Here is a 72,089-nt window from a genome sequence, read left to right on the forward strand (position 1 = left end):
GGAACAATGTCGATGGTTATGTTGTGTGTGGAACCGAATGTTACATTTCTGGGTTCGGCCTATTTATCTGCATGACGTTTTGCAGGAATTGGGCTTCATGCTGAAGCTTCTCAGTTGCTGTACAAACACCACAATTTATGTTGTGACCCAGACTAAATTCATACCGCAGCCGAAGAACGTGCTCAAATAGTCCTTTACCCAAATTAATCAATCAATCAAGTATTAAAATTAATCAATCAATCCAGAATGTTCTCATTCAGATTTGAATCCATGCAGCAGCTTGTTGCTATGGTAACAGTCCGAGGGGAGGGCTGGCACCTCCAGCCAAACCGCACACTGTACATTTCAATGTTTCTCTCATGCAACGGATACAGAGAAACGTTCAGAGAAACATGGACGAGGGACAATAAGAACATGCATCTTTTTGAATACAGCATCCTAATTACTTTTTCATAAAAATATATTGGAAATAAGTAAAAATAAAATGTCCATTAGAATATGTCAAGCAGCAAATCTAAATAATATTTTTGAGCATTTGTTTGAGAGGTCAGAGGTTAAGCCACAGGTTCCAGTGGTTAAGAGATCCCAGTCCAATGTATTATTGCTTCTGCATAGTATCCCAGTGGGAACAGACACAGGCTGGAATAACAAAACAGAAATTGCTGGAAAAGCTCAGCAGGTCTGGCAGCATCTATAGAGAGACTTCAAAAATAACATTCCAGATTAACAGTGAACACTGCTGAAGGTTACCAAATTTCACCTTCTATAAAACCTTAAGCCAGCACCACACCCCTTCCTAAGATGCAATCTCCTGCAGCTCCGACACCCCTCCCTATCTCTGGAAACCTCTCCAGACGCTTAAACGCTCCCTATATCTGAAACCTCCTCCAGTCCGTCCACCACTCCCAATCTCTGTCATCTCTACCAGTCCCTTCACTCCTCCCTAAATCTGTAAACCCCTCCAATCCTACAACCTTCCCTATCTCTGTAACCTCCACCAGCCCCTACACTCCTCTCGATTTCTGAAACCTCCTCCAGCCCCTACATCCCTCCCCATCCCTGTAAGATCCTCCATCCCCTTCACCACACACTATGTCTTTAACCTTTTGGTGCGTATTTGGGAAGGGAGTAACTTCGACAAAGATTGCTCATCAGTGACAAACACATTGATTTTTTTGTTGCATTCAGAGGTGTGGGATAAAACCGGTCCCTGAGAGGAAGGGCCCATTGCAGAGAGCACATTTCCCACTGAATCTGGGCTGGATCGGTATTTCTGTAAATCAATGAATTTTTCAATTCAATCCAGATCCGTTTACTGAAACATGATATTGTAAAACTGAGAGTAACCACCCATACGTGAGTTAATGATGAGAAACCAGACAGAATTTATTTAGAATCTGACAGTATCTGTGCATCTCGCAGGTATTATCAGGAATATTACAGAGTATCTCACTTTGTTATCTCCGTAACTATTTTCTGTCATTCTGATTGCTTTCTGAAGATAGTACTGAGGATCTTGTCATTCACACTCCCATCTTTGCTTCTTCTCTTCTCACATTTCCCTCCACGCCAGTCTTTGCCCATTTTTAGTCAAAATTGTCATACTGTCAGCTCAGTCTCTCTGCCCTCTGCCCCATCACAGACTTTTCCTTCTGTTCTTTATTCCACATTCCACCTGAGATACAAGGAGCAATGCAGGCAGTTCCTTCTCTCACACCGTCGGTACATTACCACTCACTGAAATGCTGAGACACAGAAGGGTCATCAATCCTCAGACAGAGAGGCCGAGACAGAGAGAGTATTCGGCCCCACCCCGTTCCCACGTTCCACTGTGAGTATTTTAACACAAAAACCGGCCTGTAAAGCAATCGATTATAAGATTGAAATGTACTGTGTCAATCTCTCAATAATAACCCATAGGAACCAACTGAATAGTACGTTAAGGTGTACTTTCACAGAGGTTACAAAACAAGACAGTATTCAATGAATGGTAGGCCACTAGGAAGCCTCAAGGAAAAGAAAGATACTGAGGTGACTGTTAAAAGATCCTTGAAGGCGGAAGGACAGGTTAATAGGACAGTTAACAAGGCATAAAAATATACTTTTTGTCAGCCATGCCAAAGATTATAAAAGCAGGGACACCCTCTTGGCATTGTGCAGGACTTTGGTTGGACCACAGTTGCAATTTTGTGAAGTTCTGGCCATGGTTTCGCAGGAAGATTGTGATTGCACTGGAGAGATTCCAGAGAGATTCACCAGAATGTTGATTGGTGTGGAGTCATTTCGCTGTGATCTGGGGAGGCTGAATAAATTTGAGCCGCTTTGTGTACAACAAACATCAGGGTATGTAAGAATATTAGAGGCTTGGACAGGGTGAAGAGAAAGCAGTTGTTTCCCTTAGTCGGGGGAAAAATTGCAAGGTGGCATAATTTTAAGATGAAAGGCAGCAGGCTGAAGGGGCTATGAGGGAAAACCTCATCAGATGATAGTAGTGGTCTGCAATGCACTGCCTCGGAGTGTAGTTGAGATGGGAAACCTCACAAATTCTTAAAAAAATACTTGGATGAGCACTTGAAATATCATTACATTCGAGAAGATGGGCAGCACAGTGGCACAGTAGTTAGCACTGCTGCCTCACAGTGCCAGAGACCCGGGTTCAATTCACACCTCGGGCAACTGTCTACATGGAGTTTGCATAATCTCTGCGTGGGTTTCCTCTGTGTGCTCTGGTTTCCTCCCACAGTCCAAAGATGTGCAGGTTAGGTGAATTGCCCATGCTAAATTGCCCATAGTGTTAGGTGAATGGGTCTGGGTGGTTTGCTTTTCAGGGGGTCGGTGTTGACTTATTGGACTGAAGGGCCTGTTTCCACACTGTAAATAATCTAATCTAAAATGGGTGTCGGGGAATCCAGATCTGGGGGGCGTAGGTTTAGGGTGAGAGGAGAAAGATAAAAAAGAGATCTAAAGGGCAACTTTTTCATGCAGAGGGTGGTATGGGTATGGAATGAGCTGCCAGAGGAAATGGTGGAGGCTGGTACAATTGCAACATTTAAGAGGCATTTGGATTGGTATTTGAATAGGAAGGGTTTGGAGGGATATGGGCCGGGTGCTGGCAGGTGGGACTAGATTTGGTTGGGATATCTGGTCGGCATGGACGGGTTGGACCGAAGGGTATGTTTCCATGCTGTACATCTCTATGACTCTAAGTGCTGGAAAGTGGGACTAATGCAGATTAATGTAATTTTGGCAGGACAAACACGATGGACCAAAGGACCTCTTCTGTTATGTGATTTTGTCATTCTAGAATTTTGAAGATAGGGTTAAGATTTGTTTTGGCTTTGTTTTGAGAAAATGTTATTTACTGCAAGATCCAGCAGTTGTCCTGGTCAGTATCAGCTTCAGGTTTTGTATTCGAGTCCTCGTTCACAGGTTGAATTTCCAAAATGATTTGTAAAACTGAATTAACAAGGAAGGCAATGTTAAAGCATTGGGCAGTAGACCAGCTCTCAAGGATTTGTACAAGATGAGGTATTGAATGATTGAATAGCCACGGCAAAATGAAGGTCATCAATGAAAGGAATATCAAAAGATGTTTAGATATTGATGGGACTGATAGTGTCTGAAATAATGCAGTTATTCCTGTTTGGAGATAAGTTGCAATTATCGTGTGAGACTTAGCAGCATCAGATTAATCCATGGGGTATTCAAACCTAGTATTACATCATTCAAATAAACCTGGTGTCGTAGGTTGTTTGTCCAAAATTATTATTTTTTTTAAATGACGTCTTAATCACAATTTCCCATGGAGATACAGACAATATATAATAAGGTCTCTGGAACTGTTAGCTCCAATCTCGAAAAAAATTTCCAATTCTAACAAATTGCCAGCAGCAGGAAAGGAAAGGTTGTTTGACAAACAACAAAATGCACCTTCTAAGGGAAAGGGTTGAAAAGGTGTATGACACCATCCTTGCCATTGTTGGTATTCCTGGTAAGTCTTGTCACAACTTAATTTGCATAAATCTCTACATTTAATCATTCTTATTTTTACATACGACTGATAATTATTTTATTTCCACTTAGCAAGGCAAATGTCGATGCCAGATGACAGTGTCTTCACTTACTGAGTTTAAACCTATTGGTTAGTCAATTAGGAGGATCCTCAGTAATGTACAACATTTTATGTTCCTCTATACTGGGTTCTATTTCTCTAAAACGCACTTGTACTAAGGACATATTGATGAAGTCTGGCTGAGCACTGGCCTTGACCTGTCCTGGAAAATGTTTGGCAAGATCACTCTCTGTCTGGTAGTTCAAAGCCTGCTATAGATCAGATGGGTTTTGATATCTGATGTTTCCCATTCCTTGAGGAAAAGGTGTTTTCCGGGTGGATCTTGCACAAGCAGCTTGCTCCAAATGGGAGCCCAGATACAACGTGGTCAGTGGGTGAGTTGAGAAGTGGAGTGATCAATGAAGGTGGAATATCCTGTGTGCATTCGTCAGTCTGTGGATATGTGGGGGGATGTGAGGACAGATTGCTGGGAGGGGTGTCGTGCACAGGGTTCCAATTATGATGGGTATGGTTGAATTAATTGATTGTCAAAATGCATGTAAGTTGTATCATTTGTAAAAAGATGCACAGGTACTGTGGTGAACACTTCAGTTGGATAAACTCAGTGATCTGGAAAGTTGAGTCAGCAACTCTCCGACAGATGATCAAACAAATTGGAACAGCAGGATGTTTCCCATGTTGCCCTTCATTGTTAGTGTCCTTTGATGTTCCCCAATAGTCGATATGAAGTTCCTCTCTGTGCTTTTGTTTGGGATTGTTGTTTTGGCTTTGGCTGTCAATTTGCAAACGGAATGTTTAGTCTCGGATGCCAAGCTAAGATACTATTCTGGTGATCCCCATGGAGAGTGCTGGGTAATCTACGGGGTGTTTAGCCCAGGATAGCTCTGAATCTGGTGGGGGATCTCTGTTCACAAGGAGAGTGTCTGGGAGAGAAGTTTGGCCGCCTGAGCCTGAACTTCAGGCAGGAAGCGTTCCTTCATCCCAAACAAAATACGTGATCGCCAAACTGGAAAGTTGCAATGACCAATGTTGCATGGATTCAAATTTTATTTGGATGGGGGTTGTATTGGACACTCTTGGATAAATGTTGAAGTTCTTCTGATTGTTGTGGGTATCCAACTGGGGACATGGGGGTTTGGGTTCATGGCTGAATACTTTCCTGTTCCAAATTCTCAGGATATACAATCATGTACAGAAGGGGAGTGCTAAATGTTTGATCATTTGTTGATCTAAACTGTGGAGTAATTCAATGCCTGTCATTCATAACATGAGGATATACAATTGTGGAGGCAATCGGAGTTGTCGAGGCTCCAACACACAATACCTACGTGTTGCAATCCATGCCTTTGTGTGAGGTCTTATGAGAAAAGCCAGCCAGTCTGAGAAAGCTGTAAAACAAGTAAAATTAACCACTGTGGACACTCTCACCCAAAAAAATAATTGAGTTACATGACCTTGTTTCTGTGTGTAATCTGTTGCTCATGTTTTCCCTATGTCTTTTAAAAACTGAATGATTCATTTAGAGAAAGCTTGCAATCTTTAGTTGAGATTTTTTAAACTTCACATGACATGGGACAGCAATTATCTTTGTATCATTACTTATAGTCTGTGCTCAGGCACAGGGAATGTTTGAACAGTTTCTTGAAGTCTCATTTTTTTTTCATTTTTCTCCCTTACAGTTTGTCTCATGATTATTGTAATCTTATCTCTGGGCAGGTGTGGTCTTTCTCCATGCACTACTCGCTATCTGGTGGCCATGGCTGTGTCTGATCTACTGTTCCTTGTTTTTCATTTTGTACTCTACAAATTTCCACATTATTATTATGCACAGTGTTTCCTGGACATCACTCCTGTTTGTAGTGTAGTCTATGTCCTGAGCAGATTGACCATTGATTGTTCTGTCTGGTTCACCATTGCCTTTTCTTTTGATCGATTTGTCGCCATTTGTTTTCATGAGATGAAATCTCAGTATTGCACAGAGAAAACTGCAACGAGGGTTCTCGCATCAATGTGCATTTTCTTTTCTTTAAAGAACATTCCCAAATACTTTCGATTTAAACCTTGGGTGATTCTCAACAATGTTCCATGGTATTGTTCTACAAGACGCAGTTATTTTAAAGACCATCGTTGGGAAAGTTTTAAATTTTTTGAAAATTTGTTAACACCTCTTTTACCATTAAGTTTTATTCTGTTTATCAACGCTTTGACAGCCAAACATATTTTCGAGGCCATTAAGGTGCGCAAGGGACTGATGGATCAGAGAAAAATACAGAATGACCCAGAGGTAGAGAGCAGACAGAGTTCTATGATTTTGCTTTTTGCCATATCCACCAGCGTCATTCTTCTCTGGTTGGGGTATATTTTATTTCGCCTTCGATTCGCTGCTCACTTGGATCCTGCTTCTTTTCCTCTCTTCCTACAAATTATATATATGCTGCGGAACCTAAGTTGCTGCACAAATGCAGTTATTTATGTGGTGATGCAGAAGAAATTTAGAGATCAAGTTAAGTATGCTGTGAAATACCCAGTTTTAAAAAAATTCAATTGATGAATAAATCAAACAACTGAGAACCAATATTAGTTGCACCAAATAAATAACAAGGAATCCACGTGAGGTATGGACCAAAAGGAGAGGGATGAGCAGCAGGATTCAGTCCAGATAATCATAGAGAATTACAGGATGGAAACATACCCTTCAGTCAAACTCATACATTCCGACCAAATATCCGAACATAATCTCGTCCAATTTGCGATCACTTGGCCCATATCCCTCTAAACCTTTCTTATTCATATACGCATCCAAATGCTTCTTAACTGTTGTAATTGCACCAGACTCCAACACTTCCTCTGGCAGCTCATTCCATACACGCAACACCATCTGCATAGAAATGTTGTCCCTTAGGTCCCTTTTAATTCATTCATCTCTTAAACCTATGCTCTCTAGTTGTGACTATTCCCACCTCAGGGAAAAAGAATTGGTCTTTTTACCCTATCCATGCCTCTCATGATTTTATAAACCTTGAGAAGTTCACCCCACATCCTCTAATGCTACAGGGAAAATAGCCACAGCCTATTCAACCTCTCCCTATAGCTCAAATCCTCCAAATCTAGCAACATCTTGTAAAGATTTTCTGAACTTTTCCAAGTTGCATGACAGCCTTCCAGTAGGAGCGAGAGCAGAACTCTGCACAGTATTCCAAAAGTGGCTGAAGCATTGTCCTGTACAGTCACAACATGACTTCACAACTCCTATACACAGTGCGCTGACCAATGAAGGAGAACATACCAAACATCTACTTCACTATCCTATCTACCTGCGACTCCACTTTCAAGGAATGATGAACCTGCAGTCTAACGTCTCTTTTTATTTAAGCAGCACTCCCGAGGACCTTACCATTAAGTGGATAAGTCCTGGCCAGATGTGAATTTCCAAAATGCAGCATCTCGAATTTATTTAAATGACACTCCAAGTGCCATTCCTCTGCCCACTGGCCCACCTGATGAAGATCCCATTGCAATCTGAGGTTTCCTTATGCATAGTCCATTACACCTCCAGTTTTGGTGACACCTGCAAACATATTGACATTTCCTCCTATATTCATATTCAACTCATCTTTATAAAGTAGTGGATCCAGCACCGATCCTTATGGCACGCCACTGGTCACAGGCCTCCAGTCTGAAAAGCATTCCTTCACCAACACCATCTGTCTTCTATCTTTGTGCTGGTTCTGCATCCAAGTAGCTGGTTCGCCCTATATTCCATGTGATTTTACGTTGTTAACTACTCTACCAAGAGGAACCTTGTTGAATGCTAGACTGAAGTCCATACTGGTCACGCACTCTGTTCTGGCCTCAACAATCCTCTTCACTACAAACTCAAAAAAAGACTCACTCAAGGTAGTGAGACATGATTTCCCATGCACACAGACATGCTGACTATCCCTAATCAGTTCTTGCCTTTCCAAATACATGCAAACCCTGTTCCAAAAGATTCCCTCCACCAATTTGCCCAACACCAATGTCAGACTCACCGGTCTATCGTTCCCTGGCTTTTCCTTACCATCTTTCTTAAATTGTTGCACCATGTTAGCCAACATGACAACACTCCTTTTCTGATGGGCAAGGAATGATTTCATCTGGGGAGCAAAACTAAAGAGATCGGAGGAGCGAAAGCCAGGGTAAAGTGCTGTTCGCAATGAGTATAAGATATTAGGTACTGACGAACAAAAACAAAACCGAAAGAGGAACTAGAACTGGACAAAAAATAAATTCATCCCAAGTGATCAGTTCTCATTGAGTGAAGTGGATATAAAAAAATAAATGACCCAGATAAAAGTCGAGGTATTCACGAAAGGTCAGAGTGGGAAAACCATCAATTGGTACAAGTCCACTCTGGCTCACAGCATTCTCTCATATATACACATGGAAAAAAAGTTTTTAAAATAGGCTTCTAATATGAAGCGTAAATAATTTCTTGTTGAGATTCTGTATATTATAATTGCAAATTTATTTTCATCAACAATTGATTTTGCTGATGAATTGCTGGGAACGTCATGCACAACCAGAGCCACTTCATGACTCACTCTCTGCACCTTTCCAGTGACCCAGCGCTCCCTCATATTTTGAGATTTGTGTACCTCTTTACACAAGTTATTGTCATCTGACCTAATATAATCTTTAGCGGATCAACATCCACTCTGTTTAATTTGTCGCGATGAAGTACATTTTAAGTCTGTTTGGGATTATGCTGTGTTAAAGTATCCAGTGATGATGCTATCATGGTTAGTAAAGCCGTGTTCCAGGCAGGCGAGCTGGGTTTGGTTCCTGGCAATTGCAAATTGATATTTTTGCACTGAACAAATGGAAAACTCAAAGACTAAAGGAATTTGATCAGTTTGAAAATACCTATGGCTCTTATTCCAAGACAGTAGGCGTAGACAGAGACAGCCTAGCCAAACTATTGACTGCTGCTTTGTCTCACACCTCCTCCCTTCCTACCTGCACCCTCTAATCCCACAGAGTTAACTCTGGCTGTGCTTCATCTCTAGGGGAACTGTGCACCAGTAGAGAGAGCTGGGAACAAAGAAAAGCAAAGAAAATTTACAGCCCAGGAACAGGCCCTTCAGCCCTCCAAGCCTGAGCCGATGCAAATCCACTGTACAAACCTGTCGCCCAATTCCTAAGCATCTGTATCCCACTGCTCCCCACCTCCTCATGCATCTGACCAGATGCATCCTAAATGAATCTACCGTGCTTGCCTCTACCATCTCTGCTGCAATGCGTTCCAAGCTCTTACCACCCTCTGTGTGAAGTACTTGCCGCGTGTATCCCCCTTAAACTTTGCACCTCTCACCTTGAACGCGTGACCCCTCCTTCTTGAATCCCTCACCCTGGGAAAAAAGCTTATCTCAATCCACCCTGTCTATACCCTTTATGATTTTGTAAACCTCAATCAGGTCCCCCCTCAATCTCCTAATGAAAACAATCCTTACCTACTCAATCTCTCTTCATAGCTAGCACCTTCCATACCTGGCAACATCCTCGTAAACCTTCTCTGCACCCACTCCAAAGTGTCCCATTCTTTCGGTAATGTGGTGACCAGAACTGTACACAGTATTTTAAAAGCGGCCGAACCAATGCCTTTTATAATATTGACATGACCTACCAGCTCATATACTCAATAGCCCGTCCAATGAAGGTAAGCCTACAATGTGTCTTCTTGACCACTCTATCCACCTGTGCAGCAACCTTCAGGGTACAATGGACCTGAACTCCCAGATCTCTCTGCTCATCAACTTCACCAAGGCTCTTACATTACAGTACAGTTCACTGTAGAATTAGACTCCCCAAAATTCAATGGGAGGAATAAATTCAGTTGGTTGTAGAGAGCAGTGGCAGGGGGAAGATGGGAGATAAGTCGATAGGTGGTGAAGGAGGTTATTTGAAATTGAAGAATACAATGTTGAGTTCTCCAGCCTGTAGAGTTCCCAGGCAGAAGATAAGCTGTTGTTCCTCCAATAGGGGCCGTGGTTTGTTTTGGCAAGAGAGGAGGCCAAGGATGGTCATGTTGGAAAGGGAGTGGTTGGGGGAATTGAAATGGGCAGTGATTGGGAGGTCCAGTCAGCCCCTGCAGACCCGGCTGCGATGCTGGGTGAGCCTTTCCGTCAGGCCAGTCACTCAAAACGTCCGCTTCCAAGTGCCAGCTCCTCCAGTCAGCTCCCAGTTCCCAACTCCCACTTTGAGGTTTGGTTGAATTTGATTGGGTTTTCGCAAGCAGTCTGCTGAAAGCTGCTGGTCAAGTTTCAGCTGCAGGCCCAGAGAAACAGCTGCTGAGAAAAAGAGACTCCATGCTGAACCTTGATCTCTCATTGACATCTCTCTCCTGTAAGAAACTGTCTTTGAATTTAACCATTTGCCAAGGGGATGACATGGGACATTGCAGGAAATCGGAACAGCTCTTTGTTAAGTTGCGTTTTTGTGTCGGTTGGGGTTTCAAATAATTAGGTTATTCTAAATTGAAGTTTTTTTTTTCTTTGTGTGTAAATAAACTCTGCTTTGCTTAAAACTGAGTGGCGTGACCAGTTGTGTCGCTTCTGGAATACTCAACTTACGTCTGCTTAAAACAACGAGAAAGGTTAGGACCTGGGCTACCTTCTTGAATTGATTTACGAGGGTCTGGCCTGGTCAATCATATTCACGAACGTATTCAAATGTCTTTAATCATCGTAACTCTACTTGCATCCACTACTTTCAGGCTGTCTGCCTGACCTCACACTCATTCTTGAAACATTTGGATAACAAGACTATCTCTGTCAGGCTCATAATCATTGACTAAAACTTGATACACTATAATTCCAACCAAATTAATATTCAAACTCCAAGACCCGGGTCTCTGCTCTGTTCTCTGTAACTGGATTCTCGACTTCTGACCCACAGAACAAAATCAGTGAGAACAGGTAACAGCACCTCCTCCACTGGCACGGTGGCACAGTGGTTAGCACTGTTGCCACACAGCGCCGCAGACCCGGGTTCAATTCCCACCTCAAGTTTCCACATTCTCCCCGTGTTTGTGTGGGTTTCCTCCGGGTGCTCCGGTTTCATTCCACAGTCCAAAAATGTGCAGGTCAGGTGAATTGGCCGTGCGAAATTGCCCGTAGTGTTAGGTGACGGGGTAAATGTAGGGGAATGGGTCTGGGTGGGTTGCGCTTCGGCGGGTCGGTGTGGACTTGTTGGGCCGAAGGGCCTGTTTCCACTCTGTAAGTAATCTAATCCTCAAGATGGCAGCCTGCAAATCTGTTCACTCAGCAGCTTTCTATAATACCTTCACACTCATGACTGTGTGGTCAAATTTCATTCTAACTCCATTGGCAACTTCACTGATGACACCGCCGTTGTAGGCTGGATCTAAAACAATGACTAGACAGAATGCCAGAAAGAGATGAGGTGATTGGTGGTGTGGTGTCAAGACAGCAACCTCTACCTCAACATCAGCGAAATGAAAGAGCTGGCCATTGACTTCAGAATATTGAGAGGAGGTGTGCCTCTGTCTGCATCAATAGAGCTGAGGTGCAGGTAGTCTCGTGCATCTAGTTCCAAAGAGTAACGATCACGAACAATCTGTCCTCGTCCACCACATTGACGTGACAGTTCAGAAAGCACAACAATGCCTCTAGTTCTGAAGGAGGCTAAGGCAATTTAGCATGTCCATGAAGACTCTTTCCACTTTTTGTAGATGCACCACAGAAAGCCTTGTATCCTGATCCATCACGGCTTGGTATGGCAGCTGCTCTGCCCAGGGTCATAAGAAATTACAGAGGGTTGTAAATACAGTCCATCATTCAAGCCAACCTTCCAACCATTGACTTATAGATTCATAGAGCTGTACAGCATGGAAACAGACTCTTCAGTTCAACTCGTCCATGCTGACCAGATGTTCTAAGTTAATGTAGCCCCATTTGCCAGCATTGGACCCATATCCATCTAAACCCTTCTTATTACTATACCTATCCAGATGTCTGTTAAGTTTTGTTATTGAGCCAATCTCCACCAAATCCTCTGGCAGTCCATTCAATACACGCACCATTCTCTCGGTGAAAAGTTGATCCTTACGTCCCTTTTGAATCTTTCCCCTCTCAACTTAAAACTATGACACCCGGTTTTGGATATCCCCTGCCCCAGCGAAAAGACCTTGGCTATTCACCCTATCCATGCCCCTCACGATTTTATAAACTTCGATTAGGTCACCCCTCAGTCTCTGATGCTCCACAGGAAATAGCCTCAGGCCATTCAGCCTGCTCCCAAAAGCTCAAGTGCTTGAGTCTCCTCGCTGCCTTGAGAGAAAGCCCACGGAATGGAAGACCCCTCTACTTCAGTCATAATCTCTTCCAACTTTGCCATCAGGGAGATGATGCATGAAGCAATAGATTGAAGAACAGCTTCTTCCTTGCTGTTGCTAGAATTAGATTAGATTACCCACAGTGTGGAAACAGAATTATGAATGGAAATTTCAAATTTCAAATTTAGTGTTGATCTAACTCTCTGTGCACTTTCTCAGCAGCTGCAACATTATATTGCTTTCTCTGTTGTATTACCCTTACGAACTTTGGATAGTATCATCTGTCTATATTGCATGCAACACAAACCATTTCAATGTACTGAGGGGAATGAAACCATAATAGGTCAAAACACTTTATCTGGCAATTCATTACAAATGTGAAACACTCATTGTGTAAAAAAGTTGCCCTTGTCCTTTTTTTAAATCTTTCTCCTCTCAACTTATTGATAAACCCCCAGTTTTGAACTCCACCATCCCCGGAGGGGGAGGGGGGAACTCTTTCTTTCTCATTATGACTTACCCTCATGATTTTATAGTCCTCAATAACGTCACCCCTCAACCTCCACTGCTTTGGTGAAAGCAGTCCAAATGTTATCGAGTCTGCTTTTGTCTTTGAAGTCCTCCTTTCCTGGCAACATCTTCGTGAACTCTCTCCATTCTAATAATATTCTTCCTATAACAGGGTGACTAGAATGCACACACTAATTCAGAAGCTGCCTCACCAACATCCTGCAGAACCTCAACAAATGCCCCAACTCCGAAACAGAGACATGATGCTGGCATGAGGAAAGGCATTACCATCTCATCCACAAATGGAAGGGGGTACGACAGCAGACTGAGCCCACTGTGGTTCTGTCACTGTCCCATGGCAGAGCATACTGACCCCACTGTGTCTCTGTCACTGCCTTTTCAGCCTCTCCCTGAAGCTCAAAACTTCCAACCCTGGCAACATCCTTGTAATTTTTTCCTGAGCCCTTTTAAGTATTACAACATCCTTCTGATAGGAAGGAGACCAGAATTGCACGCAATATTCCAAAAGTGGCCGAACCAATGCTCTGTACAACCATAATATGACCTCCCAATTTCTATACTCAGTTCTCTGACCAATAAAGTTAAAAATCACACAATATCAGGTTATAGTCCAGCAGGTTTATTTGGAAGCTTTAGCTTTCAGAGCGCTAATCCTTCATCAAGTGGTTATATTTTTCCTCAGGAAGCTGAAAAAATTTGGCATGACATCGAATACCCTTGCCAACCTTTATGGGTGTGCCATCGAGAGCATTCTATCTGGATGTTTCACTACCTGGTAAGGTAACCTTACTATTCAAGATTGGAGACGGTTACAGAGAGTGGTGAACCTGGCCTGGGCAATCACAAAGGCCAACCTCCCATCCATAGAATCCACCTACCAGGCCCGCTGTCAGGGAAAGGCCGCCAGCATTCTCAAAGATTCATTCCACCCTGGCAGCTTCTACCATCGGAGAAGATACAGAAGCCTGAACACACGCACCAGCTGGTTTCGAAACAGTTTCTATCCTACTGTTGTTAGAAGAGTGAACGGACTCAAACTTTTAGCATTCGCCTGTACCTGTGTTTTTATTTTTGCTACTGTGTACTATTATTTACTATTTATGCAATTTAACTATGTGAACTACCTCGACTGCTTGCAAGACAAAGCTTTTCACTGTGCCTCGGTACACGTGACAATAAATTCAATTCAATTCAATTCAAATAAACCTGTTGAGACTATAACCTGGTGTTGTGTGACTTTCAACTTTGTACACCCCATTCCGATATAAGCACCTCCAAATCCTGACCAATAAAGGAAAGCATACCAACCACCTTCTTCGCTATGTTATGTAGCTGCAGCTTTACTTTCAAAGAGCTATGAACCTGCACTCCAAGGTCTCTTTGTTCAGGAACACTCCCTAGGACCTTACCATTGAGTGTACAAGTCCTGCTAAGATGTTTATCTCTACATCATATTCGTGAACTGACAGCAAGTAGCTTCTTATTTTAGTCCCCAACCTGGATTTGTCAAAACCATTTTAATATTCAAAACTAATGGTGACAGTTAGAATTCAGAGACATCAAGTGAAGAGTGCCTTGTCAGTTGTCACCACTCTGCCTGAAAATGGAGTCACCTTGCTGATCAACTGCTATGACACAAACAAAACCTTGCAATTGTGCCATGCAATGGAAGGTGATCTCTGTTCACATTTGACTGCGGAGCCTCATACCAGATAACTGTTCTCGCATTCACCTTCTCACCATTTCCTGAATACCTAGTATTTTTCTTTTGTCTAAAACCTTCTGCTTTACTTGTTTGCCTGGGGTCGAAGGAACTTTTATTTTAACAAAACTAAGAATGTCTCTTTCAATCTTTCTCAACTATATATGTATGAAAGTCCTTTGAAACAGAAGGATTATATTTAATTGGCACTGTAAAAGTTCTGTGCTGATTAATCTGCTGTTATTCTTCAATAAACAATAATCACCATTTCTCTCTAGATGGATTGTATTTCTCACCCTGTTCACTTCAGACACAGACTATGACTTGAGAGAAAAATATTATAAAAATCGTGCAAGTTGGAATTTCAATTCTGTCAAATCATTAAGCTTCTTGCCTGGAACTCCTGCAAATACACTTTAAACAAAACTACTGCAACCACTCCCTGTCTCTCACTGTCTAATCTCACTGGAGGCAGGAGGTGGGGAAAGCTCCATCTGCGCTGAAAATGTGTTGCTGGAAAAGCGCAGCAGGTCAGGCAGCATCCAAGGAGCAGGAGAATCGCCGTTTCGGGCAAAAGCCCTTCTTCAGGAATAACAGAATAATAAATAAATAATAGAGTGATTTACAGACTGTAATCTAATCGAGGGGTTCATGGTGAGTTATATGCAGAAAAACAGTGACCCGGGAGTGAGTTACAGACTGGAATTTAATCGAGAGGTTCAGGGTGGGTTATATAAAGAATAACAGATAACCAGGAGTGAGTCCTAAAGTCACAGAGTCACAGAGATGAACAACATCGAAACAGACACTATCGTCCAACTAGTCCATGCTGACCAGATATCCTAACCTATTCTGGTCTCTTTTGCCAGCTCTTGGACATATCCTTCCAAACCTTCCCATTCGTATACCCATCTAGCTACATTTTAAATGTTGCAATGGTACCAGGCTCCACCACTTCCTCTGACAGCTCCTTTCATTCACGTGGCACGCTCTGTGTGAAAACGTTGCCCCTTAGGTCTCTTTTATATCTTCCTCTCTCACCCTAAACCTATGCCCTGTAGTTCTGGACTCACCTACCTCAAGGAAAAGACTTTGTTTATTTATTCTGTCATTGCCCCTCATGATTTTCTAAACCTCTATAAGGTCACCGCTCAGCCTCTGACGCTCCAGGGAAAACAGCCCCAGCCTATTCAGCCTCTCCCTGTAGCTCAAATCCTCGAACCCTGGCAACATCCTTGTAAATCTTTTCTGAACCCTTTGAAGTATCACAACATCTTTACGATAGGAAGGAGAACAGAATTGCATGCAATATCCCAACAGTAGCCTAAGCAATGTCCTGTACAACCGCAACATGACCTCCCAACACCAGCACTCAATACCCTGACCAATAGAGGAAAGCATACCAAATGCCTTCTTCATTATCCTATCTACCTGCGACTCCACTTTCAAGGAGCTATGAACCTGCGCTCCAAGTTCTCTTTGTTCAGCAACACTCGGACCTTACCATTAAGTGTAGAAGTCCTGCTAAGATTTGCTTTCCCAAAATGCAGCACCTTGCATTTATCTGAATTAAACTCCATCTGCCACTTCTCAGCCCATTGGCCCACCTGGTCAAGTTCCTGTTGTAATCTGTCCACACCACCTCCAATTTTGGTGAGATCTGCAAATTTACTAACTGTACCTCTTATGCTTGCATTCAAATCATTTATGTAAATGACAAAGTAGCGGACCCAGCACCGAACATTGTGGCAATCTACTAGTCACAGGCCTCCAGTCTGAAAAACAACGCTCCACCACCACCCTCTGTCTTCTACCTTTGAGCCAGTTCTGTATCCAAATGGCTCGTTCTCCCTCATATTCCATGAGATCTAACCTTGATAATCAGTCTCCCACGGGGATCCTTGTCGAACGCCTTACTGAAGTCCATATAGATCACATCTAACGCTCTGCCCTCATCAATCCTCTTTTTACTTCTTCAAAAAACTCAATCAAGTTTGTGAGACATGATTTGACACGCACAAAGCCATGTTGACTATCCCTCATCAGTCCTTGCCTTTCCAAATACTTGTACATCCTGTCCCTTAGGGTTCGCTCTAACAGTTTGCCGCCACCGACGTCAGGCTCACTGGTCGAAAGTTCCCTGGCTTGTCCTTACCACCTTGCTTAAACAGTGGCACCACGTTAACCAACCTCACGTCTTTCGGCACCTCATCTGTGACAATCAATGATACAAATATCTCAGCAAGAGGCCCAGCAATCACTTGTCTAGCTTCCCACAAAGTTCTCAGGTACACCTGATCAGGTCCTGGGGATTTATCTACCTTTCTGTTTCAAGACATCCAGCACATCCTCTTTTGTAATATGGACAGTTTCCAATGTGTCACCATCTATTTCCCTACAGTCTATATCTCCCATATTCTTCTCCACAGTAAATACTGATGCAAAATATCATACTCTAATCTAGTCTTTGCCAGCACTTAGCCCATATCCCTACAAACCTTCCCATTCATATACCCATCTAGCTGCATTTTAAATGATGTCCTTGTACCAGCCTTCACCACTTCCATTGGCAGCTCATTCCATACATGAACCACCCTTTGAGTGAAAAGGTTGCCCCTTAGGTCTCTTTTATATCTTTCCCCTCTTACCATAAACCTATGCCCTCAAGGTCTGGAGTCCCCCAACCCAGGGAAGAGACTTTGTCTATTTACCCAATCCATGCCCCTCATGACTTTATAAACCTCTTCAGGTCACCCCTCAGCCTCCAACGCTCCAGGGAAAACAGCCCCAGCCGATTCAGCCTCTCCCTGTAGCTCAAATCCTCTAACCCTGGCAACATCCTTGTAAATATTTTCTGAACACTTTCAAGTTTCAAAACATATTTCCGACAGGCAGGAGACCAGAATTGCACGCAATATTCCAACAGTAGCCTAACCAATGTCCTGGACAGCCACAACATGACCTCCTAACCCCTATACTCAATAATCTGATCAATAAAGGAAAGCATGCGAAACACCGCCTTCACTATGTAATCTACCTGCAACTCCACTTTCAAGGAGTTATGAACCTACACTCCAAAGTCTCTTTGTTCAGCAACACTCCCTCAGACCTTACCATTAAGTATATAAGTCCTGCTCAAATTTGCTTTCCCAAAATGCAACACCTCGCATTTATGTAAATTAAACTCCATCAAGTGGAATATAATTGAAGGTTTGGAGTGTTTTTAAACATGCGAGTCACACATACATGGGAATCTTACCGAGCGGATTCCCAACAGTGGGGATACAATCCCTTCAGCCCAACAAGACCACACCGACCCTCAGAAGAATAAACCACCCAGACCCATTTCCCCACATTTACCCCGGCTAATGCACCTCACCTACGCATCCCTGAACACTACGGACAATTTTAAAAGGGTTTGGATTGGATGGTTAATATGTAGAATAATAGATAGGACATTGCGGAGGGAGATTCACTCTGTATATAACACCCCAATGTCACTGTCCTGGAGTGTTTGGTGGGGGAACAGTGTAGAGGGAGATTTACTCTGTATCTGAACCCCATTCTCCCCAGCCTCTGAGAGATTCAGATGGAGAAGGTTTAGAGGCACATTCATGGAGCTGCCCTGAGTGTGTTTGATGGGGATAGCTCAGCCACTGAATTGTAGATTTGCAGCCTTGGATCAGAATCCTGTGTGGCCATGTTCCATGCCAAAATTGAGGGTTTCTCAAAACTCAGACTGACCTGCTGAGGGTTCAAATTGTGTGTTGTCTACAAATAAAAGAAAACTAATGCACCTGCAATTAAACAAAGCTCTTTCTGGAACTTTGTGTGTCTGTTGGTTGCAGTGTCTCTAAACAGGGTTGAAGATAAATGAGACAGTGTGAGATAGACGTCATTGTAACCAGTATGGCAGTGCATAATAAAAGGTGTATTAATATCTTCAGTGAAAGTGGAAAACAGAGGAGGATAGTCTTAAAAGTAGGATAGCGGGGAGTCAGTAAAGTAGTCAGTAAGAGGATGAGAAAAGATTTGGAAATATGTCAGCAAAAGGAATTGATCGCAGGTCAATTTTAATTGTTCAGTGCAGACTTGCAATAATCTTATAATAATCTGAGAATAACCTTTTCAATTCCTGGTAAAACTGGGAACATATTATGAGTCCTCCTAAATATTATTGGGTAATGGTTAACTTCTAGTGTTAGTATCTGCCTATTTCTCTCCCATCGTTCAGAACACATGGAAACCTCCACATACAGCAGTTGAATCCTGTCTGGCTCAGCTCATTTTTGAGCTGGTCCATGGTGGGTACTTTCTCCTCTGGTTTCTTCCCTCTCATATCCAGTTGCTCTGTTTATAAATCGCTAAAGCCCCTCAATTTGAATGCAGTCCGCAGCTCACTCCTGGGTATCTGTTATTCTACATAGAATCGTCCCGAATCCCCTTGATAAAATTCCAATTTGTAACCGACTTCCATTTAGAAGGGACTCTGTACAATAACCACCTGAATCCTTTGATTAGTTTCCAGTCGGTATCACACTTCTGGGTATCTGTTATTCTATGATTTAACCATCCAACCCAGGGATGTATCGGTGAGGAGCATTAGTCAGGGGTAAACGTGGGGAAATGGCTCTGGATGGGTTATTCTTCTGAGGATCGGTGTGATCTTGTTGGTCTGAAGGGCTTGTTTGCCCACTGTAGGGTTTATATGCTACACCCGGAACCCCCTCGATTAGATTCCAACATGTAACTCATTCCCATGCATGTGTGACTCAAATGTTTAAAAAACACTACAAAACCTTCAATTATATTCCACCTGATGGAGTTTAATTTAGATAAACACAAGGTGCTGCATTTTGGGAAAGCAAATTTTAGCACGACTTATACACTTAATGCTAAGATCCGAGGGAGTGTTGCTAAACAAAGAGACTTTGGAGTGCAAGTTCATAGCTCCTTGAAAGTAGAGTCGCTGGTGGATAGGACAATGAAGGAGGTGTCTGCTATGCTTTCCTTTATTGGTCAGAGGCCTAACCAGGTAGGATTCTGACCCAAAGCTGCAAATCTACAATTCAGTGGCTGAGCTGTTTCGGGTTTTGTATATTATGTGTCTCTCAGATATTAGCAGCTTGGAAAGTAAGACAGACCTTGCTGAAACGTGACATTGTCTCTCCACATTCACTGGAGACAGTTTCTGGAATTTGCATTTTAATCACCTTCAAAGAGCTGTCTCCATTTCCAACCTCTGCTAGGATCAATGAATGGAAATAGCTTTTGAGACATTAACCCCTCTCCCTTGCTGAAAGCATTCCTGACCCAAATGGGTCAGACGGACATCTTAGATTTGTCCACAGCCACCATTTTATATGAGTACAGCACTGACGTTGACTTTATAAATAGGGAAATGCAAGAGAGACTGGCAACATCTATGCAGTTTGAAAATGTGAAACATTTATCCCCCACTAACAACTAAAATTCTCTGACCCTACCATTAATTAGAAAGGGAGAATGATAGACTGGGTGAATGGCCAAATCTACTTGGGGTTAAGTATTAGTGAAATCACCCACCTCCCTGATCCTGTCCCCATCAAACACACTCAGGGCAGCACCATGAATTTCTCTCAACACTTTCTCCATCTGAATCTCTGAGTCTGGGAAGAATGGGGTCAGATACAGAGTAAAGCTCCCTCTACACTGTTCCCCCACCAAACACTCCCAGGACAGTGACACTGCGCTGTGAGATACAGAGTAAAATCTCCCTCTCCACTGTGCCATCAACTGCTCCCAGGACAGGGACAACGCTGGACTAGATACAGAGTAAAAATGCATCTACCCTAAAGTCAACAAATACTCGCAGCAGATCTTTGTACACAAATCGCAGAAAGCCAATGTGATGGTTTCACCCAACTTCAGATGTGCTTTTGAGACATGTTCCCCTCTCCTGAGCTGACAGAATTCTTGATCCATAACTGAATCCTTCTCTGTTCTTGTTCCCAGATTAACATTGTACCATTTAGTCTGCATTGTCCCTTCTCAGTCTAATATCCAAACACCATCGCTTCCCATCTCGCTATATACCATCTGCAGAAGGCTGAGAGATGATCATGTACCAGCAGTGAGGGGCTATTTTAATCTGCAAAACCAGGACAAAAGATTCCGAAGGTTTCAGCCATCTTAGGCATGTTGATGGCAGCCATTCCATGTTAGCCGAGCACTGACATTGACTTTATAAATAGAGAGAGGCAAGAAAGAGTGGGAACTTGGGGAGTCCATCACTAGGTTCGATAGAGAGCATGTGTCCCTCTACACCTTCTCCATCTGAGTCTCCCAGAGTCTGGGGAGAATGGGTTCAGATACAGAGGAAAGATCCCTCTACACTGTCCCATCAAGCACTCCCAGGTCAGTGTCAGCACAGCGTTAGATACAGAGTAAACTTCCCTCTACACTGTCCTACCGGCTACTCCCAGGAGTGGGACATATAGTTGGATGCAGAGTAAAGATTTCGCTCCACTATCCCCCATTAAACACTGCCAGGACAGGGACTGAAAGGTGTTAGATCTAGAGATAAGCTCCCTCTGCACTGTATTTAAACTGCCCATATTACAATCACACACAGTCACTCAGTCCATCACTCTCTCTCTCTCTCTCTCTCTCTCTCTCACACACACACACACATGTACACACAACAAACATGGAAGGACGATACAAATTCAAAACCAAGTTCTTTGTTTGATTCTCTCTGTTCTGTTCTGATTCCCCGTAGATTGCTAGTTTTGAACATCCACGTGGACAGTTGTCCTAATTCCATGTGCCATGTCCTGCTCCCAAATACAGTATCTGACTCCAATCTGGAATGTGATCCAGGAGCCTCTCAGTGTTGGATTGAGGTGACTCTTGAGCCTGACCCAGGTGTGTGAATATCCTGTGTTCATCTGACATCCAGGGATTCTTTAATGGAGCAGTAATATTTGAAAATCCAAATATATTGTGGTCATTCCATATCCCTGTGAAACTGTGTGTGTGTGTGAATGTGTATACCACCAGAGCCCTGCATTATTGGGTCAAATATGACTTCAATCCAGGGCTTATTACATATTCAAAAATGTACTGTATTCCAGATCCTTGTTCACAAATCGCAGGAAGCCAATGTGATTGTCACCAAATTTAAAAAGTGCTTTTGAGACATGTTCCCCTTTCCTGTGCTGACAGAATTCCAGATCCATAACTGAATCCTTCTCTGTTCAGTTTGAAAATATTAAACATTGGGCTCACACTAGTGTCTAAGAGCCTGACTGTAGGTAGACATCCTGAGACATAGAGAGGGGGATACTTGCTGAGGATCTCTTGGGATTTTCCTGCTGTATGTGTGATTCCCAGAATCTAATTCTCTGTCTCTATCCCTCTCTCTCTTTCTCTCTCTCTCTCTCTCTGAGTCCCTCTCTGTCTCTCTTTGTCCCCATGTCTCTCTCTGTCCCTGTATCTGTCTGTCTCTCTCTCTCTGTCCCGGTCTGTCTCTCTCTTCCCCTGCCCTGCAGCCATTTCTAACTTGATTTTCAATCTTTTATTTCTTTTCCCTTTCTCAAAAGTATTGGCAGATTTTGGGAATTTAAAACATGGATCACGTGCCTGCCAATAAACAGCCACATTTCTCCCTCTCTGCTCCCATCGCTCCCCAACACCCCCCTCCCGCCCTACGCGCGCGCACGCGCACGCACACACACACACACGACATGGGCACTGTGCGGTTTTGTCGGGGGGAGGGTTGAGAGAGTCAGTGAGGGTCTGAGCTCAAGTATCATCACAGAAAAGTCTGTGTGTGACAGAGTCAGACCATGCCTATGTGTGTGTCCATCTGATGCAGCGTTTCAGTGTCAATGCCATCACTCCATAATGTGACTGTGGAAATCACGTGTTTATGTAACGGTCCCTGCAATGATCCACAAACCATGCAATGTCCATCACTCCCATTCACTTGCTCTGCCACGTGTACACACACACCCTCACACACCACATTCAGTCCTTCACACACATACATTCTCACACTCGCAGACATCCACACTGACGTGCACAAGCTAACACACACAGTCGCTCACAAATGCACACTCAAACATTTTCAGACACATTATCACAATCTCTCTCTCTCTCACACACACACACGCACGTGGTTTCTCTCTGTCTTTCACACACACTCTCTGTCTCACTCACATAACACACTTTCACTCACTCATTCTCTCTCAGTCTCTCCCGCACGCACACTTCCATATACTCTCTCAGTAACACACACACTTTCTGACACACACCTACACACACCCTCAGATTCACCATCTCACACGCTTGCTCGCTCTCTCTCTCTCACACACATCCACACACACGCTCTCTCTCTTGCAAACTCTCTCTCTCTCACTCTCTCTCTGGCACACTCACACAGAAAGTGTATTTACACATTCTTCCTCTCACATGTAGATACTCTCTTTCTCTCACACCCTCTCTCACATGCATGCACTCCCTTCCTCTATCGTGTGCACACACTCTCTCATGCACGCACACACTCTCGTGCGCACACGCTTTCTTGCATATGCATACATTCTATCTTGTGCATGTGCACACTCTTGCACATGCAGACACTCTCTCTTGTGCATGCACACCCACTCTCTCACATGCGCACACATTCATTCTCTCTTACGCGCAAGCATATTCCCTCTCTTGTGCATGTGCACACGCACTCTTTTTCTCACGCTTGCACTCTGTCTCTCACATGCACACAATCACGCTCGTTCTCTTCTACACACACATACACTCGCATGCACTCACTCTTTCACGAACGCACACACTTCCTCTCTCTCACCCTCACATTCTCTTTCACTCACACACGATCTCTCTCATGCATGTGCACACTATGTCTCGCACACGCTCACTCCCTTTCTCAGTCGCATGCTCAAATCTTCTCTCTCTCACAAGTGCAAGAGAGAACTAACTCATGCAGACACTATCTCATGGGTGCATGCGCACATTCTCTGTCTTTTGCACAGACGCACTCTCTCTCGCACGCATGCACTCTCTTTCTCTCGCACACAAACTTTCTTTCTCGCACGCATGCACTCTCTCTCACATATACGCACTCACTCTTTCTTGCGTCTGCATGAACTCTCTTCCATGCATGCATGCATTCTCTTTCTCTCATGCAGGTACGCAATCACCCTCTCTCGCAAGCCCTGTCTCTCATGCTCTCTCTCTCTTATGCACGTTCTCACGTGCATACTCTCACATTCGCACACCTCTCATGTTTGCACACTCTCTTCTCATGCACGCTCACGCTATCTTTCTGCTGCACAGTCACACGTGCTCTCTTTCACTTGCACATTTTCTGTCGCACACACACACTCATTCTCATATATTCACACACTCTCTCTCTCTCGCTCTCTCATCCACACTCTCTCACATACACACATACACGCATGCGCACACACAGTCTTCCTGTCACACGCGCACTCTCTTTTGTGCAGGAACACTCTCTCATGCACAAACACTCTTTCTCCCTCACATTCTCTCTTGCACATACAGTCTCTCTTGCTCTCGTGCACGTGCTCACTCTCTTTCTCTTGTGCACACACTCTCACACTTTTGCACAGGTGCATACTCACAAACACACTTTCTCTTTCATGCATGCACACAATTTCTTTGTCACGCATTATTTCTCTCGCACACACACACTTGCTCTCTCTCATTCTCGCGCACAGGAACGTACTCTCTCTCACATGCGTGCACACTTTCTCATGCACAAACTCTCTTTCTCTCACACATTCTCTCTTGCACATACACTGTCTATCTTGCTCTCACACACACGCGCATTCTGTTTCTCAAATGCGCGCACACTCTGTAAAACACACTCTCTATTTAGCACATGAACACACTCTCTTTCTGTCATGTACACATTCTCTCTTTCTCTTGCAAGGAACACTCTCATTTTCTTCCTTCCCTCCCCTCCTACCCTCCCGTCCCCCTCTACTTCCCACCCCCTTCCTTCACTCCTCCTCTCCATCACCGCCCGTCTCCTTCTCTGCCCTCCTTCGACCCCCCTCTCCTTCGTCCACCCCCTCCTTCGCCTCCGCCATCGCGCCCCCTCCATCGCCCGCCTTCACACGCCCTACTTCGCCCCACCCTTCTTCGCCCTCCCCTTTTAGAACCACTTCACCACCACCTTTTTTCGCGCCCCTCCATCGCACACACTCTCCTTCATCCGCCGTTCCTTCGCCCACCTCAGCCCCTCCTTCCTCCCCTCACTCCCCCTCTCCTTCTCCACCCTCTCCTTCTCCACCCTCTCCTTCCCCCACCTCGCCTTGCCCCATCACCCCCTCTCCATCACCCCCTCTCCATCTCCTCCTCTCCATCTCCTCCTCTCCATCTCCGCCTCTCCATTTCCTCCTCTCCATCTCCTCCTCTCCATCTCCTCCTCTCCATCCCCTCCTCTCCATCCCTTCCTCTCCATCCCGTCCTCTCCATCCCCTCCGCTCCATTCCCCCCTCTCCATACCCCCCTCTGCATACCCCCTCCATCCCCCCCTCCATCCCCTCTCCATCTGCTCCTCTCCATCCCCCCGTCTCCATACCCCCTCTCCATCCCCCTCTCCATCCCCCCTCTCCAAACCGCCCACTCCATCCCCCCTCCATTACCACCATCCATCCCCCACCTCTCTATTCCCCGCTCTCCATCCCCCCTCCATGCCCCCCTCCATCCTCCGTCCATTCCCCCACTTCATCCCCCCTCTCCATCCCCCCTCCATCCTCCCCCTCTCCATCCCCCCCTCCATCACCCCCTCCATCCCCACCTGTCCATCCCCCTTCTCCATCCCCCCTCTCCATCACCCCTATTCAGACCCCTCTCCATCCCCCCTCTCCACCCCCCCTCCATCCCCCCTCTCCATCCCACATCTCCATTCCCCCCTATCCATCCCCCCTCTCCATCCCCCCTCACCATCGCCCCCTACATCCCCCCTCCATCCCCCCTCTCCATCCCCCCTCTCCATCCCCCTCTCCACCCCCCCTCTCCATCCCCCCTCTCCTTCCCCCCTCTCCATCCCCCCTCTCCATCCCCCCTCCATCCCCCCTCTCCATCCCCCCTCTCCATCCCCCCTCTCCATCCCCCCTCTCCATCCCCCCTCTCCATCACCCCCTCTCCATCCCCCCTCTCCATTCCCCCCTCTCCATCCCCCCTCCCCACCCCCACCTCTCCATCCCCCCTCCATCCCCTCTCACCATCCCCCCTCTCCATCCCCTCTCTCCACACCCCCCCTCTCCATCCCCCCTCTCCATCCCCCCTCTCCTTCCCCCCTCTCCATCCTCCCCACTACATCCCCCCACTCCATCCCCCACCCTCCATCCCCCACACCCAGCAGGATCCTGAGGCACCGTGAAACCCTGTGCACACTGGGCAGGATCCTGATGCACCGTGAAATGTTGCACAAACCTGGCAGGGTCCTGATACACTGTGACACTCTTTACCCGTACAGCAGTATGCTGATACACTCTGAAAACCAGTACACAACTGGCAAGATTGTGATGCAGTCTGAAACCCTGTACACAAATGGCAGAATCCTGGCATACTGTGAAACCCTGTATACACCTGGTAGGTCATTGATACACTCTGAAACCCTGTACACCCCCAGAGGATCCTGATACACTGTGAAAACGTGTACACATCTGGCAGGATCCTGATACATTGTGAAACCCTGTGCACACTTGGCAGGATCCTGATACATCTTTAGTCCAGAGAGGTACACATCTGTAAAAGCCTGTACACATCTGGCAGGATCCCGATACACTGCGAAACCCTGTACGCTGCTGGCAGGATCCTGATAAAATGTGAACCCTATACACACCTGGCAGGACCCTGGGACACTCTGAAACCCTATATACCCCTGGCAGGGTCCTAATACACTGTGAAACCCTGCACACACCTGACAGGATCCTGTTACACCGTCACACATTGTATACAGCTGGCAGGATGCTGATACACTATGAAACCCTGTATACACCTGACACGATCCTGACACACTGTGAAACCCTGTTCCCACCTAGCAGTGTCCTGATACACTGTGATACCCTGTATACACCTGGCAGGATCCGGATACACTGTGACACCGTGAAGGATCCTGATACACTCTGAAACCCTGTACACACCTGGTAGGATATTGATACACTGAGAAACCCTGTACACACCTGGCAGCATCCTGATACACTGTGAAACCCTGTATACACCTGGCAGCATCCTGATACATTGTGATACCCTGTACACACCTGGCAGCATCCTGATACACTGTGGAACCCAGTACAAACCTGGCAGTTGTGTGATTTACTTTGAAACCCTGTATATCGCTGGCAGGGATCCTGATACACTGTGGAACCCAGTACAAACCTGGCAGGCCTGCATTACACTGTGACAACCTGTACATACCTGGCAGGGTCCTGGTACACTCTGAAAAACTCTATACACCTTGTGCAGTCCCAATATAGTGTGAAACCCTGCAGACATTTGCCACAGTCCTGATGCACTTTGAAACTCTGTAAATACCTGGCAGAATCCTATTCCAGTCTGAAACCATGGGCACACCTGGCTGAATTATCATAAACTGTGACACCCTGGACATAACCAGCATTATCCAAATTCACTTAAAAGGGTGCCTCTCTGCTCCTGGATTATGAATGTAACTACATACTGAGACTTGCATATTTGGATGTTATCTGCTGACTGAGATTTGTTTAAAAGTGAATTGAAAATTATTTGAGTCTATACCGCAGTCACAGGCCATTTGGCTCAAATGTTCTGCATCTCCTCTTTCTAAGCTGTATTCCTATATTTTCTTTTACCCAACTTTCATTAATATGTTCATCTGAACCATTCCTTTGGTATTGTGGTCCACACTCTAAACCTCTCTGGACTAAAGATGTTTCACCTGAATTACCTTCTAGATTTTGTTGGTAACCATATTAATTTCTAGATGGATATTTCCATATTACATATACTATGTTAACCATCAATGATAGTAAAAATATGAAATACTTTTATGATGTGAACCTTTCCCTGATCTCTTCTGTGGTGGGATGAGTCCTGGCCTATTCAGTGTTTCTTGCTAAACACAACCTTCCACATAGTTTAAAATGTTGTGAATTGTATTTCTATCTCTATCATGTATAGTATATAGAAATGAGAACATTACTATCAGGTTTGACACAGTAACAGTAAATTAATTTGTGGTAGTGGTCACATTCACCTGCTACCCTTGTCCTTCCCAACTGAAGGTATAGTCTAAAGAATCAGGTAGCAGTGCATCTTCTGGAAGGTGTACATAGTTGCCATGTGTGTCCACGGTGGATGGAGTGAATATTGAAAGTTTTACAAGTGAGCCCAATCCAATAATGCACTAATCCTAGCAAACAGAGACGATTCCATTTGCACTTCTGGATTTGCCGTTTGTAGGTAGGCTTTGGGAGACACAAGGTGCTTTGCCCGTGAGAATTTGTAAGATAATGTCTGTTATAACACTTATTGTAACGCTTGCAGGGAATATATCAACTTCATAAAAATCTATATTACCGAAACTAAAGACTTTGAATTCTTTCTCAACCAAACTTCACTTACAAGTGACGTTTCCATGCATGGAAGCTAACCTTATACACAAATGTGTATTGAATCTGTGCACAAAATGCAACACTTTACTGTCTTCTGTGAAAAGGGATTTAAACTTTTTGTTTTCTCTCGCTACTAATGTCACTAACATGGAGGACCGCTTTCTGTCTGTTCCAATTGAAGACATTCAACAGAAACACAAGGAGATCGAGTCCAAACTGAAACACTGCGAGTGAACACTATCCTAATGAAGGAGAAGGTGAAGATATTCCAGCTGGTTGATCGATACACTAAGCTAACGGTTATTTCCACTGTTCAAGATCGGACACTTGTAGAACATGAACTGCTAGCAAGAGGCCGAGACCATGAAGCGTTGAGAGAGAAACATCTCCAGAGCCAACTGGATAAGATCCAAGCTGATCAACTGTTCTGTCGAAGTTGTTCTCCCCGTAAATCTAATACTGGAAGTTTAGCACCTGTGAGCAGAGTCCTGGGAATTGGATAATCAACAATGGTACGAAAGATGGTTTATGACTGGGCCACTGGGAAAATATACCCAGAGTTCTAATTTGTATTCAGTTTTAAATTTCAGGATTTGAACATTGACAAGTGTAGGATAAACCTAAGGAATCTGATATTGGATCAGTATCCTTACTTTGGGAATGTTCTGGGAGAACTCTGGAAGAACCCAGAGGGATTGCTGTTTATATTTGATGGTTTGGATGAATACAAGGACATTATTGATTTTTCTGACAGTCGGAGAAATACAGAGCCTCAGTTTATGTGCCCTGATCCCGAATGATGGTGTGAAGTGTCTGACATTGTGTGCAGTTTGATCCATCACAAGCTGCTCCCTGGATGTTCTGTGATAGTGACCAGCCGTCCGACAGCATTCCATTTATTGGAAAAGGCTGATATTAGCATCTGGACTGAGATCCTTGGATTTGTTGGTGATGAACGGAAGGAATATTTCAACAGTTTTTTTGAGGATCAGATGGTGGCAACAGCTGTTTTCAAACACGTGGAGGAGAACTAATCCTGTCCACCATGTACTACAACCCTTCGTACTGCTGGATACTCGGTCAATCACTGGGTCCCTTTTTCACACAAAGCGACAGGAAAGAGCAGCATGCTCCCAACACCATCAACCAAATGTATTCCTATTGTATTTACAACATTCTGAAAAACCATGGCAGTCAGATTGAAATCCCCCGTGATGTGTTTCTGAAGGTTGGTGAGGAAGATAGGCGATTTGAAATATTCATCCGTTTTGTTGTTGGTCTCGCCTCCCCACAGTCAGCTCGTCCCCTGGAAGAGGTTCTGTGTCCATTTCTTCATCAGACAGTCTGTCAGGTCACCAATTGGGTGAAGGAGATATTTGAAGGACAGATTGGAAATACCAGGTCTATAACTAATAAAAGAAACATTCTGAATCCATTGCACTAACTGTTTGAGTCTCAGAATAAATCACTTACACGGAACTCTGTGAAAGATGTGTAAACATTTTCATTTCGTGACTTGAGGCTGACCCCAGTAGACTGTGTAATCCTGTTTTGTCAGTGAATTCGGTGGTTCACTGAAAGAATTTGATCTTGAGATCTGCTACATTCAATATGAAGGACTACAGCGATTGGGACCCGTACTTCACAAATGCTGAGAGCTACCAATTACTTTCTGTCTCTAACTTTTGATCACATTGTTGAATAGCCACGGATTGTGCCAATTCTCCATAATGAAGGGAAACTAATAATTCAGTTGTACCGGAAAGAATCATTTTTCAACACAGAATTTACTAAGAATGAAGATTGATGATAGATTCTCTGAAGAGTGAAGAATCCTAAAATGATTCTTAACAATATGATGGAATTTTACTATCTTTTCCTGATCAGCAAATGCAAGTCACCAAAACGATGATTTATTGCTCAAAATTGGTAGTCAATAAGACTGCACAGCAGAACGCAACAGTTCTCACGCTCCTCTGAATGATATCTTATACAATATCGAGGTCAATGTTGTTTCATGTTTCCAACAACTTTTGTTTCATTATGGCTTATTCCCATTACAGACCAGCACCGAATGCTTATGTATTTGATACAAAAAGGGTCCATTTGCTTATTTAATTCTCACCAATTTGTCAGAAGACTTGCCAAGGATTTATTTTTCATGAATTCCTCTAATCTTTGTATATATTTCTTCCTCCACCTCCACTGCACCAGTAAGTAGTCTATGGATTAAATCTATTAACGTGTGATCAATCCTTTGCTAACCATTGTCTCCAGCTACATGATGCTATTTGTCTGCTTGATTTGGTGCTGATATTATGTTTAAGTTAATAATTATAGGTTCTGCACGAACACAACTTTGTTTCTTTCACTTGCTTTTCCAAGTGTCAACATTTTTCAGCAGCTGTGTCTCGGTCATTTCTCCTTGGTATTTTTGCCTTCATTCATCTTGAGAAACTAATAGATTTTAATGGTGATTCCTTTTAATTTAATTTTAACCATCACTTCGCTCTCATACTTCTGAATCCTATATATGTCTTCCTCTCTGTCTGTATTTTTAATGTATTTCATTTTTCTCATTTCATTTAAACGGATTTAATTTCCTGTACCACCTTGATTTCTCAGTTTTAAAGTGTTTTCTACCTCCCTATTTGCTCTTACAAGGAGAACAGCTGGAGTCTGTCCCCTCAGTATAGCTCCTTTCTGTCCCAGGACTGATGCCAGCATCCTTTGAAAAGACATGATTTTATCCCACGCTAGCGCTTTCGCCAAGTGTTAATTCTTCGGAACTTCAGACCCGTCCATGGTCCGCTGCAATTGGATTATTCCTCTTCCTTTCCATTTCCTCCACAGTTACCATAAAGCCTTCCTTAGCCTGATACCTAGTAAGTGACATAGTTTGCCAAAATTTAATTTGTAGCTACAGAAAACGCTATCTATGTTCCCAAATGGACAAATCCACCTTATTGCTACATTCTATTCTGCTCTACTCTGTGTTTGACACCCGATAACATTGTCTGCGTTGTAACTGTCCTTGACCTCAATCAATTCATCAAACCTCTTGGCTACGATCAATATCCGAGGGATTGCCCTCCGTAATCACCAAGCCCTTACCATCATGCTGCCTGACAGTGCTGCACTTTACCTTGAAGCTGTGCATACTACTCCAGTTTATGGAAACCGTCATGCTCAGTGATGAGTCACCGACCTACTGTCCAGTGAGGTCTCTCATTGATTTTAGCGGCATGCACTTGGGTTTTGAACAGAACAAGACTTCTTACCAATGTTGGGAAAATCTGCTTATTTTCAGATGTTTTGCAGTGTCTCTGTGCACATTCAAGACGCAAAGGAAAAAGGTAGGCAGCATTTGATTCACTTTGTTTCTTTTTTTTTTGGTTTAGGCTGGGAAACAACAAGGTGGGAGCTTTAGGAGTGAAACTACTGTCTGAGATTTTGAGGGATCAGGACTGTAAAATGCAGCAACTCGGGTGAGTATCATACAGTGTTTGGTTGTTTCTAATTTCTAATGGGAGGGAAAAATATCCTGAAGTCTTGGTCCACGTAGGTATCAATGTCACTGGTAGAATTAGGAAAGAGTTTAAGCATAGAGAGTACGAGGAGCTAGGTAGCAAATAAAAAAGCAGACTCTCAAAGGTTATAATCTGTAGAATACTACTTGAGCTACTTGCAAGTTGATGTAGGATGCATAAAATTGGGAAATACGTTTTTCAGCAAATGGTGTGAGAGAAGTGGGTCCTGGTTCATAGGGCACTGTGAGAGTGAGAGTAGTACAGATGGCCACTGGGAAAGTGGGAGTGATACAGTTCAGGCAGCCTGTACCTGAACTGTGCTCTTGCAAACTGCAGAACTTGGGAATCATTGAAAGTCCACACCGAACCTCCGAACAGCATACCACCCAAACCCATCCCGCTACTCTATTACTCTCCATTTCCCCTGACTAATGCACCTAACCAACATATTCCTGAACACTAAGGGCAATTTAGCATGGTCTATTCACCTAACCCGCGCATCTTTGGACTTTGGAAGGAAGTTGAAGCACCCAGAGGAAACCCATGCAGACATGGGGAGAATGTGCAAACTCCCACAGACAGTCGCTCAAGGCTGGAATTGAACCGGGTCCCTGGTACTTTGAGGCAGTAGTGCTAACCACTGAACCACCACACCGCCAACCAGGAATGAGAGAGGCCTTTACACTCAATTATGGGTGCAAGGGATTTCAATTGGAAGACGTAGTTTATCAAAATAAAGGTTGAAAGGAAAATGATAATGTGAGAAATGAGAGTCAGAGAATTGCAGGAAGGTACAGAAAAGTAAAAGAAAGCTAGGAATACAATAGCCATCAAAACTAATGTCACAAAGTAATCAAAGGAAAAGTAAAAGTTTTTTGGAAACTTGTAACTGGACATTCCCAAAAGCAACGTGCAGTGCTATTGGAATTGGAGAATGGTGAGCACTGCATTAGACCACTTATCTTTGGAGGGGGTAAAGACAATGACTGCAGATGCTGGAAACCAGATTCTGGATTAGTGGTGCTGCAGGAGCACAGCAGTTCAGGCAGCATCCAAGGAGCAGTGAAATCGACATTTCGGGCAAAAGCCCTTCATCTCCTACATTCAGGACATGCTTCTGATAACTGCTTTGCAATTATCAACATTGTAACTTGATTACTTCACTATCAAGACCGTTGCATTTTCACTAATTTTAATTAGCATTATTATATTGTATTCCTATAAAAACTGGCTTGATTTGCAGCTCGGGGAAGAGAATTCCAGTTACCTGGACAGACTGCCTGTGCTGTTTTAGCTCAGTCAATTTCTCATCCACGATATCGCTGTGTTAATAAACAGTTTGTTAAAATCACTTTGATCTGTGTTTTGTGATCTCTGCTTTCTTGAACTAATTTCTCCAAAACCCATGCACCTAACCTGCACAGCCCAGAACACTCGAGACAATATAGCCTGGCCAGTTCACCTAAACTGCACGTCCTTGGGAGGAAACCCATGTAGAAATGGGGAGAACGTGCAAACTTCACACCAGCAGTCGTCCCGAGGCTGGAATCGAACCTGGGTCCCTGACACTGTGAGGTAGCAGTGCTGGGTGCATACCAAAATTCCCCAGCATGGCCAAGTCAGCTGACGTAAACATAGGCCCAATTTAATATGGCAACAAATTTCCAGCAGCTACAGGAAAACTTAATCTGGTCTCTGCACATACGCACATTGTCCTCAAGCCCAGGGGCTGGGACATACCCCGGGGTTTATGGTGAATGGATGTGTGTAGAGAAAGATTTCTTATGTGAGCTGGCTGTGTAATGGAGAAACTACAAACGGGTTGGTTCAGGGAGATATAGCGACAAAGGAAAGAGCAATTAAGCAGGGGTCGTGGAGGCGCTACATTTAAGAGACTCTAAATTTGTTGGGAATAGTGCAATATTGCAGGGGGTGCAGTTCCAAGACAAAGATATAGGGAAGGAATGAAAAAGTGGGCGAGAGTGACAGAAAAAGAGAGAATGGTAAAGAATGTAGACAAAGACAGAAAGAAGAGAGAAAAAAGACAAAAGAAAATGATGTCAGTATGAGAGAAGGAGAGAGAGGTAGAGTGTGCGAGGCGCAGACAGAAAGAATAGAGAGAAAAAAGATTCAGAGAGTCAAACAGGAGACAGGGAAAGGTGCAGTGAGTTTAGAGAGGTGATACTCTCCATTCTGGTTGGCCCCAGGTCTCTCGATTGTCTCTCACACTCCCTAGGCAAAGGTGAGGTCTGCAGATGATGGAATTCAGAGTCTATATTAGAGTGGTGCTGGAAAAGCACAGCAGGTCAGTCAGCATCCGAGGAGCAGGTAAATCAACGTTTCTGGCCAAAGCCCTTAATCAGGAATGAAGGCAGGGAGCCTCCAGAGTGGAGAGATAAATGGGACAGGAGTGGGGCTGGGAAGAAGGTAGCATAGAGTACAATAGGTGAATGGTGGCATAAACGGCATCATCCGCCAACATTTCCACGACCTCCAAACGGATCCCACCACCAAGGATATATTTCCCTCCCCAACCCTTTCCACTTTGTGCAAAGACCATTCCCTCCGTGAATACCTGGTCAGGTCCATGTCCCCCAACAACCCACCCTCCCATCTTGGCACCTTCCCCTACCACCGCAGGAATTTCAAAACCTGCGCCCATACCTTCTCCCTCACCTCCAACCAAGGCCCCAAAGGAGCCTCCCACATCCATCAAAGTTTCACCTGCAAATCCACCAAGTCACTTATTGTATCCATTGCTCCAAATGCGGTTTCCTCAACATTGGGCAGACCGGGCACCTCCTCGCAGACCCCATTAGGGAACACCCGCACCAATCAACCCCACCGCCACGTGGCCCAATATTTGAATTCCGCCTCCCAATCTGCCGAGGACATGCAGGTCCTGGGCATCCTCCATCACCGCTCCCTCACCACAAGACGACTTGAGGAAGAACGCCTCAACTTTTGCCTCAGAACACTTCAACCCCAGGGCATCAATGTAGACTTCACCAGTTTCCTCATTTCCCCTCCCGCCACCTTAGCCCAGTTTCTAACTTACAGTTCAGCACGAAACTCATGACCTGTCCTACCTGCCTACCTTCCTTCCCACCTATCCGCTCCACCCTCCCATCTGACCCACCACCTTCATCCCCACCTCCTTCTACCTTTTGTACACTTTGCTACTTTCCCCCACTCTCCTCTCTGATCTATCACCTCCATTCCCTCCCCCATTCACCTATTGTACTCTTTGCTACTTTCGCCCCAGCTCCACCTCACCATTTATCTCTCCCACTCCCTGTCTCCTATTAGGGACAGACACTGCCTCCAGGGGTTTGTTTCAGGGGAAGAAATTGGGGACTGCAGATGCTGAGATCGGATTCAAAAAGAGTGGTGCTGGAAAAGCACAGCAGTTCAGGCAGCATCCGAGGAGCAGGAAAGTCCACGTTTCAGACATAAGCCCTTTAACCAACCTGTTGAAAGGCGTTTGCCCAAAACGTTGACTCTCCTGCTCTTCGGACCTGACCTGACCTACTATGCTTTTCCACCACCACCCTTTCTGACTTTGTTTCTGGAGACCGGATTCAGGCAGGAAGATTAAAGGGTCTGGTGTGATTGGGATTCGAACTCACTCTCACACACATACAAAGAAACACAGAGATACGCAAAACCTGCTTAATGTACATGAGGTAAGGGATATTGGCTGCGAGAACCTGCTTAAAACCGGTTTGTTGCTCAATGATATTCTCTCGACTTAAGTCCCAGTTCATCCAGTCAGCTGCCACCTCCCTCTACCTTGTAGTGCACTTCTCCAGGAATAAATTGCCAGCCACAGTCATCTCTGTGGGATGAATTGGGTGGGAAGGTGTGCTGGGAGAGTGAGGGAGGCGGTGTGAGAGAAAGCTGCAGCTAAATAGTTTCGTCCAGAACTTGTATGTCTATAGGGAAAGGCTGAATAGGCTGGGGCTGTTTTCCCTGGAGCATTAGAGGCTGAGGGGTTACCTTGTAGAGGTTTATAAAATCATGAGCAGCATGGTTACGGTAAATAGTAAAGCTCTTTTGCCTGGGGCGGAGGGCATAGGTTTAGTGTGAGAGGAGAAAGATATAAAAGAGATCAAAGGGGCAACTTTTTCACACAGAGGGTGGTAAGTGTATGGAATGAGGTGCCAGTGGAAGTGGTGGAGGCTGTTACAATTGCAACATTTAAAAGGCATTTGAACTGGTATATCAAGAGGAAGGGCTTAGAGGGATATGGGCCGAGTGCTGGCAGGTGGGACGAGATTGGGTTGGGATATCTGGTCAGCATAGATGGGTTGGACCGAGAGGTCTATTTCGATGCTGTATATCTCTATGACTCGAAGTCAATTTAAAGGAGCTTCTGAAATAAAATTGGGAACTGGGTCATTGACAGGGTGCAGAGAGGGAGTCCAGAAGTGGTTAGGTTTGGATTCACCTGCCATCACATCCGTTGGGTCGTGAAAAGGAACAAAGAAATGAACCATTGGTATCAACGATTTGAAAGGAAAAAAAGCCATTTATTGGTGAAAACAAAATAGCATTCAGAAGGCATAGAATCTTTCCTGGATATTTTTTACTATTTAGAAAATATACTTCTGTTTTTAATTTTGCTCAAATTAAATTTTGTTCAAATATAATCATCGAGACAAGAATAATTTGATTAGGGATAGTCAGCACGGTTTTGTGAAGGGGCGGCCGTGCCTCACAAACCTTACTGAGTTCTTTGAGAAGGTGACCAAACAGGTAGATGAGAGTAAACCCGTTGATGTGGTGTATATGGATTTCAGCAAAGCGTTCGATAAGATTCCCCACAGTAGGCTATTGTACAAAATGCGGAGGAATGGGATTGTGGGAGATACAGCAGTTTGGATCAGTAATTGGTTTGCTGAAAGAATACAGAGGATGGTGGTTGATGGGAAATGTTCATCCTGGAGTCCAGATACCAGTGGTGTACCGCAAGGGTCGGTGTTGGGTCCTCTGCTGTTCGTAATTTTTATAAACGACCTGAATGAGAGCGTAGAAGGGTGGCCTTAGTAAATTTTCAGACAACACTAATGTCGGTGGAGTTATGGATAGTGACAAAAGATGTTGTAGGTTACAGAGAGACATAGATAAGCTGCAGAGCTGGGCTGAGAGGTGACAAATGGAATTTAAAGCAGACAAGTGTGAGGTGATTCACTTTGGTCGGAGTAACCGGAATGCAAAGTACTGGGCTAATGGTAAGATTCTTGGTAGTGGAGATGAGCAGAGAGATCTCGGTGTCCAGGTACACAGATCCTTGAAAGTTGCCACCCAGGTTGACAGGGTTGTTAAGAAAGCATATAGTATTTTAGCTTTTATTAATAGAGGGATTGAGGTCCGGAACCAGGAGATTATGCTACAGCTGTACAAAACTCTAATGCGGCTGCACTTGGAGTATTGTGTACAGTTCAGGTCACCGCATTATAAGAAGGATGTGGAAGCTTTGGAAAGCGTGCAAAGGAGATTTACTCAGATGTTGCCTGGTGTTGAGGGAAGGTCTTACGAGGAAAGGCTGAGGGACTTGAGGCTGTTTCGTTCGAGACAAGAAGGTTGAGAGGTGACTTAATAGAGACATATAAGATAATCAGCTGGTTAGGTATGGTGGATAGGGAGAGCCTTTTTCCAAGGATGGTGACGGCGAGCACGAGGGAGCATAGCTTTAAATTGAGGGGTGATAGGTACAGGACAGATGTCAGAGGTAGTTTCTTTACTCAGAGAGTAGTAAGAGCATGGAATGCTTTGCCTGAAACGGTAGTAGATTCGCCAACTTTCAGTACATTTAAGTTGTCATTGGACAAGCATATGGGCGTACGTGGAATAGTGTAGGTTAGATGGGCTTCAGATTGGTATGACAGATCGGCGCAACATCGAGCGCCGAAGGGCCTGTACTGCACTCTAATGTTCTATGTTCTATGTAAATGTATGGATCAGGGAGTTCATTTCGGAAAGCAGGATCATGTGATTGTATTTCCCACTCGGTCCTGCAGTAAACAATGTTGCTTTCCTCCAGGTACCCGATTTGTTCACTGAAAACTGATGCCTTGAGATGAAGGTAGCTTTTGTGCCTGTATAATTCCTCTTTTGGTTTTGCTTTTATTGTTCAGCTTCCTACTATCTGTTGCTCATTGCGAACAGCACTTAAAACTGTTCTGCTCCTGCCGTCTCTTTCATTTTGCTACTCAGATGGAGTCGTTTCTCACCCATTAGATAAGTGGCGTTATCATGCTACTCGCCCACCTCCTTTCGGTCCATTCGACAGGTGAAATCCTCATTTCATTATCGGCTGCAGCTAACGTTGACTCCTCAGTTACTTGGATTTATTCACCAATTCAATCACTTTTATAAATGGATATTTCACTGCACACTTTAACTGGTCTCTGAACTTTTTCTGGGTCACCACATAAATAAAAGCATTTGTGCAGCAACTTAACTTCTGCAGCATATATGCCACTTTTCGAAAGAGATCATGAGCAGCAGAATCCAAGGAATAACTAGCATTAAAGAAATACAAAATATACACCAACCAGAGAAGTATGAAACTGGCAGATATGGCAAAGAGTAAAATCACAGATTTCTTTCTGCTCTCTACCTCTGGGTCATTTTCCATTCTTGTCTGTCCCCTCAGCCCCTCACGTATCTTCGTGGTCTCAAAGATATATCTGACAGTCAGAACATTGATAAAGAGAATAAAAGTGAATGGGAAAAGCGGTGTTAAAAAATTTTCAAAATATTTAAAACTTGCCCACCGAGGATCTTCATAATAACTGGATGTGGTAGAACAATACCATGGAACATTGTTGCTGATCATTCCAGGTTTAAATCGAAAGTAGTTGGGAATGTTCTTTAAACAAAAGAAAATGCAGATTGTTGTTAAAACAATTGTTGCAGTTTTCTCTGTGCAATATTGAGATTTCATCTGATGAAATGAAATGGCGACAAATCGGTCAAAAGATAAGGCAACAGTGAACCAGACCGAACAATCAATGGTCAAGCAGCTCAGGGCATAGGTAACACTACAAACAGAAGTTATATCCTGGAAACACTGTGGATAATAATAAGATGAAAATCGACGAAGTACGATATTAAAAACAATGAAGAGTAGATCAGATGCTGCCATGGCCACCAGATGGCGAGTGGTGCATGTAGAAAGACCACACTTGCCCCGAACTAGAATTGCAATCGACACTAGACTAACTGTAACAGAGAGAGAAAGGAAATAAAAAAGCAGACTAGAAGTTACTGACCAAATACTCTTCGTGTCTGGGCTCAGACTGTAAGTCATGGCAAAAAGATAACTGTTGTTCTATGTCATATAAAGTTTAAAGAATTGGTACTACAGCATCAAACTCTCTAAAAATGTATCATTTGCAGTTTTTATAAGACATAGTGAAGAACATGAGCAGTGATTTGCTAATAGAAACACAGTCATCTACTAATTTCTTTTTTGGGATTGGCAGAAATCTTTATAGTTTACTCAGACTGGCTGGAGTTTCCCATAAGACTACTGTACTCACGCCAAGACACCTGGGATCAGTATGACAAACAATGGGAGACACCTAACACAGGCATTGATTGGAAAATTTCTGTATTTGAGTTCAGAGCCTCCACAATTCATTTTGCCTCCAGAATTATAAATCCACACGAAATAAAGAACAGTACAGAGCACCGAATCACTCCACCATGTCCAGGAATGGATTCTCTCCACAATGAAATGAATAAATGATTGAACGTTGAGTCCCTCCCTCCTGCAAGGATTGACCATCCTGATAATTTGAACCATGAAAGCATTCAGCAGTGAATCCAACCACCATGTCCCAGGTTGGATACCACCACAATCGAAGATCTTCAACATTTGGCTCAGACTCCTTCCGCATGTCCAACACTGTACCACACAGCCATCACCTAAAAGAAATCTCGTTTAGAAGTCCGACACTTTATCTGAGGATAAATAAAGCTTCCTTCCTGATGTCCAAGCCCACGCTCCCAAATTCCTCTCCTTGTGAATAGAGTTTCCCAAAGCAGACTCAGAGTCATTTGGAGCTACAAGTCTCCATAGATTGACTGACATTCTCCATGGAGATCACCAGATTTATTCCGCAGCTTGGGATCAGTAACTATTAGCCATATATGTAAATTGATCGCCAAAGACAAAATAACAATCCCAACAGAATGCCAATGTGGAGGAACTGCACATGGGCCATTATCATTTGGGGAACATGAAAAAACAGCAGCAGCGAAGGACAAGGTGAGAAACAGCCTGTTGGACACAGTTGCTTGATCCTCTGTGGGGGAGCAGCTTCTACAACACTCCAGATCTCAGTGTTGGTTCGACTACATTCTGTGCCACAGTATTGTGCGCTTTCTTTCAAATGGCACAACTCACATTTCTCTTTGAAAATCAAATAATTCAACAATACACAGAAATGTGATGGTGTGGTCAACATCCCTCCCCACAATCTGTGATCACAAATATTACCCCCGCCCACACACATTTAAGGACTGACGAAAACACGGAAGCTGGCGAAACTATTCTGTGCTGATGCTCACCTATCACCACATGAGGAGCTGCTAATCTCACCCACTGCCCACGTTGTATCTGGGCTCTCATTTGGAGCAAGCTGCCTGAGCAAAATTCACCAACAAAATACCTTTCCATCAAGGAATGGGAAGCCCCAAATGTCACTGAGAGATGGGCCTGGAAAAAAATTTTGCATTAATTAACAATACTTGTATTATTTCACTCACTATTAGTCCCACCAAGATCAAAATACATATTGTATATCTTTCATTGATGTCCCTCATTTTGCTGAGGCTATTCAGTCATTCAGTACCTCGTGAACTTCTTGAGAACTGTTCTATTGCATACATACAACTGCTTTCCTTGTTTTACACCTTGTTTGGGAAACTCTGTGTGTGAATGTGCACTCTAATACAGAATCTGACGCTCATAATGATCAGAAAAACAGCTAGAACTTACATTTGATTATATTTTCTCAAAACCAATACAAAAAAAAACTAAATCAGAATTTTATCTTCAGAATTCTAGAATTACAGAATGAGAGAACAGAAGAGACTCTCAGAACCATTATGTTTCTCTCACCAAAATTACACATCTCAATTTGTCCCACACAGACAGAGACACTGAACAGGCATGGTCTTTCAAACACACAGACACTGAACAGGCATGGTCTTTCAAACACACAGACACACACACACACACACACACACACACAGACACACACACACACACGCACACACACACGCACACACACACAGACACACACACACACAGACACACACACAGACACACACACACACACACACACACACACACACACACACACACACACACACACACACACACACACACACACACACACACACACATATATCTATATCAATCATGAATATCACAAACAATAGGGAATATGCCCCCACCCCAACCAGTGAAGGAGAGCGTTCTTAATGAAACACTCATAATGCAGAAGAATGTCCTCTGTATGTTACAAACACACACACACTTAAATTATTCTACTTCCTTTCTACTTAATACCTTCCTTTGCATGGGAAAACAATGCCCTCTGCTCATCCTTAGTTTCTTCAAACTTCCCACTCACGTACACTCACCCATTGTGATTAGTGAAAAAAATGCCTTGCTGACTCAAGTTAATTCAAATTAATGGGGTTGACTGCTCTCACTTAGTCTTTCTGCATTCCTATTTTCTAGGGATCAAATAGAAACAAAATAATATTTCACTGAACTATAGTTTAAAAAAAACTTAAATCTTCATTGGGTAATTGGATCAGAAATATCACATTGGATTCTAAATCATCCAGGAATCCAGGTATCGAATTGGCTCATATTCTGATACTTCCGAAGTATTACTGTGGACCCTTGCCAAATCCTATCATGACAGAACTTTAATTCCTTAAATATGTGCAATTATGACTCAAATGTTGACCATGAAAACATTGCGAACTGTATTAACAACTCATGTTGTTTACTAACGCTCTATAGGAAAAGAAAATTGATGTCCTTGCCTGGTCTGGACGTCAAGTCAGTCCACAACGTCAGACACTGGTGTGGTTTCTGGAGATCAGCCAGCTAAGCTCCAGGATTTCACTGCCAGAGTTCCTCAAAATTGTGTCCTAGACCTAACTATTTTTTGTGATTGTATAATTGACCTCCCCTCAATCATAAATGCCATGAGTTAGAATGTTCGCTAATACGTGCACAATGTTCAAGGGCGGTGGGGAGATGTCAGGTAATTACAGGCCAGTTAGGCTGAAGTCGGTGGTGGGAAAAATATTGTATAAAGTTCTAAAGAACAGGATTAATTGGAAAAGAAACGATTGATCAGGGAGAGACAATATACATTTGTTGGAGGGTGACCCTGCCTGACTGATTTTAGGTTCTTGAAAAGGAGACTAAATACAGTCTGTTCTGTAAGAATGTGACAGTTTGTTCATCTGCAATGTTTTCAGAAAATCGCGTAACGGAAACACCATTTAGATTAGGTTTACACTGTGGAAACAAGCCCATCGGCCCGAACAGTCCACACCGACTCTCCGAACAGTAACCAAACCAGACCCATTTCCCTCTGACTAATGCACCTGACTATGGGCAGTTCAAAATAGCCAATTCACCTGGCCTGCACATCTTTGTGACTGTGGGAGGAAACCGGAGCACCTGGAGGAAACCCACGCAGACAGAGGGAGAGTGTGCAAACTCCGAGGCTGGAACCAAACCTGGAGCCCTTGCACTATAAAGCAGCAGTGCTAACCATTGAGCCACCCTGCCGCCCCATTAAACAAATGAGACTGGCATCGTGTTATAGCCAATGCAGGTAAGGAAAGTTCACGTTCTACAAATAATGGTCCAAGTTCTTCAATTGTGTTATAGCCAATTCACATTGAAGAAACACGCATTATAGCAGAACCAACTCTATATCGATACGGGTAGTGCAGTCGATCTGTCTTACATGGACTTCAGTAAGGCCTTTGGCAATGTCCCACATGGATGGCTGGTCCAAAAGGTGGTAACTCCTGGGGTTCAAAGCAAGTTGGCAAACTGAATCCAAACTTTGCTTACAAATAGGAAGCAAAGTGTGATAGTGGGGAAGTTGGTGCTTTTATACTGTATTTGGAAGCCTGTGACCAACAGTGTACCACAGGGACTGATGTTTGGAGCCTTGATACACTTGTTTGTCAATGGGGAAGGTATTATCAGTAAGTTTAAAGATGACACGAAAATACTGATGTTGTTTATACTGAAGATGATGGTCTCAGGTTACAGTCCATATTAATCAGCGATTAAACATGCAGAGCAATGGCAGATACAATATAATCCCGTTAAGTGAAATGTGATGCATTTTGGGACGTCAGCTAAGGAAAAAACATGCACGTCAATGGTAGATTCTAAGGGAAAACTGGTAGATACAAAGTGAAGGGAAATAAATGGTGACATCTTGAAAAATGTCCATATTATACAGGAAGTGATGCTGGATATCTTAAAAATCATGAGGTTGGATAAATCCCCAGAACATGATGAGGTGTCCCCCAGATCTCTTTGGGAAGCTAGGGAAGTGAATGCTGGGGGATTTGCTGAGCTACTTATATCACTGACAGTAACAGGTGAAGTGCAGGAAAACTTGACGTTGTGGTACATAGTGCCACTATTTAAGAAAGGTGAGAAGGAAAAGCCAGGGCAGTTTGGACTATTGAGCCTGACATTGGTGGTGGGCAAGTTGTGAGAGTGAATCTGCAGGGACAGGATTTTCATGTATTTGGATTGGCAAAGGCTGATTAGTGGCAGTTGAAATACCTTTGTACGTGCAATATCATGTCTCACCAACTCGACTGAGGTTTTTGAAGAAGTATCAAAGAGGATTGATGAGGCAGAACAGTGGATGTGATCTATATGAACTTCCGGAAGGTGTTCACACTGGTTTGCCATGGTAGACAAATTCGTAAGTTTAGATGGCATTGAACCCAGGGAGACCCAACTATTTGGATACAGAACTGCCTTGTAGGTGGAATACCAGCTATTTCAGATTCTATTTCATGTTTTCAGCATTCAAAGCGATCATTTATTTCATTAAAATGCGTCACTTCCCAACCTGCCTCCCAGAAGTAATTCTTAGAATCAAAGAACCAGACTATATAGGATAGGGCCTTCATTCCATCCAATTTGTGCCATCAAAGTTACACGAAATCTGCACTCGTCCCAGCTTCCAGCACTCCGCTCATAGTCTCGAATATTATGATGCTTCACGCGTTCATCCAGGTAGTTTTTAAAGTTTGTGACATTTCCAGCTTCCACAACTCTCCCAGACAGTGAATTAGCAGACACCCACCACTCTCTGGGTGAAAGCCTTTTCCTCAGATCCCCTGAACCTCTTCCCTTTTACCTTAAAGATATGCCCCCTGCCATCTGAAAATTTCCTGCCCACATTTAATTAAACACAGGAGTGAACAGCTTCGAAATGGGTCAGGCCATTGGAGTTTTCATGTTCAAACTCGACATCTGAACCCTCCCAACTGCCCCAGTTATGTGCGGAGATCTTACATTGCTATCTGTGCCGACGTGGAGAAGTTTTATCATTAATTTCCAATTTCCATTTTACTTCCTGTCACTTTCAGTTAATTTCTTGGTGATTTTGGTTCTCACACGAGGAAAGTGTGGCCTCTCTAACTGCACAACGCGTTGCCTGTGGGCTATGGCTACGTCGTATCTGCTGTTCATTCTCACTGACATCATATTGTGGAAACTCAAATTCTTTGACATGCCAACGTGTTTCACGGATCTCACCTCTGTGTGCCGTCCTGTCTATGCTATGGCTCGTGTAGCCACAGACTGTTCTGTCTGGTTCACTGTCCTTTTCTCTTTTGATCGTTTTGTGGCCATTTGCTGCCTGAAAATGAAGAGAAAATATTGGACAAAGAAAGCCTTGGCTGTGGCTTTGGCTGCAATTGACATCCTGCTCTGTTCAAAAAACATTCCCTTCTATTTTCATTTGGAACCTTCGGGTATGATTAACAATCTTCTGTGGCACTGCCGAATAAAGTCAAGTTTTTTTACTGATCCGAGGTGGCTGGGATTTAGGTGGCTTGATATAATCTTAACCCCTTTTATCCCATTCGTGTTAATTCTGTTGGATGAACACGCTCACTGTCAGGCACATTTTAGTGGCCATTCGAGTCCACAAGAGCCTGAGGGGTCTGAGGAAGGGAGAGAATCACAAAGACACAGAGATGGAGAATCGTAGGAAGTCAATGATTTCCCTCTTCACTATATCCATCAGCTTCATTCTTCTGTGGGCAGTGCACGGTTCAAACATCTTATACTTTCGCATTAAAGGAACATACCATTGGAACGGCAGCTCTCTAAAAGATTTCATGTTCGCTGCAGAAATGCTGAGGGTTTTAAGCTGCAGCACGAACACACTATTTTATGCAGTGACTCTGTCCAAGTTCAGAGCGAAGTTCAGGAATGCGTTGCAACAACTTTTTACATAAATTCTTCACTTAATGACTCAGCGAAAGAACTGGGAGAGGTCCCCAGGCACCGGCAGTGTTCGGTAATTGCAACGTACGGCCAAAATTCCATCATCACAAGCACATGGATTGAGTTGAACGGCCTAATGTGGATGAGGAGTGGGGAAGCAGGGTGGGTCACCAGACGGATTTACACATTTGGAGACACACAGACAATGAAGAGCAGTATGCCATTCAGCCCTTCAAATCTGGTCCACCTGCCATTCCAGCATATCATGGCTTATCCCATTCTAAAGTATCCAATTCTATATTCCTGTCTGTCCCTGATAATGATACCAATCTCCCAGGTTTAACAAGAATCCATGCATCTCACCATTAAGAAATAGAAAAAGACGTGACAAAGGGACAGCAGTTAAGGGAGGAAGGGGTAACTGTCAGGGGCCGGGTAGGATGGATAGAGGCTGGGGGATGATTCCAAAAAACGGTCTGGCTGTGAGTGATCGACTCAGCTTGAACATTGATTCTTCATGGACTTCACTGTGGATGAGTGATTAAGAGCGGCAGGAGCGGTCTCTGCATTTCACATGGAGGGGAGAAGGGGGAGGGACAGAAGCAGTTCTGTGCTGCACTATGGTGATTGTCAGTCTCTCTCTATTAGCTCGCTATAAACGCTTTATTTCAGTAAGAGAAAGTCACCGTGTGCTGGTGATCGCCTCATCTGAATTGGTTATTGTTCCATGCACATATGTTCAGTTTTGACAGTATTTGTTGAGTCCACCTCCCGTCTGCATCCATTACAAGGTTATTGCCTTCTGTCTCTCTCCGCCTCTTTCTGCATGTCATTGCCTCTGTCCCTCTCTTCGTCTCTTTCTCACTCTCTTTCACTCTGGTTGCATCTCTCCCATTTCTTAATTTCTTGCTGTCGTTTTCCCTCTGTCTCTGTCTCCCCCTACCTCTGTCTCTCTGTCTGTCTCATGCTTTCTCTCTGTCTCTACTTCATGGTTTGTTTTCTAACATTGACCACATCAGACACGTGTTGTGGCAGATTAACACTTGCTCAAATGAATTGGCTCAAACCACTTCTACATCTCTTCATTCGCTGATTTTAGCCGTGGAGGTGATTTTGGAAAATAGGAAATGCACATACGCATTGTTTTTGGACATATCCGTTTGACACATTGTGAGTGCGTTTATGCCCCCTGTGTGAGGTTCCCTCTGTGAGTCTGTATTGGGTAGTATTTTAGTGACTACATATTGCAGTGTTTATGTGTTTGGGTATGTTATTGAGTCTGTGAGGGAGTGTTTCTCTGACGGTGAGGTATATTTGTGTCACTGTTTGTGACTGTGCCTGTGTGAAACTGTATATGTGTGTGACTTGCACGTGTGCATCTGTTCTTTTGTGTCTGTGAATATCTGAGTGTGTAGTTACATTCCTATTACCATGTTTTTGTGCTTCTGGCTTCTGAGTGTGTGTGTGGGGGTGTGTGTATATGTGTGTGTGTGTGTCACTGTCAACATGTAAAGATGGCTCAGTGGCTCTAAATGTATGTGTCCCTGACATTATTGCAAGAGTGCGGGTGTGTCTCTAACCGACTGGGCTCCAAATTAAGTAGACGACTGTGTTGTTCAGACTGTGTTTGGCTGTTTGTCAATGTGTCAAGATCTTGCTGAGCCCCCAGCAGGATCTCTCTGCACTTCTCTGTGGGTGTGTGTCTATCTTTTTCTGAGTGTCGCTCGATCTTCATATCTAGTATGTGCGGTTTTGTAACTGTGTTTAAGTGTGCTCATTTGTGTGTATACGAATGTTTCTGTAAGTACTTGCATGTTGATGTGCAATAGCTCTCAGTATGACTTCATTTCTATATGTGTGTGGGTATGTGGGTGTGATTATGTGTCTGTGTGTAATTGTATTTCTTTATTTAGAAAGAATTTTTAACGTGTGTATGTAAGTGTTCTGTATCTCTGTGTTAGTCTGTTCCAATATCTCAGTATGACTGCCTTTTAGCGCGTGGATGTGTGTGTGAAGTCTGAGTATGTTAATGCATCAGTGTGTCGGTGTGGTCACATATTTCAGTCTGATTGTATTCATCTGTGTTTGTGTGTGTGTGCGTGTGAGTGTGAGGGTTTGTTTCTCTGCCCCTCAGGATCTGGTTATAGTTCTGTTTGCAGTTGGTATCCCATATCTCCGGTTGACTCTGTTTCTGTATGTGTTTGTGTGTTTGGAGTGGAGGATGGGATGTGTTACTGCTTCTGCTTATCGGTATGTTGCTAAGTCTTAACTTGACTGTATTTGTGCATGCGGGTGTATTTCAGTATCTGTGTGTATGTTTGTGCGATGGTGTGGGTGTGTTTCGGTGTCCCTCAAGATCTGGTTATATTTCTGTTTCATCATGACTCTCACTCTCCTGAAAATAGATGAAGCCGACAGCAGGTCAGTGTGCACAGATTGCTCTCAATGGAGAACATGTGGGAACGGAGGAAAAATACAAACATCAGTATTGCGACCTCGTCACCATTGAATCCTGAACTGTTACTTCAGAAAAAGATCTATTGTCTGACTAACTAAACAAGACGAGGTAATATTGAGTGACAACTAAGGCTTTAGGAAGCTCAGAGGAAGAGTGGGATATTGCGATGCTTGTCTACAGATCCTGGAAGGTGGGAAGACAGATTAATAGAATAGTTAAGATGGCACATGTGACATCCAATACCTTGATCAGTCATAGTGTAGAATATCGGGGCACGGAGATCTTCTTGGTGTTTTGTGGGACTTGGGTGAGGATCCAGCTGAAGTACTGTGCGCAGTTCTGGACAATACATGAAAGGAAATTATGCACTCAGATAAACACAGCAATCCTGAAAACGTGGGTGAGAGGTGGAAAGCGTGACAGAGTTTAATATGGGAACAGGTCAACCAGGTGAAAGTGGAAATAATCTCTCGGATTATCAAAGGATGGAACCAAAAATGGTTCCCTCCAAAAATGACTTCACCATTCAGCCCACTCAGTAACAGGCTGCTATCCCTGATTGACTGACCGATTCACATAGATAATGAGCAGTAGGAGGTCATTCAGCCCTTCGGGTCTGGTCCTCCTGCCACTCCAGAAGACATTGGCTTATCCAGTTGTAACATTAAATCCGCAATCCCATACGTACCTTAGCACCACGCACACTCCACCCCCCAAAAAAAAAATCTTATCACGAATCTATCTACCTGCTCCTTCAACAATGTTGAATGCACGACAAACGGGTAAGGGAGCAAGGGGTGACTGTTAGGGGCAAGGTAGGAGGGAAAGAGGCTGCAGGAGTGATTACAATGACAGATAGGCTGTGAGTGATGGGTTCAGCTGGAACATTCAGTCATCACCGGCTGCCCTGTGGATGAGTGTTAAAGACCGGCCGGAAGGGTCTCTGCATTTCCCCTGCAGGGGAGGAGGAGGAAGGACAGAAACAGGCCTTCATGCACAATGATATTTGGCAGTCTCTCTGTTCAGCTCACAATGTTACAACAAGAGAAAGGCACTGGTGATCCTCTCGGCTAAGTTGGTTATTATTTCGTGAATTTTTACTTATTTTTGAGAGAGTTTCTTGAGCCCACCTCCTGGCTAATATCATCCAAGGATATTGCCATCTCTCTATTTATCTGCCTCTTTCTGTGTGTCTTTGTCTCTATCCATCATCCCTCTCTTTCTCCATCTCTGTATCTTCCTCTCTCCTTCTCTCTGAATGTCTTGCTGTCAGTCTTTCTCTGTGTCTCACTCGCTCTCTCCCTCTCTCTGTTCCTCTCTCACTCACTTGGTCTGTATCTGTCTTTCTCTCGTTCTCCTCTATCTCTGTCTCTTTACCTCTTTCTCTGTCGATCTCATTCTTTGACTCTTTCTCTCTCTCTCTCTCTTTCTCTCTCTCTGCCTCTTTTTCTCTCATTGACGATGTCAGACATTTGTTTTCTCAGTTTCGTATGTGTTCACGTTCATTGGCTCAAGTATATTCCCGGTCCCTTCATTCACTGATTTTAACCCAGGACGTAATTTCGCAAAACACAAAATATTCGGACACTGCCAGCAATACCTTGATACAAAACTCATAACAGTTCTGTAAATGAGCCGCCCGTCCCTCCATCTCTCTTTGATTGTTTTCGTGTGTGTGCGCGCGCATTTCTCTTTCAGTATATGAGTGTCTGTGTGTATGTCTGTGGGTATGCTTCATTGCCTTTGTGGGGATGTCACACAAACTGTGTATGTTCCTCAGTTTCTTTTTATTTGGATATCTTCCTGTGTATCTCTGTGAGTTTTGCATGTGGTGTTTGTTACGTTTCTATTTGTCTACAGTATATGCTGTTTCTGCTTGCGTGTGTCAGTGTGTCTAACTAGCTTTGTGACTCGATGTGTGTCTGTCTTTGAGTGCAGGTGTATTATTGCGCGAATGCAGGGTGTATCTCTCTGCCTAGCCGTGCTCCTGTATAAGTAGGTGAATGTGTTACTCAGACGGTATTTGTCTGTTGGTTTGTACGTCAAGATTTTCTGTGCATCCAGCAGGATCTCTCTGTATCTCTGTGTGGGTGTGTTTCTGTGTTTGTTAAAGAGTGTTGCTCTATGCCTGTATCTAACTGTGTGTGTAGTTCTATAACTGTGCTTGAGTGTGCTCATGTATGTGTACAGGCATGTTTATGTAATTTCTTGCAGGTTCGTGTTTACTGTCTCATTATGATTTCATTTCTTTTTGGGAGTGAAGATCAGGGAGTGATTCAGTGTCTGTTTGGAAATGCATTCCTATATTGCAGGATGACGATTTGTAAAATTGTACATGTCTGTGTATCCATCTGTTGCTATATTTCAGTGAAACTGTGTTTCTGTGTGTGTGAGAGTATGAAAGTGTGGGTGTGTTAATGAGTCTATGTGTAGGTGTGTTCATATTTTGCAGTACTATTGTATTCCTCGGTGTGTGTGTGTGGGCGGAGGGGGTGTGCGTGTGTTTCTGTGTTGGTATGTTGCCATATCTGTGTGTTTTTGTTTGTGTGTGTGTAGTTGGAAGAATGGGGGGCAGTTTGGGGATGTGTTTGTGTAGGGGGTAGCTTGGGTGTGTGGATGGGTTTGATACGTTCCTGTTTCTTGGTATATTCCAATGTCTCAGTTTGATTATAATATTGCGTGGGGGTGTGTTTCTGTGTCCGTGTGTTCCCATGTTCCCATATCCTTTGTCAGTTTGTGTGTGCATGTGTGCTTGCATGCATGTGTGGGTGTGGGGGGTGGCGGGTTTCAATGTGTGTGTGTGTGTTTGTGCATGTGTGTGTGTTTGTGTTGTTATGGACTACGCCAGATCACTCAAAACATTCTTAAGCAGGCAACCCAGACCATAACTTGGGAATTTGTTTCGGTTAGTGCACAGCGAAAATTATCTGTAACTTAACGAGGTTGACTACCAAGTTTTAAAACAGAAAAAGATGTATTCACAAAATTAGGGTGGCTCAGTGGTTAGCACCAGGGTTCCAGGTTCGATTTCAGCCTCGGGTCACTGTCTGTGTGGAGTTTGCACATTCTCCGCGTATCTGTGTGATTTTCCTCCGGGTGCTCCGGTTTCCTCCCACAGTCACAAAGATGTGCATGCCAGGTGAATTTGCCATGCTGAATTGCCCATCGTGTTTGGCACATTAGTCAGTGTGAAATGGGTCTGGGTGGGTTATTCTTCGGAGGGTCAGTGAGGACTGGTTGGGCCGAAGGGCCTGTTTTCACACGGTAAATCTAATCTAATCTAAATGGAGATTCCATTACGTGATTTTCTTACAACATTGCAGAGGAACAGAACTGTCACATTCTTACAGAACAGACTGTATTTAGTCTCCTTTTCAAACACCTCAAGTCAGTCAGGCAGGATCACCCTCCAACAAATGCTTGGGTTTGATCCCACCAACTCTTGAAGTGTGTAATACCATCTCTGAACAGGTTGATGAGAAAATATCTATTTTGGGACTCTAATGCAGTGATTACTTTATCTCTGAGCTCGGAGGCTTGGATTCAATCTCACGTGCCTCAGAGGTATGTAATAACATCTCTGAATGGATTGATGAGAAGAATTCCTGGTCAGTGCCGCTGATTGTAAAGATGCTGGTGGCCTCTGTGTTGTCAAATTAAGTTGATCCTGATCTTCCAATGGATCGATAGGGAATGATGGCAAGGTGAATGGAGAAATAGTGACTCCTGCGCCAAGACTATGATTCTGGAACAATCATTCACAGAATTGTGTTAGATATCAGTTTCTAGCCAGCCACACTGTAAACAATAAAAAACACAAAATTCGATGTGGAAACCTTATCTCTGTCTTCCTGGCAATATGCCTGGACTCTTGAGAGCATCACAAGTGTCGTTTACACAGACTTACTTCTTTGAGATCCTTAAGACCATTTTAATACCTCAGTTTGATGGAAATGAATATTGAGATTATCGGTCTGTAAATATGAGCATGGGGTGGAGGATACATGAACCTGCGAACAACTATAATAAAGTTTGGAGAGTCCAACATTCAGCAATGGATTCCTGAAAGCAAAATTGGGAGGCCATAATCTAATGTATAGAGGCTTAATTTACTCTTTAATTAGCTGTAGTTAGGTTTATAAATTTCATTGGCTGTTGAAATTATCTTATACCCTTCATTTACTTTATGAATATCTATAAGGTCACCTCTCAATATCCTATGCTCCACCTATCCTAAGTCCCACCCTATCCAGCCTTTCGTTATAATTCAAACCTTCCATACCTGCCAACATCCTTATAAATCTCTTCTGAAACTTCTCTAGGTTAATAATATCTTTTCTATAACTGGCTTTTTATATAAATGGAGGGAGAGTTGAGCCAGAGACACATTTCTCCGGGCTGCAGGGAAAGGGAGGAATTGAAGAACGCTTTCAAAAGATTGGAACAGGCACGAGGGGCTGAGTGGCCTCCTGTTCTGGATCATTAAGGGATGGATTCTTATTAAAGAGAAGTGCAGTCACTTCAGAGCAAAATTACCCCATTGGAAGGTTCTGGAAGAATCTGACATTTGATCAAGATACTCAAGATCTTGAAGGCTGTCAACAAAGCAGACCTGGAAAATTTGTGCACGTTGGTGGAAGGATTGAGAAGCAGAGGACATGGAGTTAAGTCAAAAGGTGACAGGAGGAACAGCTTTGCTTTAAACAAGAGGTTAAGGTCTAGCATGCACTGTCCAAGAGTGTGGTGAAAACTGATGCCATCAGGTCTTTCAAAAGAGAATTAGATAATTATCTGAAGAGAAAAGAGTCAGAGGGCTTCAGGTAAAAAGCAGGGAGTGAGGCAATCTGATTTGCTATTGTAGAAAGCCAGCCCAAACATGATAGACCAAATAGCCTCCTTCTCTGCTGTAACCACTCTGAATCAATCAGATGGACTGTTCTTTGAGGCAGATCCAGACTTGTTTCATTGGCATTGGAGAGTTTTGAGAGAGTTGGTTTCAGGAAAATGGATTCTACCAGCAGCAGAAAGGGAGAAAAAGGTGTTCTTGATCTTTACCAATTAACGAAAACCCACCGTGGCTGTGTGCATGTTCTACTGAGGACTAAGTATTCCCCTGGTTTGCAATGTACTACCATTGATGGAAGAAGTCTGCTATTAATGTCAGTGGTGCTGTTACAGTTACAATTGGCATTTGGACAGGGAAGGTATAGAGGGATGTGGGCCAAAAGCAGGCAAATGGAACTTGTTGAGTTTGGGAACCTGGTTGGCATGTATGAATTAGACTGAAGGGTCTGTTTCTGTGCTGTATGACTCTTTGACAAATAGTCTGAACCTTCACTCTTACCACACATGGTCTGTGATCCATGACAGCACACCCAGGTGTGGCTAGTTACTGCCGCTGCAGGTTCAGTTCTGCTGCTGTCCTCTGTGAGGGGTAGGTCTTGCCTTACAAGTCTTATTGAATTCTTTGAGGAGGTGACCAAGCAAGTGGATGAGGGTAGAGCAGTGGATGTAGTGTACATGGATTTTAGTAAGGCATTTGATAAGGTTCCCCATGCGGAAAATCAGGAGGCATGGGATAGAGGGAAATTTGGCCAGTTGGATAGAGAACTGGCTATCCGGTCGAAGTCAGAGAGTGGTGGTAGATGGTAAATATTCAGTCTGGAGCCCAGTTACAAGTGGAGTTCCGCAGGGATCAGTTCTGGGTCCTCTGCTGTTTGTAATTTTTATTAATGACTTGGAAGAGGGAGTCGAAGGGTGAGTCAGTAAATTTGCAAACGATACGAAGATTGGTGGAGTTGTGGATAGTGAGGAGGGGTGTTGTCGGCTGCAAAGGGACTTAGATATGATGCAGAACTGGGCTGAGGAGTGGCAGATGGAGTTCAACCCTGTGAAATGTGAGGTTGTCCAATTTGGAAGGACAAATAAGAATGCGGAATACAGGGTTAACGGTAGGGTGGAGTAAGGTGGAGGAGTAGAGGGATCTTGGGGTCTATGTTCATAGCTCTTTGAAAGTTGCCACTCGGGTGGATAGAACTTGTAAGAAGACCTATGGTGTATTAGCGTTCATTAGCAGAGGGATTGAATTCAAGAGTCGTGAGGTGATGTTGCAGCTGTACAGGACCTTGGTTAGGCCACATTTGGAGTACTGTGTGCAGTTTTCGTCGCCTCATTTTAGGAAAGATATGGAAGCTTTGGAGAGGGTGCAGAGGAGATTTACCAGGATGTTGCCTGGAATGGAGAATAGGTCGTACGAGGATAGGTTGAGAGTGCTAGGCATTTTCTCATTGGAATGGCAAAGGATGAGGGGTGACTTGATAGAGGTTTATAAGATGATCGGGGAATAGATAGAGTAGACAGTTAGAGACTTTTTCCCCGGGTAAAACAGAGTGTTACAAGGGGACATAAATTTAAGGTGAAGGGTGGAAGGTATAGGGGGGATGTCAGGGGTAGGTTCTTTACCCAGAGAGTGGTGGGGGTATGGAATGCGCTGCCTGTGGGAGTGGCAGAGTCAGAATCATTGGCGACCTTTAAGCGGCAATTAGATAAGTACATGGATGGGTGCTTAAGCTAGGACAAATGTTCGGCAAAACATCGTGGGCCGAAGGGCCTGTTCTGTGCTGTATTGTTCTATGTTCTATGTTCTAAATGCATGCTGTCGCTCCCTGATCATTCCTTTCCTGGACAAGTAATCCTGACCTTCAGAACTTTTTCCAATAATTTTCCCACCACTGGCGTTAGCCTAACTGGCCTGTAATTACCTGACCTCTTCCCACTGCCCTTGAACATCGCGCAGGTATGAGCGAACATTCTAATTTTTGGCATTAATGATTGAGGGGAGGTCAATTATGCAATCACAAAAGATAGTTAGGTCTAGGACACAATTTTGAGGAACTCTGGCAGTGACGTCCTGGAGCTTAGCTGGCTGATATCCTAAAACCCACACCAATTTCTGTCGTTGTGGACTGACTTGACGTCCAGATTAGGCAAGGGCAGCAATTTTCCTTCCCTAAAGAGCATTAGTAAAAAACATGAGTTGTTATTACAGTTGACAATGGTTTCATGGTCAACATTTGAGTCATAAATCCATATATTTAAGGAATTGAATTTCTGTCATGATAGGATTTGACAAGGATCCACACGAATACATCGGAAGCATCAGAATACGAGCCAATTCGATATCTGGCTTCCTGGCTGATTTTAGAATCCAGTGTGATATTTCTGATCCAATTACCCAATAAAGATTTAAGTTTGTTACTATGATTTATTGAAATATTATTTAGTTTCTATTTGATCCCTAGAAAATGGAAATGCAGACAGACTAAGTGAGAGTGGTTAACCCTATTAATTTGAATGAACTTGAATCAACATTGAGTCAACAAGACAATTTGCTTCTAATCACGATGGGTGAGTGTATTGAGTGGGAAGTTTGAAGAAACTAAGGATGAGCAGTGGGCATTGTTTTCCCATGCAAAGGAAGGTATGAAGTATAAAGGAAGTAGAATAATTTAAGTGTGTGTGTGTTTGTAACACACAGAGGACATTCTTCTGCATTATGAGTATTTTATTAAGAATGCTTTCCTTCATTTGGTGGGGGGGGGGGGCGGGGGCATGGTCCCTATTGTTTGTGATATTCATCAATGACACAAATGTGTGTGTGTGTGAGTGTGTGTGCGAGTGTGTGTGTGTGTGTGTGTGTGTGTGTGTTTGAGAGACCATGCCTGTTCTTTGTCTCTGTCTGTGTGGGACGAATGGAGATGTCGTGTAATTTTGGTGAGAGAAACATGACGGTTCTGAGAGTCTCTTCTGTTCTCTCATTCTGTAATTCTAGAATGCTGAAGATAAAATTCTGAGTTAGATTTTTTGTATTGTTTTTGAGAAAGTATAATCAAGTGTAAGTTCTAGTTGTTGTTCTGGTCATTATGAGCGTCAGATTCTGTATTAGAGTGCACATTCACACACAGAGTTTCCCAAATGAGTTGTAAAACCGAGCTAACAAGGGAAGCAGTGGTGCGAATGCAATAGAACAGCTCTCAAGAAGTTCACGAGGTACTGAATGACTGAATAGACTCAGCAAAATGAGGGGCATCAATGAAAGAAATATCAAAATGTATTTTGATATTGGAAGAACTGATAGTGAGTGAAATAATACAAGTATTGTCAATTAATGCAAAATTGCAATTGACCATTTGAGACATCCTAGGATCAGATTAATTCAGCCTTTGGGGTATTCAAACACGGTCTCAAATCTCAATGACATCACATCATTAAAATTAACCTGCTGTTGTAATATGTTTATTCAAAATGCTGGAAGAAAATGAAGGTGTAATCATAGTTTCCCAGTGGAGATGCCACACAACATAAAATATAATCTCTGGGAATGCCTCATCACCAATTCGAAAAGTATTCTCCAATTCTGACAGATTGCTATCAGCGGGAAGGGAGAGGTTGTCTGACAAACAACAAAATGCATCTTCTCAGGGAAATGGTCGAAAAGGTGTTCGAGACTATCCTTGCTGTTGTTGGTGTTCCTGGTAAGACTTGTAATAACTTATCTTGCATAAATCTCTACATTTAATCATATTTGCCTCTGTCTATGATAGATCTCCGTGTTTAATCATACATACTTCTCTTTGAGACTGCTAATAGTTTTATTTCCACTAAACAAGATAAATCGCCATGTCAGAGAATAGTGTCCTTACTCACTGAATTTAAAGTTTGTCAATTAAGAGACTCCTCAGTTGCGTGTAGCATTGTCTGTTTCTCTACACTGTGCGGAAAGGGTTTATACTGAGGCCACTTTGACGAAGTTTATATGAGCACGGGCACTGGCTTGTTTGAGGAAAGGTTCAGCAAGACTATTCTCTCTCTCTCTGTTTGTTAGCTCAAAGTTTGCTATCCATCAGATGTACAAAGGTAATAATCACACAACACCAGGTTATGGTCCAACACGTTTATTCGGAAGCACTAGCTTTCATAGCGCTGCTCCTCCATCAGGTGGCTGCACAAATCATCCATCAGATGGCTTTTCTTCCAGGCCCATCTCTCAGAGACATCTGGGGCTTCCCATTCCTTGATATAGCGGTATTGTGTTGGTGAATTTTGCTCAGGCAGCTTGCTCCAAATGGGTGCTCGGATACAACGTGGGCAGTGGGTGAGATTAGCAGCTCGTCATGTGGTGGTAAGTGAGCATCAGCACAGAATGGTTTCACCATCTTGTGTGTTTTCATCAGTCACTGGATGTGTGGGCTGTGGTGATATTTGTGACGACAGTTCGTGGAGAGGGGGTGTACAGCACAGCATCACGTTTATATGCAGTGTTGAATTATTTGATTGTCAAAGAGAGATGTGAGTTGTGCCATTTGTAAGAAGGCGCACACTACTGTGGCGCAGAATGTAGTCAAACCAACACTGAGATCTGGAATGATGTAGCAGCAGCTCCCCCACAGAGGATCAGGCAACTGTGTCCAACAGGCTGATTCCCGCCTTGTCCTTCGTTGCTGCTGTTTTTTCATGTTCCCCAAATGATAATGGCCCATGTGCAGTTCCTCCCCATTGGCATTTTGTTGGGATTGTTATTTTGTCTTTGGTGATCAATTTACATATATAGCTATTAGTCTCTTGTCCCAAGCTGTGGAACAATCCTGGTGATATCTATGTAGAATTTCAGTCAACCTATGGAGATTTCTAGCCCCAAATAGCTCTGAGTCTGCGTTGGGAACCTCTGTTCACAAGGAGAGGAGATTGGGAGCGTGAGCCTGGGCATCAGGAAGGAAGCTTTGTTTGTCCTCAGATAAGGTGTTGAACTTCTAAATCAGAAAGTTGCGATGGCCAATGCTGTGTCGATTCATATTTTGTTTAGGTGGTGGCTGTGGTGTACAGTGTTGGACATGTGGGAAGAGTCTGTGCCAAAAGCTGAAGATCTTCCGATTGTGGTGAGTATCCAACCTGGGACATGGTGGTTGGATTCACTGCTAAATGCTTTCATGGTTCAAATTATCAGGATGGTCAATCCTGTACATGAGGAAGGCACTCAATACTCGATTGTTTATTCATCCATATTGTGGAGAGTATCCATTCCTGAACACTGTGGAGTCATTCAGTGTTCTGTGCTGTTCTTTATATCATGTAGATATACAATTCCAGAAGCAATCTGAATTGTGGAGGCTCTGAAATCAAATACAGATATTTTCCCATCAATACTGTGTTAGTGCCTCCCATTGTTTGTCATACTGATCCCAGGTGTCTTGGAGTGAGTGCAGTGGTGTTATGGGAAACTTCAGCCAGTCTGTGTAACCTATATAGCAGGTGAAATTCACTGCTGTCAGCAAGCCGCTGCTCATGTTCTTCCCTATGCCTTTTTTAAAAACTGCAAATGATACACTTTCAGAGAGTTTGCTGCTGTGATTCAAATTCTTTAAACATTATATGACATGGAACAACGATTATCTTTTTTTACCATTACTTATAGCCTGAGCCCAGACACGGAGAGTGTTTGATCAGTAACTTCAAGCCTGCTTTTTTTTTTTCCTTTCTTTCTCTCTTACAGTTAGTCTAGTGGTGTTTGTAATCTTAGCTCGGGGCAAATGTGGCCTTTCTTCATGCATCACTCGCTATCTGGTCGCCATGGCAGCGTCTGATCTACTGTTCATTGTTTTTAATATCATACTCCGTCGATTTGCATATTATTATTATGCACAGTGTTTCCTGGACATCACTCCTGTTTGTAGTGTTACCCATGTCCTGAGCTGCTTGACTATTGATTGTTCGGTCTGGTTCACTGTTGCTTTATCTTTTGATCGATTTGTCGCCATTTGCTTTCATCAGATGAAATCTCAGTATTGCACACAGAAAACGGCAACAAGTGTTCTCACAACAATTTGCATTTTCTTCTGTTTAAAGAACATTCCCAACTACTTTCGATTTAAACCTGGAATGATCAGCAACAATGTTCCATGGTACTGTTCTACCACATCCAGGTATTATAACGATCCTCGGTGGGCAAGTTTTAAATATTTTGAAAAATTTTTAACACCGTTTCTCCCATTCAGTTTTATTCTCTTTATTAATGTTCTGACTGTCAGATATATCTTTGAGGCTGCAAAAATGCGTGAGGGGCTGAGGGGACAGAGAAAAATGGAAAACGACCCAGAGGTAGAGAGCAGAAAGAAGTCTGTGATTTTACTCTTTGCCATATCTGCCAGTTTCATATTTCTCTGGTTGGTATATATTTTGCATTTCTTTACTGCTGGTTATTCCTTAGATTCTGCTGCACGTGATCTCTTTCGAAAATTGGCATTTATGCTTCAGAAGTTAAGTTGTTGCACAAATGCTTTTATTTATGTGGCGACCCAGAAAAGGTTCAGAGAACAGTTAAAGTGTGCAGTGAAATATCCAGTTATAAAAGTGATGGACTTGATCAAACAATCCAAGTAACTGAGAAATCAACATTAGATCCAGCGGATAATGGAATGAAGAGTTCACGTGAGGAATGGACTGATAGGAGGAGAATTATCAGCCTGATAACACTCCGTATCTAATGGGCAAGGCATGACTCCATCTGAGTAGCAAAATGAAAGAGACAGCAGGAGAAGAGTGATTTAAAGTGCTGTTCGCAAGGAGCAACAGTTAGTAGGAAGCTGACCAACAAAAGCAAAAACAAAAGAGTAATTATATTGGCACAAAAGCTACCTTCATCCCAAGCCATCTGTTTGCAGTGAGCTTGGTACAAGGAGAAATGACCCGGAGGAAATCATCACTGTTCACTTCAGGTCAGAGTGGGAAATACAATCAAACAATCCTGTTCACTCTTCCTCAAGCAACGCTCTGATCAATACAACTGGACAAATTAAAAATAAATGTTTCAATTCTAAAGAGTAAATAATATCCAGGGAAGATTCTGTGCCTTCTGGGTGCAAATTTATTTTCAACAATAAATGACTTTGATTCCATTCAATTCGCTGATATCAATAGTTTGTTTCTTTGTTCCTTTCCAAGACCCAGCTGATGCGATGGCACGGGAATCCAAACCTAATCAGAGACACCTCTGGACTCCCTCTCTGCACCCTCCCAATGACCCAGATCCCTCTTTTATTTAAGATATCCTCAAAATTGAGTCGTAGAGATCTACAGTATGGAAATAGACCCTTCAGTCCAACTCATCTATGCTGACCAGATACCTAACCCAATCTAGTCCCACCTGCCAGCACCCGGCCCATATCCCTCCAAACCCTTCCTATTCATATATCCATCTTGCTGCATTTTAAATATTGCAATTGTACCAGCTTCCACCACTTCCTCTGACAGCTCATTCCATTCACGTACCACCCTCTGTGTGGAAAGCTTGCCCCGCTCACCCTGAACCTGTGCCCCTATTGTTATGAATCCCTCCATTCCAGGGAAAAGACATTGCCTATTGACTCTATGAATGCCCCTCATGATTTTATAAACCTCTGTAAGGTCACCCCACAGCCTCCGATGCTCCAGGGAAAACAGTCCCAGCCCATTCAACCTCTCTGGATGCTCAAATGCTCTAACCCTGTCAACCTCCTTGTAAATATTTTCTGAAAACCTTTCAAGTTTCACAAAATCCTTCCAATAGGAAGGAGACCAGAATTGCACGCAATATTCCAAAGTCGCCGAGTCAATGTCCTGTACAGCCACAACATGACCCCAAAACTCCTCCACTCAATTGCTTAAGTTATTGTCACTTGACCTAATATGACATTTAGTGTATCAGCACCAAGTCTGTTGAATTGGTCATGATATAGGTCTGTTTAAATGCATTTGGGGATTGTGTTGTGTGAAGGAGCCAGTGATTGCAGCATTGGAATGGATGTAGCTGCCTTCCAATCAGCTGATTCCTGGCAATCACATGTCGAGATTTTTGGATTGATCAATAGGAGAATCCAAAGACAAAACGAATTGATCCATTTGAAAACAATTACAGCTATTATTTCAAGACAGCGAAATGGGAGCAGACAGACAAGGTCTGGACTATACGTTTTAGCTGCTGCTTTCTCTCACACCTCCTCCCTTTCCTGGTACACTTACTCACCTAATTCATCCGACAGAGATGACTGTGGCTGTGTATCTTCTCTGGAGAAAGTCTGCTCCAAGGTAGAGGGAGCTGGGAGCTGACTGGATGCACTGTGGACTTAGGCCGAGAGAGTATCATTGAGCGACAGACTTCTGGGTATTTAAGCAGATTCTGGCACCCTTTATCCTTTTGCTTAAGTGCACTAAGCAGCAGGTGTTGTGTGCCGGCGTGTTTGTTTGTCTCTGTGTGAGAGAAAGTTCGAACCTCAATCCTACTTGGATCCTTTAATCTCACCCCCTGCCTGAATCAGGCCTCCAGAAACAAAGTCAAAAAGGAACAACAGGGCAGGTCAGGCAACGTCCGAGGAGCAGGAGAGTCGACATTTTGGGCGAAAGCCCTTAATCAGGAAGTTAAAGGGCTTATGCCTGAAATGTGGACTCTCCTGCTTCTCGGATGCTGCTGGACCTGCTGCTCCTGCAGTCCCCACTTCCTCTGCTGAAACAAACCCCTGGAGGCAGGTTCTGTCCCTAATAGGGGATGGGGATTGGGAGAGACAATCGAGAGACAGGGTGCCTACCAGAATGGGGAGTATCTCCTCTCTAAACTCACCACGCCTTTCCCTGACTCCTGTTTGTATCTCGGATCCTTTCTTTTCTCTTTTCTTTCTCTGTGTCTGTGTCTCTCACTCTCTACCTTTCTCTCCCTCTATCATACTGACAGCATTTCCTTTTGTCTTTTTTAAAATTTCTTCTTTCTATCTTTGTCTACGTTCTTTATCACTCTCACTCTTTTTCTGTCACTCTCTCCCACTTTTCCGTTCCTTCCCTAGTTCTTTCAGTTATGAAACTGCAATTTTGCACCATCCCCAACACATCTCGCTTCTCCTAAATGTAGCGCCTCCACAGCCCCTGACTATTTGCTTTTCCCTTTGTAGCTTTATCTCCTCTGAACTAGCCTCTTTGTAGTGTCTCCAGTACCCAATCAGCTCACTTTGAAATCTTTCTCTATCCCCATCCATTCACCATACACCCCGGGGAATGTTCCAGCCCCTGGGCTGGAGCACAAAGTGAGCATGTGCAGAGACCAGATTGAGTTTTTCTGTAGCGACTGGGAAGTTGATGCCCTATTGAATTGGACTACTTTATGCTTCGGCTGGCTTTGCTATCCTGGGGATTTTCGCGAAGTCCTCCTAGAGCAGAGACTCACACAAACAATCGGGTGATTGTAAAGTCCTTCATTCATTGCTCCGGGTTTATTCATGAGCTCTGGCTCGTGTATTTCTGCACAACATCGTGAATACCCAACAGGCTATTAGATCAAAACCTTTATCCCAGTTGATTTTGACTTACAAATTCATTAAAGTATTCACAAAGATCACGAGCAGCCATCCAATTCCAATACTTTTCGACACAACAGCAGTAATTCAAAATGGAATGATTGCAGGTGGCCAAGTTGGCTCAGTGGTTAGCACTGCTGCCACAGTGTGCCAGGGACCCGGGTTCTTTTCCACCCTCGGGCGACTGTGTGGAGTTTGCACATTCTCCCCATGTCTGTGTGGGTTTCCATTGGGTGCTCTGGTTTTCTCTCACAATCCAACGATGTGCAGGTTAAAGTGGATTGGCCATGCTTAATTGGCCATAGTATTCAGAGTTGTGTCGGTTAGGTGTATAAGTCAGGGGTAAATGCTGGATATTAGGGTGTGGGAATGGGTCTGGGTGGATTACTCTTCGGAAGGTTGAAGGGCCTGTTTCCACACTGTCAGAATTCTAACAATTAGTTTCATCTGGTGACGTGTATTTGCTGTCATAGATGCAGTGAGTTAACTTAATACCATTCTATGGGGCACCATCGTTGACCACTGCCCTTTGCTTCCGGAGAATCGATGTTTTGGTTTGAATGCTGCCTGACCTGCCGTGCTTTTCCAGCACTGCACTCTCGACTCCAAAGTAAAGTGGTCTAATGCAGTGCTCACCATTCTCCAAATCCAACATCACTGCACATTTCTTTTGGGAATATCCCATCCCAAGTTTCCAAGAAACATACAATGCTGTCTCCATCAGGGAACAACAGTGCAGCAGAGTTTCTATCCTAGCATTCAAGTCATTGATAGAGATTACTAGTAGCTGGGCCCCAAAGACTGAACCTGCGTCACCCCCTAGTTATGTGCTGCATGGTGGGATAGGGCTTGATGGGCTGAATGGCATACTCCTACTCTCAGTTTCTATGTTTTCCACGAGCCCGAGAAATTCAATTTTGACAGAGAAGGAAAAACAATTTTGTGAGTTTCGCTGTTTAGGGATTTTGTATTTTCTGTCTCAAAATGCCTCTGACATGGTTTCCTCATCCCCCCTTCCTATTCTCACTCTCTGTCTCCCCAACTCCGCCCCCCCCACCCCCCATCCTTTGGATCCCTTTCGCCCTGAGAGCTGCAACTACCTACTCCGTGAAAATGTTTGATCTCAACGGCTTTCTGTGGCAGAGGATTCCACAGGCTTCCCACTCTCTGGGTAAAACATTTCTCCCCATCTCAGTCTGAAATGGCCTGGACTTAGACTGTGACTCCTGGTTCTGAATTCCCCAGTCACCCGGAACATCCTCCCTGTGTTGACGCAGTTAGAATGTTAGAGCTTTCTGTTAGATTCCACTCATTCTCGTGATTCCACAGTGAATTTAACCGATCCAGTCTCTCTTCATACATCTCTCTTTTACTCATTCAGTCTCTCTCTCTCTCTCTCTCTGTCTCTCTCTCTATCTTTCTCTCTCTTCCTCTATCACTTGCTCTCACTCTCGAACTCACATTTTGTTTTTCTTGTCACTTTGACTCACTCTCACTCGGACTCTCTCCCTTGGTGACACTTACTATCTGCCTCCCTGTCCCTTGCACACTCTCACCTTTACGCTCCCTCTCAATCTCGTTCCCTGTCTCCCTCACAGTCCCTCAACTTGATTTCTCAAGCTACAAAAGGTCACATGTCAGATCAGCCAGTGAAATGAGGCATTGTTTAGAAGTTGTCCCAAATTTTGAACCTGGAGTCAGGCTTGTTTTATCCTGATAGCAGGAATTTTCGAACTACCACATTGTCCAGCTGTGACTTGAAATTTGGTGATGTCTAAAAAGAGGGAAAAAATCTCTAACTGAACAAACGTCCTGGATGGAATAATTTACCTATGCTTGTGAGAGAGTGAAAGAGTAAAGGTCAGTGTGTCAGGTTGTCCAATTAAATGTGTTTGCGTGAAAGTGTGTGAATGCATGACAGAGTACAAGTGCATGACTGAATGTCTTTATATATGTGTGTCTGTGACTTTTTTTGTGAGAGAGAGAGTGTGTGTGTATGTAAGTTAGAAGAGTGTTCGATTTTGTGTGGGACACTGAAAATGTGTGAGTGTCTTTGTCTACGTGTGATTGTGTGATTGTGTGAAGGACAAACTCTTAACGGATATTAATATCTTCAGTGAAAGGGAAATCTGATCAGAAGGGGTTCATAGAAGGATTTCCTCACATTCCCAACAGTCTCCCGGCAATAATTGTCAATGCATCATTGTCCTCCCAATTGTGAGCTCCACTACCATGTTAAATTTCTGGTACTTGTGTACAAGATCACCCTTATCCTCCAGACAGTAATAGTTAATAATTCTTCATCACTTTCTAAACTAAATGTTCTGTTTATTTTCTATTCTTCCGACAAATGTAAATCACCTCCTTATATCCCATATGTCAATATTTTAAATATAGTCTGCACAATACAGACAGCCCAGTAAATGCTGTGATGGGATGTACCAAGCTCTGTTACATTCAGTATCTTCATGTTACATTGTAATAATATCCAGTCATAAACCTGCACTCCCTCAAGGACAAAACCTCCCTGGGTCTGGAAGTGAGGATTGGGCAGAGAATTTAGTCTGCCACTGAGTATGTTTGGAAATCTGTACTGCACATGGACATTTCTCCACATTTTATATTCCATCTGCAATGAATTTCCCACTCAGTGAAGCTGGCCATACTGGGTCTCAGTCTCTTTGGTCGTCCCCACAGCTTTCTCTCCAACCTAACGCAGAAGCTGGCCAATGGGCCCATCAAGTCCATATTGACCCAGCAAATGGTATTCTACCTAGACCCACCCGCTCGCTCTGTGAGGCAGCACGACTAACTGCTGAGCCACTGTGCCACTCTCTGTACCAGCATTGACACCATCTATCGAACTTTAAACTCTCATTTTATTTCAGTGCTGTCCTTCCCTTGACTTGATTGTTTGGAAATTAAACTCTGTTTATTGAATGTCACTCTGAGAAACGTTCTCCTCAACACTGGGATGTTGCTTCCCTGGCTATCACTGGCTGTTCTGTGAAGGAATGATCGTTGGTTAATGGTGATGACACTGTGTTAATAAATCCAACATTGCAATAGAATTCCTCAACCTCAGCTGATGAAGTTACTGAATCGAACATAATTTCGCAAATTAAGGCAATAATTGAGACAAGTAAAATAGCTCACTGAAAAATACCATCAACGGTTACATAAGCACCAATCAATACAGAACCTCGTACCAGGATAAGAGTGTACTGGAAATGTTTCAGACTTGTCTCTGAGACACACATGGTCGTAAAGCAACACACAGGGACTAGGTTTCTCAGTTCCCTGTTATGTACTGCACGTGTGCACAGAAGAAACCGAACGCATATGACAGATTATGGGATGGAATAGTTTCAATCGAGAGGGAGCAGTGAGGCCATTGAGGGATCTGCTCACACAAGGATGCAGAAATGTCAAAATTTGGAAATGTTTTGCTGGAGTCATTGTTGTCAATGAAGTCCGTTGTGATGGTGAGATGAGACTTGATGTGAGGATTGATAAAGGACAGAAAACAAAGAGCAGGAATAAATATTTCATTTTATGTCAGGCTGGTATTAGTGAGTGCTGCAAGGACTATTACTCGAGACACGGTCATTTATAAACTCGATCAAGAACTGAGACGTTGTGATCATGTGATACTTTTGCTGATAATACAATGTTAGAAGGGAGAGAAAAATCTCAAGAAGGACATAGGAATGTGGTGAAGTGGAAGGATAGGTTCAGTGACTGAGTGAGCACGAAATAGTCTGTGCAATACAATGGAGAGAAATGTGAGGTATTCTTCATTCATTTTAGTCTTGGAAAGATTCAGGCCATCTGTAAACATTTAGATGCTTCTCGTAGTCCGAAATCAAGAGACAACAAGAAACGTTTGGGTCAGTTAATCCCAGTAGTTTCCAATATTGTCTTGAAATATTTACTGGTCTCAGACACTTCTAAATTTGAGAAATTCAGCTCTGGGTTTGAGTCATTTCACTCCCTTATCATTGAAGCCTTGCTGTCCAGCTATCATTCTGGGCAATCGATATTGCACTCAAATGGACATGGACTCCCAACTCCTCAGTATTTTTATTTTGTTTTTCCTTTTTTGTGGAGTCAGTTCAGTGCTGTGTACACATCAAATAGCAGCAGCGCACAAAGCAAGAGTTATTGGCTGACCTCTTTCAGAATCATCAGTCCTGATTTCACAGAGTCCAGATTGGTATGTTACATCAAAAGTGCTTCGGGTCAAGGACGTCACAGAGCAACTTAAGCACATCTTGGGGTGTGGGGCTGGCTGGGGTGGGACAGGGGCAGGAGTATCAAAGTGTGGAAAGTGAAGAGTCTGGAGTCTTGATGCACATATAGTTCCAAAATGTCTGGAAGCGAAATCATTCTTCAGGGACCGGCATGCTATCATTCATCACCCTTTATTTGCAAATACTTTGGTCGTTTACTCTCGTTGAGTCAGACATTTGGCATCTCAATATCCCTGCCATTCATCCTTTTATTTCAAACAGAGCTTCCTGATTGGATCAAATTAACAGCTGCAATCAGGGAACTCATATCCTCTGAGGGCCAACTGACTGACGTCATGACAATAACAGATTCTAACAGCAATGACTTCCGAAACATACAATTTGGCAAATCAGGGAGGGATTTGAAAAGCTGATCCCCTCGTTACTCTGAGTACTCATTACGCCAATGACTGTGTGGTTGGAAGCACTGGTTCCAAGAGGAAGGGCTTTTGATGTCTCGATTATTAGTGAAGTTTCTGGGTCTGGTGTAACCGCAATACATTGGAAACATGTGTTATGCTTTAGCTGGATGTGGATTGCTACTCTTCAGGAGAAACATACTACCGCCATTGTGGAATATTTACTCAAACCAGTCGGAGTAGTATAAACCTGGGATAAATCTCAGTTAGAAGGCAAATTAAGCTGGCCACTTGAAGTCGAAAATCTATGAGTGAAAGAGGAAAACAACAAAAATGGGTTCTGGATCCATGCTTCAGAATCCTACTCTTCCGGACATACACGTCCTTCACTTGCCTCACAGATTCAGCGACAGAAATCTTTCTGGGGCACCTTTTTTTAAATTTTAGGGATAACTAAAAAACAAATCTATATCAATTCAGTGATACAGTTACTGCCGAAATATCACGCTTACATGGATTATTTGTGATGATGCTTGAGGTGTTTGGACAGAAACAACATAGTAAAATAACTGACTTCTGACATCTCACTGATATGAATTGATACAAGGGAACAGATGTAAGCATGCAGCAAGTTAATATACTTTCACCAAATATTACATACACAATGCAATAGCATGAATTTACAATACTATTGCATTGGGGGAGAGTGATCTTCAAACGCATTAAGTTTACTAAGTTTGAGAAGGAAGTATTTGAGTCTGAAACTCGGGTCCTGAATCTAAATAAAGAATTGATGCATGAATGAGCAATGATAGATTGAGGAACCTTAATCAAGAGTTTCTAAGTGAATAGAACCTCATAGTGATGTACAGCATGGAAACAGACCCTTCGGTCCACCCTGTCCATGCCGACCAGATATCCCAACCCAATCCAGTCCCACCTGACAGCACCCGGCCCATATCCCTCCAAACCCTTCCTATTCATATACCCATCCAAATGCCTCTTAAATGTTGCAATTGTACCAGCCTCCACCACATCTTCTGGCAGCTCACTCCATACACATATCACCCTCTGTGTGAAAACGTTTCCCCTTAGGTCTCTTTTATATCTTTCCCCTCTCACCCTAAATATATGCCCTCCAGTTCTGGACTCCTCGACCCCATGGAAAAGACTTTGTCTATTTATACTATCTATGCCCCTCATAATTTTGTAAACCTCTATAAGGTCACCCCTCAGCCTCCGACGTTCCAGGGAAAACAGGCCAAGTCTGTTAAGCCTCTCCCTGTAGCTCAGATCCTCTAACCCTGGCAACGTCCTTGTAAATCTTTTCTGAACCCTTTCACGTTTCACAACATCTTTCCGATAGGAAGGAGACCAGAATTGCATGCAATATTCCAACAGAGGCCTAACCAATGTCATGTACAGCCGCAACATGACCTCCCAACTCCTGTACTCAATACTCTGACCAATAAAGGAAAGCATACCAAACGTCTTCTTCACTATCCTATCTACCTGCAACTCCACTTTCAATGAGCTATAAACCTGCACTCCAAGGTCTCTTTGTTCAGCAACATTCCCTAGGACCTTGCTATTAAGTGTATAAGTCCTGCTAAGATTTGCTTTTCCAAAATGCAGCACCATGCATTTATCTGAATTAAACTCCATCTGCCACTTCTATCCCATTGGCCCATCTGGGCCAGATCCTGTTGTAATCTGAGGTAACCCTCTTCATGGTCCACTGCATCTCCAATTTTGGTGTCATCTGCAAACTTACTAACTGTACCTCTTATGCTCGCATCCAAATCATTTATGCAAATGACAAAAAATAGAGGGCCCAGCACCGATCCTTGTGGCAAATCCACTAGTCACAGGCCTCTAGTCTGAAAAACAACTCTCCACCACAACCCTTTGTCTTCTAACTTTGAGTCAGTTCTGTACCTAAGTGGCTTGTTCTCTTATTCCATGAGATCAAACCTTGTTAATCAATCTTCCATGGGGATCCTTGTCTAACACCTTACTGAAGTCCATATAGATCACATCTACTCCTCTTCCCTCATCAATCTTCTTTGTTACTTTTTCAAAAAGCTCAATCAAGTTTGTGAGACATGATATCCCACGCACAAAGCCATCTTGACTATCTCGAATCAGTCCTTGCCTTTCCAAATACATGTACATCCTGTCCCTCAGGATTCCCTCCAACAACTTGCCCACCACCGAGGTCAAGCTTCACGGCCTATATTTCCCTGGCTTGTCTTTACCGCCCTTCTTAAATAGTGGCACCACGTTTGCCCACCTCCAGTCATCTGGCACCTCACTTGTGACTATCTATGATACAAATATCTCAGCAAAAGGCCCAGCAATCACTTCTCCAGCTTCCCACAGAGTTCTCGGGTACACCTGATCAGATCCTTGTGATTTACCACCTATAACCGTTTCAAGGCATCTAGCACTTCCTCGTCTGTAATCTGGACATTTTGCAAGATGTCACCATCTATTTCCCTACAGTCTATATCTTCCATATCCTTTTCCACAGCAAATACTGATGCAAAATATTCATTTAATATTTCCCCCATTTTCTGTGGCTCCACACAAAGGCCTCCTTGCTGATCTTTGAGGGGCCCTATTCTCTCCCTAGTTACCCTTTTGTTCATAATATATTTGTAAAAACACTTTGGATTCTCTTTAATTGTACTTACCAACGCTATCTCTTGTGATAATTATTAAAGAGGAAGAAATTCTTGAATGATTTTCAACATTGTTGTCTTCAGGTCAACAATAAGACAGGACAGTTGAGAATGTGCAGGACTGCCTGTCTGTGGATTTGATCAGGAAGCGTTCTGATTCACAACTAATGACTAAGTCTGCATTGGTAATGCTTGTGTCGATCAGTCGTTTTCATTTATGCAATCTCTTCCCAAAGACCACGTTGGTGAGCACATTCCACATGTATGTGTGTGAGATCCTGTCAAAGACCTTCTACTCCAAGCTGTTGGGGGAGGCTTCCAACTCCCCTGTCCTGTCCTGCACATAGGCGATCCTATCCCTGGGAAGTGTGATGCTGACTGTACAGTCAGGTTTGCTCGGGGTGAATTACTGATCCGAAAGCAGTTCTAACCCGATTGGTGATGAACTTAGTCAGATTATTTCAATTGACAATCATCAATGAAGTTGGTCGTTAGTCGTCCCTCTTCCCCTTCTGATTGCAAATGAGGTGAATGAAAACTTTTTTCATGGATTCACAAAGCCTGCCTGTTAGAAGAATGTTAGGTCTTGGCCAGTCACAGCTCACAGAGTCGAATACAACTCGTCTCTTCAGCGAGTCTTCCTCATTTCGATGGACTCGAGGGTCTTGGTCAGCGCATCCACAGATAATGGTTGGTGCAGCCTCTCTCGTGTGCTGTCATCGAAGACGTACATGATAGCAAGGAATGACCAGAAAGCCGTGCTGTCTGTGGGCTTCGTGTCAATCAGTCTGACACAAAAGGATTTGCTCATCCTCAGGATGTCAGTCTGAGAAAATGTTGCAGAACCATCTTCTTTCTTCAGACTCTGAGCACGCAGCACTCACCGTTCAACTTCTGGAAGACCAAAGTTGAGCATATCTCAGCCTTCTCCATGGTGTGGACCTTGCACGGGGAGAATATCTTGGAGGCTTCTGATGTACAGAGTGAGGCTCGCTGGCTCTTCACGTCTGGGAGATCCTGCATGACATCAACCCCTACCGCCTGCAGCAGGTGAGGATTCTGCACGCTTTTCTGGACTTTGGGATTCCCCTTCACGGTTCTCCCTTTCAAGCACCTCCATGTTTTCTGGGATCACCTGTTACACGGTCAGATTCCACTTTCCCTTGCTGACCGGCAGGAGGCAGGTGTCAGAGAACAACGCCAACTTGACATTGGAAGATTTAACCAAAACACATCCCAATCTCTCTCGTCTCATTTCACAGGAGAAGCACTGCAGGCTGGTGAACGTCCCTCATCCGGTTAGCACTTGCATCACATCACCAAGGTCCCAGATTCGATTCCAGCCTCGGGCGACTGTGAATGTGGAGTTTGCACATTCTTCCCAGTATCTGCGTGGGTTTCCTCCGGGTGTTCCGGTTTCCTCCCTCAGTTCAAAGATGTGCAGGTCAGGTGAATTGGCCACGCTAAATTGTTTATAGTGCTAGGTGCAATAGTCAGAGGGAAATGGGACTGGGTAAGTTACTCTTCGGAGGGCCGGTGTGGACTTGTTGGGCCGAAAGGCCTGTTTCCACACTGTAGGGAATCTAATCTAATCCACTTCCTCATGAATTTTTGTTTAAAGCTGGCAGGTGTTTGACACTGTAGGCAGCATTCAGTATTCTGAGCCCATTTGATTCTGACCGCCAGGTCAGTCTCATCCTTCTTTCTTCTTTACTCGCTCATCTTCATCTTTATCTTCTCTTCCTTGAGGCGGTGATGGTCGCGGAAGATGGCATCAGTGGTGTCAACGGCAGCAGTGTTGTGAACCTTGAGCAGGAATCCTGGTGTCGGTCGTGGTATTGGTGTGGTCGGCCCAGGTAGGCAAACCCATTATCTTGTTAGATTACACTGACCTGGTGTGAATGAGACAATGGAACTGACGTACTAAACCAAGAAACTTGCAGCATTCACTGTCAACTTCAGTCAATCCAGTGAGATATGCAAGCCTTCAACTTGACTGAACATTGAATTTATTGTCAATGAGATATTGCAACATGGTTTCAGGTGGAACAATAGACCTGAGTTTCAGTACAACTTTTGTTTGAGACGGGTCAATTAAAAATGTGAAAATTAAATATTCAATAAAGGTTTTATGTAACAACCATCCTGAGATAGAAACTGATTTTAAAATATGACAATTACGTTGTTATATTATAATACTGTTAAGCCACTGCAGTCGGAAATGACCAAGATAACGAGATAAAAGCAGGTCTGAAGTCCCACGAAAGCTTGTGATTTCAAATTAACCTGTTGGACGATAACCCGGTGTCGTGTGATGTCTGACATTGTCCACTCCTGTCCAACACGGGTACCTCCACATTAAAGCTGAAAGTCACTCCAATCAGACAGATGACACAGACAACATCAGCACAACGAAGCAAGAACCTTATGAGAAGGAAGTACTGACCCAACTCCAGTTCAACGAGCTGTAATCGCATATTTTAAGCTAGTTTGCGGGCATAGATATTTCAGAACTGTTATGTTACTCGGGATATTAGAGGGAAAAACTGGCTTTGTAAAGTTGCATATTTATCTATCTTCTATTTC

General features: G+C 43.7%; 1 pseudogene; it reads left to right on the forward strand.

Moving 5' to 3' along the window:
• Positions 1-28,409: 28,409 nt before the first annotated feature.
• On the forward strand, positions 28,410-47,851 carry LOC148138458 (NLR family CARD domain-containing protein 3-like; annotated as a pseudogene).
• Positions 47,852-72,089: the final 24,238 nt, after the last annotated feature.

This window comes from Chiloscyllium plagiosum, unplaced genomic scaffold, assembly GCF_037043375.1.
Source record: "Chiloscyllium plagiosum isolate Xiang-an unplaced genomic scaffold, Cpla_swu_hap1 HiC_scaffold_40, whole genome shotgun sequence".
NCBI classification, from domain to species: Eukaryota; Metazoa; Chordata; class Chondrichthyes; order Orectolobiformes; family Hemiscylliidae; genus Chiloscyllium; species Chiloscyllium plagiosum.